The sequence below is a fragment of the Cyanistes caeruleus genome, chromosome 16 (assembly GCF_971803275.1).
Source record: "Cyanistes caeruleus chromosome 16, bCyaCae1.hap1.1, whole genome shotgun sequence".
Taxonomy (NCBI): domain Eukaryota; kingdom Metazoa; phylum Chordata; class Aves; order Passeriformes; family Paridae; genus Cyanistes; species Cyanistes caeruleus.
This window is the reverse complement of record NC_141716.1, coordinates 15,678,653-15,746,458: the sequence shown is the minus strand read 5'-3', so window position 1 is coordinate 15,746,458 and position 67,806 is coordinate 15,678,653. Positions and strand designations below refer to the sequence as shown.

The window sequence follows — 67,806 nt, the reverse complement described above, 5'->3', positions numbered from 1 at the left end:
TGTGCCTTGTCATCAAGGGCTGCAAGAGAGAGGAACAGAGCCATGGTCAGATCTGGATCTGCGGGGACCTGAGGAGAGCACCGTGCAAGGGCCAACCCAGGTGGCTCTGGCCATGGCCAGGAGGGAGCAGGGACCAAAGGGATCAGCCCAAAGCCACTGGACACTATTGGCACTCGTGCCCCTGAAATCTGTGTGCCCTGGCCACACCAGGCCTGGTCCGCACAGGGAGCAGAGCCCTGGGCAGCCGGGGCAGGGATTGCAGCTCTCCTTGGCAGCCGGGGCTGGCAGCCCGCTGCCCTCACTCACCCTGACAGATGCTCTGGAGCTCTCGTTTGTTCCCCCGGAGGTGCTGCCCGGCCATCCCTGGGAACACAGAGCCTGTCAGGGTCCCAGCAGCACAGCTCCCTGCCAGCGGCGCTGCCAGCCCTGGGGCCACACGGCCTCCTGCCCCGGCAGGGCTCAGCCCCGGCCCTTGCCGCATCCTGACTCAGCCCAAGGGCCCGGCTGCCAGAGGCCGGCAGCAGCAGCCCCGAGGGCAGCCGGGGCTCCAGGGCCGGGGCAGCAGCCGGGGCTGGGGCCGAGCTGCGGCGGGGCAGGGAGGGAGCCCAGCCCGGTTCGTGGCTCACCAATGAACCTGATGGCCGCCGCTCGCAGGGACTCCTGCGGGCTGTCCAGGTAGAGCAGGGCCCGGTGCAGGTGCTCAGCCGCTCGGCTCCTGTCCTGTGCCAGCTGCAGAGAGCGGCGGGAGGGAAGGGTTGCTGCGGGCTCTGCCCCTCGGCCGGGCACTGCTGCCTGCGGCCAGCCCCGGCCTCCCGTGCCCGCCCAGCCCTGAGGCACCGGGCAGCAGCCGCTGGCGCCGGGCTCTGGAGGGGGCAGAGGGCCGGCTGCTGCCCGGGGAGCCGCGGTGCTGGCCTGCCCGACAGAGCAGCTGTGCCGGGGCTCCATGGGCACACGGCTCGGGGCCACAGGGGGCTGGAGTAGAGCCCGCGGGGCCCAGGGAAGGGAGCAGCGTGTGGGGCACAGGCTGGCGGCCCTGGGTGCGGCACTGGGCAGGGCACAGCTGCCAGCCGCACACACTGAGCTTCTCCAGCCTGGGGCTGGGGCTTCCAGCCCGCCCTTACCAGGCCCTCGCCGAACCTCCAGGTCTGATCCACCCGCAGCATCTGCTGGAGATCCTTCCTCTTCAGGAATCGGGCGGAACAGAGCAGCGTTTCCCGGGAGGCCTGGAGAGCAGCAGAGACCCAGAGATGGCACCACAGCCCAGGGCACAGGACCCACGTCCCTGGGCCAAGACCAGGAGGGAGCTGCAGCCTGCAAGGCAGCAGAGCAGGAGGCAGCCGAGCGCCCTGCCAGGGAGCCACAGCAGCTGCCGAGTCCTCACATCAACCACGCGCTGGTTCTCATCATGGCAGTGCAAGGAGAGTGGGAGCAGGCTCTGCTGCACGTGGGACTTCAAGGCCTTTTTTCCCTCCTTTGGTAGAAAATCCATCATCTCTCGAAAGATGAACATGGAGCACAGCTGCACCTGGCTATCGTCCTGTACGAAAGGAAGAAATAAAGACCTCAGCATCAGCTGCTTCAGGCCCACCTGGGCACAGGCCTGCAAATGCCCAGGGCACAGTGCCCAGGCAGCAGCCATGGCTGGAGACACAGAGCCTTACATTGTCAAAGAGCGGCAGGAGCGCCTCAGCCAGCTGCAGGCCGAGGGGGATGGTTATCGGGCCACCATTGTACAGGAACAAACGGCTGAGGAGAGCGATGCTCATCCCAAGCACATGGCTGTCATTTTCCCCCAGGAGCTCCACGAGCCTTTCATGCAGGCCCCACATTCTTTTGGCCTGTGTGGAACACAAGTGTGTGAAATGCCACCCTGCTGCCACAGGGCCCAGAGGCCAAAGGCCTGTGCCAAAGGCCTGGGGCAGGAGGCAAGAGGCAGGAGGCAGGAGAGCTGGCAGCAGCTGCCTCAGTGCCCAAAGGCCAGCCAAGCGCAAGCCACTGCCTTCCCCAGCCCCACGCCAGCAGCCGCTGCCCCCTTCTCACCATGGAGGAATTCTTGCCGAGCACCACAAGGCCTCTGAGTGCCAAGCGACGCCTCTCCCTGCACTCGCTCTGCAGTTTGCTTGATGCGATCTCCAGGACGCTGTCACGGTATTCACTCGAGTCCAGGCACTCCAACATCTGAAGGGCACAGGCCGGTGATGGGGCAGCAGCGCACAGGGCTGGGCCCAGGCAGCAGCACAGGGCGTGGGCATCGTCCCGGGCGGCTGCGGCACCGAGAGGGCAGAGAGCTGGGAGACAGCTCAGCGAGACAGCGCTGCCCTTCAGGCTCACCTCCACAAGGAACGCCATGGCGGCCAAATCCCCGTGTGCCGTGTCTTTGCTGAGCAGCCCGAGCAGGTAGAATGCAATCGCAGAACACAAGGGTAGGGACACGTGACGCATTGCTCTGACGGGAGGAAAAAGGAACCAAGACCCTGAGCCAGCGGGACAAACCTCTCCATGGACTGACTCCCAGGCGGAGCTTGGCCCTTCTCCACCACCCTGCAAGGGGACCTGGGGTCCTTTGGGGGCCAAGCTGCCCTTGGGCACCCTCCTCTCCCAGGCTTGTGCAGTGTCCTTGGCCATCCCTTGGTGACAAGGCCCTCTGGCCCCTGACCACGGGGACTGTGTGGGGCACCCCAGGCACGGGGCACAAACGCTGTTTGGGGGCAGCTCACCTGGCCAGCACACCCACAGCACAGTGGTGCGTGCCAGCACACAGCAGCGTGTCCCAGCCACACTCGTCTTCCACTGCTGCCACCACATCCTCATAGTGCAGTCGGCAGAGCAGGGCCTTCAGGGTCTGCACTGCAAACCTGTGTGCACAGCAAAGCCCAGGTGATGCTGGGAGCACGGGCTGCTGCCCTGGGGACATGGCAGGGACAGGAGGACTGGCATGGAGCACCTGTTGGGGCTGATGGCAAGGCCGTGTTGCTGCTGGCATCTCTTCCAGAAAGTATCGACCTTCTCTGGCAGATCCAATGTGCTGAACAGCACTTGCAAGAGCAGATGCACCAAGAGACGGGGGAAATACACTGTCACTGCATGTGGGACACAGGGCAGCTGGAGCATCTTCCATATCACCACAGTTGCCTGTGAAGGACAGAGCAGCCCGAGTCAGCGCTCAGTGCCCAGGTGTCCATGTGGCAGGGCCCGAGCATGGCAGGGAGAGGCCAGTGGAGATGTAGGGACAGCAGCCGGCCTGGTGGTCCTGGAGCTGCTCCTAGGCCAGGTTGGAGCCCAGTGCCTGAGGCAGGGAGATGCCATGGGAGGAGGGAGGATGGAGACCTGAGGGAGAGGTGACCTTGGGGTGAGCAAAGGTCAGCTGCAGAAACTCACAGCCAGGGCAAGGACAGCCGTGTGGTCCCCGTCGGAGGTGCACATGCTGAGCTCTGGCCAGGTGCCCAGCACATCCAGAAGTATCAGCATGGCTGGCTCTGCAGCCCTGCACGAGCACATGATGCTCTTCCACATGGTGGTAGCAGCTCTGTGGGGACAGAGTTCTGTGTCAGGGGGGTCTGGGACACATCACCATGGCCTGGGCAGCAGCAGGGAGCTGAGCTGGCTGCCAGCCCTGCCTCTGCCCACTGTCCCTCTGTGGCAGCCCAGCCCTGTGGGGACTGGCCCCTGAGGGCAGCAGGCTCGGGGGCTGCTGTGCCAGGGCTGACAAAGGGAGGAGCCACAGGGCCCCGGAATCCTCTGTTTGTCAGACACCTGGGCCAGGTGTGCAGGGGGATGCCCTGAGCCCTCTGGGCACGTGGGCCCTGTACCTGTCACACCATGGGGCCACACGCAGGAGAGCCATCACCACGTCAGCAGGCTGTGCCTCTGTCATATCCAGAAGGGGCCTGTACAGATTGTACTCAGGAAACTCATTAGCCTTGAGCCACTGGTAGATGAACCTCACCATGGGGAGCACCTGGAGAAGGCACAGGGAAACTTGGAAAGCTGCCAGCAGGAGTAATGTGCCCAGCTTCCCAGAGAAGTGCTTCCCTTCCCACCGCACTGCCACGGCCTCAAAGGCTCGCAGTGAGCAGCTGGCGTGGCCAAGCAATTCCTGGGAGGATCGAAGCCAGGCCACAGGCTGCTTACTTGCTTTGGACTGGAAGGACCCTCCTCCACAAGCATGTCCAGCAGGGCAGCACTGGCCTTGGTTTTGAAGATGGGAGAGTATGCTCTGACCACAGTGCCCATGGCACTGGTCTCTTCCTCCCGAATTCTCTTCATGAATTTGCAAATCATCTGCAGCAGAAGGGCAAGAAATGAGGGACATTGTATGGATGCTCCAAGCGTGGTGCTGGGCTGAGCAGGGACAGCAGGCCCAGCCCAGGGGGGGATGGCTGCAGGTACCTGCGCTGTTGTGCGGAAGAGGCCACGGCTGCGTTCCTGCTCTCGAGTGCGCTCCATGGCTGCTCCTGGCAAAGAGCGAGCGCAGCTTGAGCTGAGGGGCTGCGGGAGAGGCCGGAGAACACAGCCCAGCCCTGCACTCCCCAGGCAGGGACAGCCCCGGGATGCCCCAGGGCACAGAGTACAGCTCCAGGGTGTCTGCCCCAGCCCCACTTCTGTCCTGTCCATGGACGTGTCCCCAGGGGATGGGATGGGATGGGATGGGATGGGATGGGATGGGATGGGATGGGATGGGATGGGATGGGATGGGATGGGATGGGATGGGACGAGGCCAAGCTGGCTGCAGGCCCAGGTCTGCCGCTCACCCTCCTGAGGTGGCTGAAATTGCTCCAGCTCTCCAGGCTGCTGTGCTGGGGCAGTCCCAGGGCCTTCTTTCTCCTCCTTCACCCAGGTCAGCTTGGGGACACTTGGAGGTCTCTGCTCAACATCACTGCCTGGATTCATGGCTACTCGCAGCAGAGGTGGCTCAGAAAAGGTCTTAGTTGGCAAGTCCTGCAGCTGTGCCTGGAAGGCACCTGCAGGAGTGAAGTCTTGGCAAGGCTGCAGGACAGCCAGTCCTGCACTTGGGTCTCAGGGGCTCGTGCCACAAGGACAGGAGACTCGTCGTCAAGGACCGCGGTGAGGAAATGCCACGGTCTGGGCTCGAGCACACCTGAGAAGTGTGGTGCTTCACCTCACCAGAAGTGAAGCCTCGGGAAGGCTGCAGGTCACCGAGTGCTGTGGTCTGGCCTCGAGGTGACCCGCAGGAGGAACGCCTCAGAAAGGCTCTGGGTCAGCAAGGAATGAGTGCGCCGTGCGGGGGCTCCTCACAGCACCACTCTGTCCCGTCCTGCCCTGTCACGTGCACCAGGCACTGTGGTGTGGCTGTGTCACCGCCAACACTAATGTCACCCCATGTCACAAAGGGCCCTTGGACACCCTGTCCCGTTCCATTCCACGGTTACCATGCTGCACCGTGTCACCAAGGGCCGTTGCACACGCTGCCCCCTGCCCTGGGGCTCCACCCAGCCCGGCCAAAGTGGCCCAGCTTGGAAGCAATGCCTTGGCCCAAGTGTCTCAGACAGCCCAACAGGATCTTTAGGAACAGCTCAAACCTGTGGCTGCAGCAGGAAGGGTGGCAGAAGGTTTCCTGCCTGCTTTGCATTGCTGCAGGGGCTGCTCCTGTCAGAGCCCCCTCTCTGCTGGTGACAGCTTTGCTCTTGGGGACACCGCTCTGCAGCAGCCCAGGAACACGAGCGGTGCCCAGTGCCGGGAGCGCCACCAGTGGTTCCCCCCTGTGCACGGGGACCCCAGCCCCAGGGTGGCTGTGCCAGCACCCCCAGGGACCTCCAGCCTCAGGAACCCAGGGCAAGGGGAAACCACAGCTGTGCAAATGCTGCCTGTGCCCAAAGCAAATGCAAAGACAGACAGCCTGTGACAAACAAGGACAATTTATTTACACAACAGCACCACCACCACCAATGAACTACAGAATGTATTTATGTTATAAGAATCTTCATAGCAACAATCTATAAAATGTATTTACAATGAAAGGACCTCTATAGCAATTGCAATAAAGAACCTAACTACAGCCTATAGAACATATATACTGAAGGGACTGTGTCCACCATCTCTGTTATTCCTGCAAGAGAAGGAGGCATCTTGGCCACTCCAGCCCAGCCCTGAGGGCTGTTCCTGTGCACGCTCTGGTGCCGTTTCTGCTCTGTCCAGAGCCGCTTCAGCAGCAGCGACTCAGCAGCGCTGCTCGAGGAGACATCACCACCCTCCCCATGGAGGCAGAAGCTGTGCAGACACAGAGCTCTGTGTCAGGGGAGCCTCGGTCTCAGCACCGTGGCCTGGGCAGGCGCGGGGGCCCGGGCTGGCCGCCAGCCCTGCCTCTGCCCGCTGCCCTGGCAGCACCCAGTGGCTGTGCCCTGCCAGGGCCTCCTTGCCCTCCTTGTCCCGAGACAGCCCAGCCTGGGCACCTCGGGGCTGCTGAGGCCCAGCCTCGAGGGCTTCTGCTGCAGGCATGGCAGTCTCTCAGGGGAAGCACCAGAGCAGCGGGTGACAGGAACAAGGCAACTGCCTGGGGGCTGCTCGTGGCCTCTGACACCCACTTTCCTCAGGGCTTCCACCACCCTGGCCCCTCTGCTCTCCCCCAGCCCGGCCAACCTGCCCGGCAGCGGCGCAGCCCCGATGGAGCTCCAGAGGAGCCGGACTGAGAGAACCTCAGAGCCCTCAGCAATCCCGCCAGCAACCCACGGGCTGCAGGACACAGACGGTGCTTCCTGGCTGGGAGAAGCCTCATGCCCATCTCCAGGCACCACAATCACAGCGATCCCCACAGCTCCAGCCCCTGCCCAGCTCCTCTGTGGGCAGCGTTAAGGCTTCAGCAGAACCACTCAAGGCCGAGGACCTTCTGGCCATTTTCCCTTCCCCACTGCACGCCTGGGCAGCTTGCTGAGCACAAGCACCCTTTTCCCCTCTCCCCCTATGCCCTGCGCACTGGGCACCAGAGAAAGCACCTGAGACACTGGGTATGAGAACACATTCTATATTTCTATATATAATTCTATATTTCTATATATAATTCTATATCTATATTCTATATATTTCTATTTCTATATATCTATATTAAAAAGAACTAAGAAGAAGGAATAAAAAAAATATCCTAAAGAAAAATCCTGCCCGGCTCAGATGGCCCCGGCAGACAGAGAGCCTCTCAATTCAGCTCTCCTCAGAGCTCCAGCAGCACAGCCAGCCACAGGCCCACAGACAAGGGCGGTTCTTGCGTGCCCTGCGGAATCCATCTTGCCACTTCTGCAAGATGGAGCCTTGAGCTGCCCGGAGGACAAAGGCTGTTTCCAGAGCCAGCATTCTGATGGCAGGGCTGATGTCCTGTGCCTTGTCATCAAGGGCTGCAAGAGAGAGGAACAGAGCCATGGTCAGATCTGGATCTGCGGGGACCTGAGGAGAGCACCGTGCAAGGGCCAACCCAGGTGGCTCTGGCCATGGCCAGGAGGGAGCAGGGACCAAAGGGATCAGCCCAAAGCCACTGGACACTATTGGCACTCGTGCCCCTGAAATCTGTGTGCCCTGGCCACACCAGGCCTGGTCCGCACAGGGAGCAGAGCCCTGGGCAGCCGGGGCAGGGATTGCAGCTCTCCTTGGCAGCCGGGGCTGGCAGCCCGCTGCCCTCACTCACCCTGACAGATGCTCTGGAGCTCTCGTTTGTTCCCCCGGAGGTGCTGCCCGGCCATCCCTGGGAACACAGAGCCTGTCAGGGTCCCAGCAGCACAGCTCCCTGCCAGCGGCGCTGCCAGCCCTGGGGCCACACGGCCTCCTGCCCCGGCAGGGCTCAGCCCCGGCCCTTGCCGCATCCTGACTCAGCCCAAGGGCCCGGCTGCCAGAGGCCGGCAGCAGCAGCCCCGAGGGCAGCCGGGGCTCCAGGGCCGGGGCAGCAGCCGGGGCTGGGGCCGAGCTGCGGCGGGGCAGGGAGGGAGCCCAGCCCGGTTCGTGGCTCACCAATGAACCTGATGGCCGCCGCTCGCAGGGACTCCTGCGGGCTGTCCAGGTAGAGCAGGGCCCGGTGCAGGTGCTCAGCCGCTCGGCTCCTGTCCTGTGCCAGCTGCAGAGAGCGGCGGGAGGGAAGGGTTGCTGCGGGCTCTGCCCCTCGGCCGGGCACTGCTGCCTGCGGCCAGCCCCGGCCTCCCGTGCCCGCCCAGCCCTGAGGCACCGGGCAGCAGCCGCTGGCGCCGGGCTCTGGAGGGGGCAGAGGGCCGGCTGCTGCCCGGGGAGCCGCGGTGCTGGCCTGCCCGACAGAGCAGCTGTGCCGGGGCTCCATGGGCACACGGCTCGGGGCCACAGGGCGCTGGAGTAGAGCCCGCGGGGCCCAGGGAAGGGAGCAGCGTGTGGGGCACAGGCTGGCGGCCCTGGGTGCGGCACTGGGCAGGGCACAGCTGCCAGCCGCACACACTGAGCTTCTCCAGCCTGGGGCTGGGGCTTCCAGCCCGCCCTTACCAGGCCCTCGCCGAACCTCCAGGTCTGATCCACCCGCAGCATCTGCTGGAGATCCTTCCTCTTCAGGAATCGGGCGGAACAGAGCAGCGTTTCCCGGGAGGCCTGGAGAGCAGCAGAGACCCAGAGATGGCACCACAGCCCAGGGCACAGGACCCACGTCCCTGGGCCAAGACCAGGAGGGAGCTGCAGCCTGCAAGGCAGCAGAGCAGGAGGCAGCCGAGCGCCCTGCCAGGGAGCCACAGCAGCTGCCGAGTCCTCACATCAACCACGCGCTGGTTCTCATCATGGCAGTGCAAGGAGAGTGGGAGCAGGCTCTGCTGCACGTGGGACTTCAAGGCCTTTTTTCCCTCCTTTGGTAGAAAATCCATCATCTCTCGAAAGATGAACATGGAGCACAGCTGCACCTGGCTATCGTCCTGTACGAAAGGAAGAAATAAAGACCTCAGCATCAGCTGCTTCAGGCCCACCTGGGCACAGGCCTGCAAATGCCCAGGGCACAGTGCCCAGGCAGCAGCCATGGCTGGAGACACAGAGCCTTACATTGTCAAAGAGCGGCAGGAGCGCCTCAGCCAGCTGCAGGCCGAGGGGGATGGTTATCGGGCCACCATTGTACAGGAACAAACGGCTGAGGAGAGCGATGCTCATCCCAAGCACATGGCTGTCATTTTCCCCCAGGAGCTCCACGAGCCTTTCATGCAGGCCCCACATTCTTTTGGCCTGTGTGGAACACAAGTGTGTGAAATGCCACCCTGCTGCCACAGGGCCCAGAGGCCAAAGGCCTGTGCCAAAGGCCTGGGGCAGGAGGCAAGAGGCAGGAGGCAGGAGAGCTGGCAGCAGCTGCCTCAGTGCCCAAAGGCCAGCCAAGCGCAAGCCACTGCCTTCCCCAGCCCCACGCCAGCAGCCGCTGCCCCCTTCTCACCATGGAGGAATTCTTGCCGAGCACCACAAGGCCTCTGAGTGCCAAGCGACGCCTCTCCCTGCACTCGCTCTGCAGTTTGCTTGATGCGATCTCCAGGACGCTGTCACGGTATTCACTCGAGTCCAGGCACTCCAACATCTGAAGGGCACAGGCCGGTGATGGGGCAGCAGCGCACAGGGCTGGGCCCAGGCAGCAGCACAGGGCGTGGGCATCGTCCCGGGCGGCTGCGGCACCGAGAGGGCAGAGAGCTGGGAGACAGCTCAGCGAGACAGCGCTGCCCTTCAGGCTCACCTCCACAAGGAACGCCATGGCGGCCAAATCCCCGTGTGCCGTGTCTTTGCTGAGCAGCCCGAGCAGGTAGAATGCAATCGCAGAACACAAGGGTAGGGACACGTGACGCATTGCTCTGACGGGAGGAAAAAGGAACCAAGACCCTGAGCCAGCGGGACAAACCTCTCCATGGACTGACTCCCAGGCGGAGCTTGGCCCTTCTCCACCACCCTGCAAGGGGACCTGGGGTCCTTTGGGGGCCAAGCTGCCCTTGGGCACCCTCCTCTCCCAGGCTTGTGCAGTGTCCTTGGCCATCCCTTGGTGACAAGGCCCTCTGGCCCCTGACCACGGGGACTGTGTGGGGCACCCCAGGCACGGGGCACAAACGCTGTTTGGGGGCAGCTCACCTGGCCAGCACACCCACAGCACAGTGGTGCGTGCCAGCACACAGCAGCGTGTCCCAGCCACACTCGTCTTCCACTGCTGCCACCACATCCTCATAGTGCAGTCGGCAGAGCAGGGCCTTCAGGGTCTGCACTGCAAACCTGTGTGCACAGCAAAGCCCAGGTGATGCTGGGAGCACGGGCTGCTGCCCTGGGGACATGGCAGGGACAGGAGGACTGGCATGGAGCACCTGTTGGGGCTGATGGCAAGGCCGTGTTGCTGCTGGCATCTCTTCCAGAAAGTATCGACCTTCTCTGGCAGATCCAATGTGCTGAACAGCACTTGCAAGAGCAGATGCACCAAGAGACGGGGGAAATACACTGTCACTGCATGTGGGACACAGGGCAGCTGGAGCATCTTCCATATCACCACAGTTGCCTGTGAAGGACAGAGCAGCCCGAGTCAGCGCTCAGTGCCCAGGTGTCCATGTGGCAGGGCCCGAGCATGGCAGGGAGAGGCCAGTGGAGATGTAGGGACAGCAGCCGGCCTGGTGGTCCTGGAGCTGCTCCTAGGCCAGGTTGGAGCCCAGTGCCTGAGGCAGGGAGATGCCATGGGAGGAGGGAGGATGGAGACCTGAGGGAGAGGTGACCTTGGGGTGAGCAAAGGTCAGCTGCAGAAACTCACAGCCAGGGCAAGGACAGCCGTGTGGTCCCCGTCGGAGGTGCACATGCTGAGCTCTGGCCAGGTGCCCAGCACATCCAGAAGTATCAGCATGGCTGGCTCTGCAGCCCTGCACGAGCACATGATGCTCTTCCACATGGTGGTAGCAGCTCTGTGGGGACAGAGTTCTGTGTCAGGGGGGTCTGGGACACATCACCATGGCCTGGGCAGCAGCAGGGAGCTGAGCTGGCTGCCAGCCCTGCCTCTGCCCACTGTCCCTCTGTGGCAGCCCAGCCCTGTGGGGACTGGCCCCTGAGGGCAGCAGGCTCGGGGGCTGCTGTGCCAGGGCTGACAAAGGGAGGAGCCACAGGGCCCCGGAATCCTCTGTTTGTCAGACACCTGGGCCAGGTGTGCAGGGGGATGCCCTGAGCCCTCTGGGCACGTGGGCCCTGTACCTGTCACACCATGGGGCCACACGCAGGAGAGCCATCACCACGTCAGCAGGCTGTGCCTCTGTCATATCCAGAAGGGGCCTGTACAGATTGTACTCAGGAAACTCATTAGCCTTGAGCCACTGGTAGATGAACCTCACCATGGGGAGCACCTGGAGAAGGCACAGGGAAACTTGGAAAGCTGCCAGCAGGAGTAATGTGCCCAGCTTCCCAGAGAAGTGCTTCCCTTCCCACCGCACTGCCACGGCCTCAAAGGCTCGCAGTGAGCAGCTGGCGTGGCCAAGCAATTCCTGGGAGGATCGAAGCCAGGCCACAGGCTGCTTACTTGCTTTGGACTGGAAGGACCCTCCTCCACAAGCATGTCCAGCAGGGCAGCACTGGCCTTGGTTTTGAAGATGGGAGAGTATGCTCTGACCACAGTGCCCATGGCACTGGTCTCTTCCTCCCGAATTCTCTTCATGAATTTGCAAATCATCTGCAGCAGAAGGGCAAGAAATGAGGGACATTGTATGGATGCTCCAAGCGTGGTGCTGGGCTGAGCAGGGACAGCAGGCCCAGCCCAGGGGGGGATGGCTGCAGGTACCTGCGCTGTTGTGCGGAAGAGGCCACGGCTGCGTTCCTGCTCTCGAGTGCGCTCCATGGCTGCTCCTGGCAAAGAGCGAGCGCAGCTTGAGCTGAGGGGCTGCGGGAGAGGCCGGAGAACACAGCCCAGCCCTGCACTCCCCAGGCAGGGACAGCCCCGGGATGCCCCAGGGCACAGAGTACAGCTCCAGGGTGTCTGCCCCAGCCCCACTTCTGTCCTGTCCATGGACGTGTCCCCAGGGGATGGGATGGGATGGGATGGGATGGGATGGGATGGGATGGGATGGGATGGGATGGGATGGGATGGGATGGGATGGGATGGGACGAGGCCAAGCTGGCTGCAGGCCCAGGTCTGCCGCTCACCCTCCTGAGGTGGCTGAAATTGCTCCAGCTCTCCAGGCTGCTGTGCTGGGGCAGTCCCAGGGCCTTCTTTCTCCTCCTTCACCCAGGTCAGCTTGGGGACACTTGGAGGTCTCTGCTCAACATCACTGCCTGGATTCATGGCTACTCGCAGCAGAGGTGGCTCAGAAAAGGTCTTAGTTGGCAAGTCCTGCAGCTGTGCCTGGAAGGCACCTGCAGGAGTGAAGTCTTGGCAAGGCTGCAGGACAGCCAGTCCTGCACTTGGGTCTCAGGGGCTCGTGCCACAAGGACAGGAGACTCGTCGTCAAGGACCGCGGTGAGGAAATGCCACGGTCTGGGCTCGAGCACACCTGAGAAGTGTGGTGCTTCACCTCACCAGAAGTGAAGCCTCGGGAAGGCTGCAGGTCACCGAGTGCTGTGGTCTGGCCTCGAGGTGACCCGCAGGAGGAACGCCTCAGAAAGGCTCTGGGTCAGCAAGGAATGAGTGCGCCGTGCGGGGGCTCCTCACAGCACCACTCTGTCCCGTCCTGCCCTGTCACGTGCACCAGGCACTGTGGTGTGGCTGTGTCACCGCCAACACTAATGTCACCCCATGTCACAAAGGGCCCTTGGACACCCTGTCCCGTTCCATTCCACGGTTACCATGCTGCACCGTGTCACCAAGGGCCGTTGCACACGCTGCCCCCTGCCCTGGGGCTCCACCCAGCCCGGCCAAAGTGGCCCAGCTTGGAAGCAATGCCTTGGCCCAAGTGTCTCAGACAGCCCAACAGGATCTTTAGGAACAGCTCAAACCTGTGGCTGCAGCAGGAAGGGTGGCAGAAGGTTTCCTGCCTGCTTTGCATTGCTGCAGGGGCTGCTCCTGTCAGAGCCCCCTCTCTGCTGGTGACAGCTTTGCTCTTGGGGACACCGCTCTGCAGCAGCCCAGGAACACGAGCGGTGCCCAGTGCCGGGAGCGCCACCAGTGGTTCCCCCCTGTGCACGGGGACCCCAGCCCCAGGGTGGCTGTGCCAGCACCCCCAGGGACCTCCAGCCTCAGGAACCCAGGGCAAGGGGAAACCACAGCTGTGCAAATGCTGCCTGTGCCCAAAGCAAATGCAAAGACAGACAGCCTGTGACAAACAAGGACAATTTATTTACACAACAGCACCACCACCACCAATGAACTACAGAATGTATTTATGTTATAAGAATCTTCATAGCAACAATCTATAAAATGTATTTACAATGAAAGGACCTCTATAGCAATTGCAATAAAGAACCTAACTACAGCCTATAGAACATATATACTGAAGGGACTGTGTCCACCATCTCTGTTATTCCTGCAAGAGAAGGAGGCATCTTGGCCACTCCAGCCCAGCCCTGAGGGCTGTTCCTGTGCACGCTCTGGTGCCGTTTCTGCTCTGTCCAGAGCCGCTTCAGCAGCAGCGACTCAGCAGCGCTGCTCGAGGAGACATCACCACCCTCCCCATGGAGGCAGAAGCTGTGCAGACACAGAGCTCTGTGTCAGGGGAGCCTCGGTCTCAGCACCGTGGCCTGGGCAGGCGCGGGGGCCCGGGCTGGCCGCCAGCCCTGCCTCTGCCCGCTGCCCTGGCAGCACCCAGTGGCTGTGCCCTGCCAGGGCCTCCTTGCCCTCCTTGTCCCGAGACAGCCCAGCCTGGGCACCTCGGGGCTGCTGAGGCCCAGCCTCGAGGGCTTCTGCTGCAGGCATGGCAGTCTCTCAGGGGAAGCACCAGAGCAGCGGGTGACAGGAACAAGGCAACTGCCTGGGGGCTGCTCGTGGCCTCTGACACCCAATTTCCTCAGGGCTTCCACCACCCTGGCCCCTCTGCTCTCCCCCAGCCCGGCCAACCTGCCCGGCAGCGGCGCAGCCCCGATGGAGCTCCAGAGGAGCCGGATTGAGAGAGCCTCAGAGCCCTCAGCAATCCCGCCAGCAACCCACGGGCTGCAGGACACAGACGGTGCTTCCTGGCTGGGAGAAGCCTCATGCCCATCTCCAGGCACCACAATCACAGCGATCCCCACAGCTCCAGCCCCTGCCCAGCTCCTCTGTGGGCAGCGTTAAGGCTTCAGCAGAACCACCCAAGGCCGAGGGCCTTCTTGCCATTTTCCCTTCCCCACTGCACGCCTGGGCAGCTTGCTGAGCACAAGCACCCTTTTCCCCTCTCCCCCTATGCCCTGCGCACTGGGCACCAGAGAAAGCACCTGAGACACTGGGTATGAGAACACATTCTATATTTCTATATATAATTCTATATTTCTATATATAATTCTATATCTATATTCTATATATTTCTATTTCTATATATCTATATTAAAAAGAACAAAGAAGAAGGAATAAAAAAAATATCCTAAAGAAAAATCCTGCCCGGCTCAGATGGCCCCGGCAGACAGAGAGCCTCTCAATTCAGCTCTCCTCAGAGCTCCAGCAGCACAGCCAGCCACGGGCCCACAGACAAGGGCGGTTCTTGCGTGCCCTGCGGAATCCATCTTGCCACTTCTGCAAGATGGAGCCTTGAGCTGCCCGGAGGACAAAGGCTGTTTCCAGAGCCAGCATTCTGATGGCAGGGCTGATGTCCTGTGCCTTGTCATCAAGGGCTGCAAGAGAGAGGAACAGAGCCATGGTCAGATCTGGATCTGCGGGGACCTGAGGAGAGCACCGTGCAAGGGCCAACCCAGGTGGCTCTGGCCATGGCCAGGAGGGAGCAGGGACCAAAGGGATCAGCCCAAAGCCACTGGACACTATTGGCACTCGTGCCCCTGAAATCTGTGTGCCCTGGCCACACCAGGCCTGGTCCGCACAGGGAGCAGAGCCCTGGGCAGCTGGGGCAGGGATTGCAGCTCTCCTTGGCAGCCGGGGCTGGCAGCCCGCTGCCCTCACTCACCCTGACAGATGCTCTGGAGCTCTCGTTTGTTCCCCCGGAGGTGCTGCCCGGCCATCCCTGGGAACACAGAGCCTGTCAGGATCCCAGCAGCACAGCTCCCTGCCAGCGGCGCTGCCAGCCCTGGGGCCACACGGCCTCCTGCCCCGGCAGGGCTCAGCCCCGGCCCTTGCCGCATCCTGACTCAGCCCAAGGGCCCGGCTGCCAGAGGCCGGCAGCAGCAGCCCCGAGGGCAGCCGGGGCTCCAGGGCCGGGGCAGCAGCCGGGGCTGGGGCCGAGCTGCGGCGGGGCAGGGAGGGAGCCCAGCCCGGTTCGTGGCTCACCAATGAACCTGATGGCCGCCGCTCGCAGGGACTCCTGCGGGCTGTCCAGGTAGAGCAGGGCCCGGTGCAGGTGCTCAGCCGCTCGGCTCCTGTCCTGTGCCAGCTGCAGAGAGCGGCGGGAGGGAAGGGTTGGTGCGGGCTCTGCCCCTCGGCCGGGCACTGCTGCCTGCGGCCAGCCCCGGCCTCCCGTGCCCGCCCAGCCCTGAGGCACCGGGCAGCAGCCGCTGGCGCCGGGCTCTGGAGGGGGCAGAGGGCCGGCTGCTGCCCGGGGAGCCGCGGTGCTGGCCTGCCCGACAGAGCAGCTGTGCCGGGGCTCCATGGGCACACGGCTCGGGGCCACAGGGGGCTGGAGTAGAGCCCGCGGGGCCCAGGGAAGGGAGCAGCGTGTGGGGCACAGGCTGGCGGCCCTGGGTGCGGCACTGGGCAGGGCACAGCTGCCAGCCGCACACACTGAGCTTCTCCAGCCTGGGGCTGGGGCTTCCAGCCCGCCCTTACCAGGCCCTCGCCGAACCTCCAGGTCTGATCCACCCGCAGCATCTGCTGGAGATCCTTCCTCTTCAGGAATCGGGCGGAACAGAGCAGCGTTTCCCGGGAGGCCTGGAGAGCAGCAGAGACCCAGAGATGGCACCACAGCCCAGGGCACAGGACCCACGTCCCTGGGCCAAGACCAGGAGGGAGCTGCAGCCTGCAAGGCAGCAGAGCAGGAGGCAGCCGAGCGCCCTGCCAGGGAGCCACAGCAGCTGCCGAGTCCTCACATCAACCACGCGCTGGTTCTCATCATGGCAGTGCAAGGAGAGTGGGAGCAGGCTCTGCTGCACGTGGGACTTCAAGGCCTTTTTTCCCTCCTTTGGTAGAAAATCCATCATCTCTCGAAAGATGAACATGGAGCACAGCTGCACCTGGCTATCGTCCTGTACGAAAGGAAGAAATAAAGACCTCAGCATCAGCTGCTTCAGGCCCACCTGGGCACAGGCCTGCAAATGCCCAGGGCACAGTGCCCAGGCAGCAGCCATGGCTGGAGACACAGAGCCTTACATTGTCAAAGAGCGGCAGGAGCGCCTCAGCCAGCTGCAGGCCGAGGGGGATGGTTATCGGGCCACCATTGTACAGGAACAAACGGCTGAGGAGAGCGATGCTCATCCCAAGCACATGGCTGTCATTTTCCCCCAGGAGCTCCACGAGCCTTTCATGCAGGCCCCACATTCTTTTGGCCTGTGTGGAACACAAGTGTGTGAAATGCCACCCTGCTGCCACAGGGCCCAGAGGCCAAAGGCCTGTGCCAAAGGCCTGGGGCAGGAGGCAAGAGGCAGGAGGCAGGAGAGCTGGCAGCAGCTGCCTCAGTGCCCAAAGGCCAGCCAAGCGCAAGCCACTGCCTTCCCCAGCCCCACGCCAGCAGCCGCTGCCCCCTTCTCACCATGGAGGAATTCTTGCCGAGCACCACAAGGCCTCTGAGTGCCAAGCGACGCCTCTCCCTGCACTCTGAAGCCTCTGTACCCCCATTGGTTTTGTACGTGAGGTCGGGGTAACAAGCCCTCCCTGTACCCCAGTCGGTTTTGCTTCTGCTTTTATCATACTTCATTAGTGGCAAATTATATATATAAATCATAATTTTTACTAAATTGTATTCTTTTACTAAACTGTATTCTTTTGTACCAGATTACTATTCAATTTACTAAATTGTACTCATTTTTAATTAAACTATTATTAACTCAAGGGACCTAGTTGTCAAAATGCTAACTTCATTTTTAACACTTCATGAATCCATTTATCTTGTTAATATAAAATCCATAGTGCAAGGCAGTGCATCGGGTTACTCACAAACTTCTGCTTTCCTAAATCCAAGGACTTGTATTGCAGATCCTTCTGCACTGCCCAGATGGCAAATGTTCCCTTGGCCCTAACTCCTCCTTGCGCTTGTAGTCCTAGGACCCTGAGGGGAGGCATTAAGATTGCTTGGAAACAGGAACCACACCATCCTTCAGGCAGCCATTTCTAGGCACAGTCTCCTCTTATGCAGTAGGTCCCATTCCCAGGACCAAAGCAGAGATTTCCTATTTTCCAGGGCTGTGCTACTGGTGGAGGCCAGGCTCCTCTATGTGGGGAGAGTACAGGCTCTGCAGCAGGCCAGATGTGGTGCTGGGAGCACAGGAGCAGGCCAGGCAAAGACGGAAGTGAGCAGAATCCCTTGGCTTTTGACTTCATCTCCCACTCAAGGGAAAAGCCAAAAGACTTTATGTTTTCTGGGGCTGTGAGAGGCCCTGTCTTGGTGTGGAACAGGGCAGCCTTTCTCTGGGACTTGTCTCTGGGCTCTGTCACACAGCTTGCTCCGGTGTCCCTTTGGTGGCCTCCTGCCTGTCCTCAGCACTCACCCTGGGCTGCTCCCTGCCCTCCCAAAGCCTCTCAGCAGCTCCTGGCTGGAAATGCCAGCAGCCAGGCACTGCTGCACTACCACCATCGCCTCCAGCCTGTTTCCAGGCCACTCTGAGATCTGAGAAATGGTCCTTAGGCCTGGGCCTTGATGAACAGCCCCTGGCTCAGCTCTGCTGGGCTTTATCAGAAACACTGTCTGCTTCCAGGAACTGCTGATGTCTGATGAGCTCTTGGCTACCTTAAGAACAGTCTTGGGAACTATTTCTCTTGCCTGAGTGGCACAACATCCCTGCTCTCACACTTGCAGAGAAAGTTGCTGAGCCAGTCTATGGCCAGGATGAAACACAGGTATGACTAAAGCCCACCTCTTGTGACTCTAAAGCAGCGGTCCCAAACAAGCCCCTTGCAGTTCTCCTGGGCCGCAGCAGTGCCCAGCGAGCTCCCTCGGAGCCTCAGGGCCTCTCCAAGCCAGGATCTCTCCTGCTTGCTGCACTCGGAGGAGCCCCAAACAAGGACAGATCCGGGGCTGGTCCCCACACTGCTCGTGGCTCAAGCCTTGGGAAGATGCAAAATCAACCAAAGTAAGCATTTGATTGCCTCTGAGGGGAATTTCTCCCAGGGACACTGCTCTGACTCTTTCTGGCTGTGTGCACATGTCGGGATGCGATACTGATAGCTCAGCTCTTTTCCTCAGCACCAAGATAACGAAAGAGAGAGAGAGAGAGAGAGAGAGAGAGAGAGAGAGAGAGAGAGAGAGAGAGAGAGACTGTTTTCTTGTTTGAGCTCAGTTGTTTATTCTTCCTTATCTGTATTACATCTTTACAGACAGTGAGGAGCTAGGTACACTAGGCCAACAAGCTACAAAATGGAGAGTGAAGTATCTCTTCAAGGTGTTTTAAGTGTCAGCTTGCTCAAAAATGAAATGCCAAGTAACTTATTTTCACTTATAGCCCAATAACCAAACACCTGTGTTCCGCAGTGCATACTTTACTGCCCAGTCACCCAATACCATCCAAAACCATGAAAAAGAAGGAAGAACGAACAGGGCAGGTTAAGGCCCTAAACCCTCTGTCTTTTGCATACATATTATTATATTCTAAAACCTTAAAGTCTAAATTTTCTTATATAAGGAATATAACACACTTCTGCTTAAACTACACATTTACAGTTTCAGTTCTATCTATTAATTTTGGAAGCCTTTTCCATGGCCTCAGGTCAAACACGGTGTTTTCTTGTGAGTCTGTGCCTGTCAGCACAGAAAGCATGGAATTCTCTGTGTCCAGAGTTCCAACATACACACACGTGTACCTGTGCTCTGGCAAAGGGGGGAGAAATGCTGTTCTCTTGGGTGTTTAAGCACCTTGGATATCTCAGTCAGTTCTATGATAAGCTAGCTGCTGTTAAGTGTTGTTCCTTGCTTAAATCTTAAGGTAGAAGTGAAGTTTAAGGCCTGCTCAGTTTCAGTGCTATTAAGCTTTTTTGGCCGTATTGCCTTTGTCACACACATTTGAACACACACATGTACTCAACACACACGGAAAGTTCTCACTTCATTTCTGTTTGGATGGACTGGGTTTAGTTTATTGTTGCTTTTTATCCCTAGGTGTGTCTTAACCATCTCATCAGCAGCAAAGTGAACCTTGCCAATGAACTTTGTTGTGCTGGTGCTTTATATCACTTCTGGGTTGTACTGATCCCCTTGCCAGGGGATTTTTTAAGTGATCTCAACCCTTGTCTGGAACAGGGGGAAGGAACCCTGGCCCAGGCTCTCTGCAAACTCTGCAAACGCTGCCTGTGTCTGAAAGAATTTCAAATAGAGCTGGGGTGTGATAAACCCCAGGCAATTTATTTCTATTTTAAATTTATTTTTATTTTTAAAACGGCAATTTATTTCTAGAAGAGCAACAACAATGAACTACAGAACATATTAACTGAATCAAAGGAGAGACCCAAAAGTTTAAACTTCAACACCTTGGGTGCTGTTGAAGTAACATTCCTAACTGCAATGCTGGTCAGTATCAGAGACCAACAGTCATTTATTCACCATTATTTGCCTGCAAAACAAAGACTTTCAGGAGTTTCTGTAAACGTTTATCCCCCTTTTGCTGAGATCAGCCTATGATTTCCCCAGACACAGGTGTATCATGTTTCTTCTTGCAGCGTTTCTGTGAAGCAATATTGTCATCCAATGTTCTTTTATGGTAATCTTGAGAAGAGATTGGGGGATATCCCCTCTTACTTCATCGTCATCGTCATCATCATCGTCATCGTCATCATCATCATCATCATCATCATCATCATCTTTGTCATGCTGTCCTCCAGATGACATTTCAAGCCTCCCACATGTGCTTTTTCTGCTTGTGATAATCCATTTATTATTTGATTGTTTTAATTTCTTTCTTAGACATCTAATTTATAAATTTAGATTTATATCTCTCATTATAAAATACTTCCAAGACTCCTTTCAGTAAAACAATACTCTTTTGACTTAAACTTCACGGGTTTAGCTGCTTTCCTTCCCACAGCGGTGACACATTCATCCAAGTCTAAGCCTGAGTTACTCCCTGTTCTTCACCGTAATATTTTACTATATTAGAAAGAAGATATCCTTAACTAGAACTAAGAGAAGCTAAAGCAATAAGATTAAAAAAAAAATGAAGAAAGCAAAATCACAGAAAGACATATTTCTTAAATAATTTCAATACTACTCCTTATAAAATTCAGTATTATTAAGTTTCTTAGCTAAATACTATATATGTCTCTCCCAAACATTATGAGAATCCTTATAAGAAGAACAATCTGTGAAATATATTTATAGTAGAAGGACCTATCTAGAAACAGTAACATAATAAATGTCCTGAAAGAAAATTATAACAACAACAATTGATAAACATCTATAGGTGTCCATCATATTGGTCAGTACTGGAAGAAAAGGAAGCAGCAGGGTCACTCCAGTGTGGTCCTGAGGGCTGTTCCCTGTGCCCCCAGGCTGGCACACACTGGCACAGTGGGACTCTGCCACCAGCACTGAGCCCAGCTGGGGCTGGGAGCCGAGCGCCAGGCAGTGGGATGGCGCTTGCGTGGGACAAAGCAAGTGCAGGGCAGGACAGGGGTGGTGCTTCCAGTCTGGAAAAAAAAAGAATTGGCCCAGCATCTGCTGCAGTTGCTGTGTGTCTGCCTGTGGCAGCTCATGTGCAAACACAGCTGGCTGCCTGCTGAGCACGGCAATGGACAGCCACAAACAGGGAGGTCCCCAGTGAACATCGAGGCAGACACCTGGGGAAGTGCAGAGGCCAGGGATAACTCTGGGAGGAGAAGCTGTTCTGTGTCTCTCTCTGAAGATGCTGCCAGCCAAGACAAGTGCTGGAAGCTGACATGTCCTGCCGTTTTGTGCTGTCACATGCACACGGGACAGACTTGTTGTCAAAGGTCCACCAGACCTGATCCAGGAATAATGGAGGGCCATGCATTGGTAGGGGATGGCCTCCAGCAAGAATAAAGCAGGATCTTCTAGCAGCAGCGCCTGCTGATTATTCCTTTGTTCTAAGCCAGTCCAGGATTTAGTTTGTAAGACCAATCACGTGTCTTTAAGGTACCTGCATGGAGGCGAGGGACAGCACCTGCAGCAATGGCACCAATGCTGCTGCCTTGGGAGGCGAGTCTGCCCTCAAGCCCTGCCATTGAAGCCAGTCAGGGGCACAGGCTGCAGCTGCAGCTGCAGCTGCCAAGCATTGCTGTGAGGCTGGCAAGTCAAGAGAAACCATTGTGGCCAATTCTGCTGAAGCCTTTTGCCAAACCATGTGCAATGGTGCCACAGTGTCTCTCCTTTTGGCATCACGGCTGGTGCAGACACCTCATTGAGCAGGTGCTGACATTCAGGGTGATGCTGTTCCTGTGCACGCTCTGGTGCCGTTTCTGCTCTGTCCAGAGCCGCTTCAGCAGCAGCGACTCAGCAGCGCTGCTCGAGGAGACATCACCACCCTCCCCATGGAGGCAGAAGCTGTGCAGACACAGAGCTCTGTGTCAGGGGAGCCTCGGTCTCAGCACCGTGGCCTGGGCAGGCGCGGGGGCCCGGGCTGGCCGCCAGCCCTGCCTCTGCCCGCTGCCCTGGCAGCACCCAGTGGCTGTGCCCTGCCAGGGCCTCCTTGCCCTCCTTGTCCCCAGCCAGCCCAGCCTGGGCACCTCGGGGCTGCTGAGGCCCAGCCTCGAGGGCTTCTGCTGCAGGCATGGCAGTCTCTCAGGGGAAGCACCAGAGCAGCGGGTGGTAAGAACAAGGTGACTGCCCGGGGGCTACTCGTGGCCTCTGACACCCAATTCCTCAGTGCTTCCACCACCCCGGCCCCTCAGGGGCCTCCTGTGCCCTTGGAGCCTCCTGCCACCTCCTCCCTCACACCTGCCCCTTGTGCCTTCCCACTGCCTTGTCCCATCAAGGCCTCTGCAGCACCGCATTCCTTCCGGGCCTCCCTCCACCCCAGACCCTCTGGTCTCCCCCAGCCCGGCCAACCTGCCCGGCAGCGGCGCAGCCCCGATGGAGCTCCAGAGGAACCGGACTGACAGAGCCTCAGAGCCCTCAGCAATCCCGCCAGCAACCCACAGGCTGCAGGACACAGACGGTGCTTCCTGCCTGGGAGAAGCCTCGTGCCCATCTCCAGGCACCACAATCACAGTGATCCCCACAGCTCCAGCCACTGCCCAGCCCCTCTGTAGTGAATGTTAAGGCTTCAGTGTGTAAGGGAAATCAATCCACAAATGCCAGGTTTATTTCCAAAAAGGAGACAGAGGAGTCCTTTTACCTTTTTCAAATAAAGGGAGAGGCCATGGGGCATACTCCTGGGGTCTCTCAAATTTTTGGAGGACACAGCCTCCTTTTTATCCTAATTTCCCGACCACATTTCCCTCTCTCTTTCCCCATTGTCTAAGGTACTTGAGAGGTAGAGACTTCCTGGAACACCTGATACCTAAGATTCCCCTCTAATATATAAACATCTCTTTTAATTTTTAATTCTTATGGAATTTATGTTTTTTCCCCCATTGTTTCTCTCATCTTTCAACACCCAATTTCATTTCTCAGCAAACCTACAGTTTGTTCATAAAGGCAAATATCTTTTTTTTCATTCATCAATTGGTGGAATCCTTCCCATTGCTTCTTTTATCTCTCAGTGCTAGTTTTATCTACCAGCACACCCACAGCTTGTCTGTAAAGACAAATCTGTCATTCTTCTCAGTACCAAGCAAATTTAGGAATTATGAGACCATGGTCCATGGCCTGATGTACATTCATGTCTCTGCTGTGTTTGAGTCTCAATGATGACCAGGAAAAATTTCGAGAGAAGATGAGGAAGGAGATGAGGAAGAACAGTTCCCATGTGGCACCAGTTCAAACCAGAGGCCCCAACATCAGAGCCCAACATCCCCCAACTAGGGAGAGGGAGTACACCCCACGAGCTGACTTGTGGTTCTTCCTGTGTGAACATGGGGAAGACGTGAGGAGGAGGAATGGAAAACCCATCTCTGTCCTAGCAGCATGGCTATGCAAGCCAAGGGAGGAAACTAACAGAGGGAGTTCCACCAAAATGAATGTAGCCCCAGCTTCCCCTGACCAAGCTGCCAGGTATAATAGAAAGGGAGGATGATATGTTAGATCCCCTAAAAGGAACATCCAGAACAGATGAATAAAACATCCAGGGAGGGAACAGTAGCCAGGACTAGAGAGGCCCTGCTTCTAGCCAGGTGGAGGCCAGGGAAAATTGTGTCATTTGGGCTGTGTGGATCCCATGGCCTGGCACATCAGAACCATAGAAATACGAGGCTTTTGTCAACACTGGTGAAACAGTGTACTCTAATCCCATTGGGACCTGTGGGGGCAGAACCCATTTCTATTGCTGGGGTGGCAGGGGGATCGCAGCAGTTGATCCTGCTGGAAGCTGAGGTGAATTTGACTGGGAAAGAGTGGAAGAAACACCCTCCTGTGACTGGTCCAGAGGCCCCGAGTATTCTGGGCATAGATTTCCTCTTAAGTAGTTATTTCAAAGACACAAAAGGATTCAGGTGGGCTTTTGGAATCGCTGCTGTGGAGGCAGAGGGTATTAAGCAATTGAGAGTCCTTGCCTGGGCTGTCGGAAAATACTTCTGCTGTCAGACTCTTGAAGGCTGAAGAACAATTAGTACTAATTGCCACCTCAACGGTGCATTGCCAGCAGTATCAGACACATTGAGGTTCCGTGATCCCCATCGAAAAGATGATCTGTGAGCTGAAAAGTCAAGGGGTGATCAGCAAGGCCCACTCACCCTTCAACAGCCCTATCTGGTCTATGTGCAAGTCTGACAGAGAATGGAGATTGACTGTGGACTATCGTGCATTGAATGAAGTGACTCCACCTCTGAGCGCTGCTGTGCCGGACATGCTGGAGCTCCAGTACGAGCTGGAGTCCAAGGCAGTGAAGTGGTACGCCACTATTGACATTGCTAATGCATTTTTCTCCATTCCCCTGGCAGCAGAATGCAGGCCTCAGTTTGCCTTCACCTGGAGGGGAGTGCAGTACACCTGGAACCGACTGCCCCAGGGGTGGAAGCACAGCCCCACCATCTGCCATGGACTGATCCAGGCTGCACTGGAAAAGGCTGAATCGGCAGTACATCGATGACATCATTGTGTGGGGGAACACAGCAATGCAAGTATTGGAGACAGGATTAAAAATCATCCAGATTCTCCTGGAAGCAAACTTTGCCATCAAAAAGAGCAAAGTCAAGGGATCTGCCCGAGAGATCCAGTTCCTGGGTGCCACTTTGATGTTGGAGACAAGGACATGAAATAAATGCACCAAAGCTCACGCACAACAGCCAACTTTATCGAGACCTCTTCAGCTTATATAGATCAGAAGGCACGCATGGCCAATCCTCATTGGTTGAGCCAGCTGCCACCCGGACAACCAGCCAATAGCGGCCTGAATCCCCAACGGCCTGGGCCTGCTCTCCAACGGACGTTACTGGTTGAGTTTTATAAGCAAGGGAGTTAGTAATGAACCACATGTCAGCTATAGAGTTGGGATTATTTATAACTGTAGGGCCTCCAGGCCAGCTGTAGGCCACCACACCTGGGAGTAAAGTGGCAAGACAGATAAAGCCAGATACCACTGAGGCAATCAACGAGCTCAAAACAGTGTCTCCACCGACCAACAAGAAGCAAACGTAAGCCTTCCTAGGTGCCATAGGTTTTTGGAGAATGCACATTCCTTGTGTCACAATGCTGTAGCTGCCAGAAAAATTTGGCCGTATCAGACCCTCAAACTCGACCAGCCTAGAAGATAAACAAGTCCTTGGGTATGGTAAGGATAGGCTGGATGCAAACCTACACAGGGGACCTTCAGCTGATCCCTTTTTATCCTAATTGCAGACATATCACTGGCCAGAGATGTGGGCGGTGCAGAGATCTCAACCAATCAACAGTCCAAGCCCAATAATTTTGAACTCCCTATATAAAGAGTTGCCATAATAAACTCTTTGCTGTTTGTCACATCATCATTGGACTTGAGTCATGAATCTGTCTCCAACCCATGACTTCACATAAAAATTCCTGAGTACAGATCGTGAGCCCTCTCTACCTGGTAACCCGCAAGAGGGACGATGTCCACCTTTGCCCAGATCAAGCAGAAGATCGCTCATGCAGTAGCCCTTGTCCAGTCAGGACAGGACCAGAGGTGAGAAATGTGCTTTACTCTGCAGCCAGGAGCCACGGTCTGTCCTGGAACCTTTGGCAGAAAGTGCCTGGTGAGACTTGAGGCCATCCACTGGGATTCTGGAGTCAAACCTACAGAGGGTCTCAAGCCGACTACACTCCCACACAGAAGGAGATCCTGGCAGCCTATGAAGGAGTTCAAGACACCTCAGAGGTGACTGGCACAGATGCACAACGCCTCCTGGCACCCCGACTGCCAGGGCTGGTGTGGATTTTCAAAGGAAAGTTTCCTTCTCCCCACCATGCCAGCAATGCCACATGGAGCAAATGGATTGCCCTCAACACACAACATGCCAGTACTGGAAACCCAAATTGCTCTGGGATCTTGGAGGTAATTATGAATTGGCCTGAAGGTGAAAACTTTGGTCTACCAGAAAAAGAGGAGCACAAACAGGTGTCGCTTGCTGCAGAAGCTCCACCTTACAACCAACTGCCACAAGAAGAAGCATGCTACACTCTTTTTACTGACAGCTCCTGTTGTATTGTAAAGATGAACTGAAAGGGAAAAGCAGCTGTATGGAGCCCAACACGACAGGCTGCAGAAGCTACCAAAGGAGAAGATGGAAATATACAACTTGCTGAACTCAAAGCCATCCAGTTGGCCCTGGACATTGCTGAGCGAGAGAAGTGGCCAGAACTTTCCCTCTACACTGACTCATGGATGGTAGCCAATGCTCTGTGGAGCTGTTTCCTGGCTGGAGAAGTGGAAAAAGGCCAATTGGCAGCATAGGGGAAAACTATTCTGGGCTGCTGACGAATGGCAAGATGTTGCTATTTGGGTAGAGAAGCTACCTGTGAAAGTCTGTCACATCCATGTCCCCAAGAGTCAGGCTAATGAGAAGCACCGAAATAATGAACAGGCGGATCAGGCTGAAAAAATCAAGTTGTTTTGTTCAAGATAGATTTGGATTGGTAACACAAGGGACAGTTATTCCTAGCTTGATGGACCCATGATGCCTCAGGCCATCAGGGCAGAGATGCCACCTATAAGTGGGCATGAGACCGAGGGGTAGATCAAGCCATGGACAGCATCTCTCAGGTTATCCATAATGGTGAGACATGAGCTGCGATCAAGCAAGCTAAGCGGGTGAAGCCCCTGTGGTATGGGGGCCGTGGTCCAAATGTAAGTGGGGAGGCCTGGCAGACTACATCACACTGCCTCAAACCCTCCAAGGCAAGTGCTACATGCTCACAGTGGTAGAAGCCACCGCAGCATGGTTGGAGACCTAGCCTGTGCCTCACACTGCTACCCAGAACACCATCCTGGGCCTTGGAAAGCAGGTCCTGTGGAAGGATGGTACCTGCCACACAATTGAGTCCAACAAAGGCACTCATTTCACGGACAGCCTTATAAACACCTGGGCTAGAGAACATGGCGTCGAGTGGGTGAATCACATTCCCTTCTATGCACCAGCTGCCAGGAAAGTTGAGCGGTGCAATGAACTCTTAAAAACAATATTGAAAGCAATGGGAGGCATGGGATCTTCAAGCAGTGGCAGCTGCATCTAGCAAAAGCTACATGGTTAGTTAACACCAGAAGTTCCACCAATGAAGCTGCCTATTCCTGATCCAAACCCCTGTGCACAGCAGATGGAGACAAGGATCTGGTGGTGCATATGAGAGGTATGCTGGGAAAGATTGTTTGCATTAATTCTGCCTCAATCAAAGACAAACCCATCTGTGGGGTTGCTCAGTGCACCAATTTGCACTTGCTGAGTGATGCAGAAAGATGGAGAAACATGATGTATGTCTCAAGGAGACCGTGTTTTGGGATGAATTGCCCAAGACACTGTGCCTGTAGCCATACCTGCATGTATGTATGTGTACAATTAGGATAATACATGTAGTTATACGGTTTGAAAATCAAAGTTTGATGTGATATGTTGGTATGGGAAAACATTCAGGGTGGCAAATGTTGTGGGTTTGCGGGGTTTGTTTTGGTGGATTTTCTCCTATTTGTTACATGAAAAGGGGGATGTTGATACATGAGGAGGGGGAAGTTGACACCCCTTGGGAAGGGATGATGGGCAATTGAGATACCAAAGAACTGGCCGATGTCCCTCCCATTCCACTGGAAGCTTCCAGGGAGGGAGGGTGGGGTTAGGCACGGGCTTGCTGAGGGAAGAACCATCTGGCTATGCTAGGAGCAGGGCAGTTGGGGCAGTTTCTGGTGCTGGGCCCGGCACTGCTTCAGAATTCTCCTTGCCACCCATGGGTGAGCCTGTTGCTTGCAGCAGCAGCTGGTTGACAGGGACTTTTCAGCACTCGCCATCAGCATGAAGGCCCTCACCATCTGCCTGCGAGCTTCAGGGGAAACTGGACAACCCCACCTGTCCTCTCTCTCTCTCTCTGCAGAGAGGGAGCCCCAGCTGCTGTTCAACTGGAGCCTCACCAGAGCTGCCATCTCCAGGATACTGCAATAGACAGGTGAGAACGTGGGAAAACCAGACCCCCACCTTCTCTCTCCCCCTGAGGCTGCCATTAACCCCTGGGGTGGCTCACAGCTCCCATCGCTGGCCCCCTGAAGCCGCCTGAGCCAACACCACCCCCTGGAACCAGGGCAGAGTCACTGCAGCCACTCTGCCTCGACGTGAGCCAACAGCAGCCTCTGCCAGTTGTGATCATAACTACAGCAAAGGCAGAACTGCTCAGTGGGTGAGAAGAATCCGTGATTAGTTTGGAGGGATGCTGTTGTTTGTTCTCTCTTGTTACCTCTTTCTCTCTCTGTATATTTATATATGTGCTAGTAAAGAAAAAAAACAGGCTTCACTCTTTAGAGTTTTTTAAAGTTATATTAATTATTATAGTTATATTAATATTTAAAAGTTTAATAAGGGGAAGAAAGGGACAAATCTCTAGGGCTGGGGTGGATTTGGCAATCGGCCAAAAACCACACCTTAGCTATGGAAGTTTGACATTTAGGGAAAGCAGTAAGAGCCACCCACGGAAGGGATTTCTTTGAGAGAAGCTGCTGGGAGTTTCTTCTGTGCTTGAGATAGGCCAATAGCTGGCCAGTTCTGAGAACTGACAGCACTTTGCACCACTGAAAAGTAAGTCCACCTCTGTGAATTCCGCCTTTTAAAAACCAAGCTCGGGAACTTCTCTTTCTTTCCAGCCATGAAATGCAGCAGAACTCTGGTGCGGCTGGCCCTGCTCCCCCATGGCCTGTGCGACCTGCCTGGGGGTGGGGGACTGGGTCAAACCCCATCGGCTCCTGGGTGGGGAATGGAGACTGAGGCCCCCCCCCTCCCCAACCCAATGCCTCCCGCAGGCCGGGCAGGTCTCTGCTGCAGCACTGGCTTCTCCCAGGAAGCTCTCTCGGTCCCATTCCAGTGGGGTGGAAAAAGCCCTTCCCAGGGGAGTCCCCCAACCCAGGCGGGGCCAGGCCATGGCTGCTGACACTCACCAACATGCCCCACATCCCCCTCAGCCCCCACAGATGGCCCAGCCGCTGCCAGGCTGAAAGAGGCACCAGCGTGGCTTTAAAATCTGACACCGTAACTACCTCTTGTGGCCTGGGCAAGATTTAACCCTTTCACTACACAGATGAGACCTGCAGACCTGGCTTTTTCCTCCAGGGAGATAAAAGAATAATCGACACATAGAAAGACAACATGAAACATCGGGGTCAGTAAGAGAGGGATTCAAACCTCAGATGGAAGGAGAATGAGGAGATGCTCTAATAAGCTGAAATATTCTTTTGGTAGGGCCGTGGAGATGGACAATTATGTTCTGAAAAAGAACTCCTTTAATTCATGAAAGAGTATTGGGGGGATGAAGTATTCAAGCTGCAGATCTAAGCAGAGGTATCCATTGACGAAGTTAAGCAGATGGTGAAGTAACTGTGATCCCATGAGAGGCTTGAACAGAGAAAGAGAGAGATGAGAGCTGAAGACCGTTTGCCCTCAGGGAGAGAAGAAGAAAACCTCTGTTCCCAAAGATGATCACAGAGACAGATGGAAATAACCTTTGCCTTTGAATAACTCATCCTTAAAATAATACCCCATGAGTTCATGGCCCATGGACACACCTCTAGGAGGGCTGTTCAAATGGAGGGCACACCTCTAGGAGGGCACGATGGCAGAGTTTTTTTTCCCCAGGCAGCTGTCACTCGTATAAATGAAAAGCCACAAGAAAACTCTGTCTTGTGAAGTCTCCATGGCACAAGAGAAAACTGCTCTCCCTACAAAGACTGATGAAAGACTATTGTACAGTTGGTGCTGCTTTAACATCCCAGGCTTTGTCTCTACATTGTCAGTTGGGCAAGGAAAAAAGTTTTTGGGAGGTTTTATTCTGATGCTTCTTATTCTTGTGGTTCTGTTAATAAAGTTTCTTTATTCCTTTTAAGTTTTAGGCCTGTTTTGCCCTTCTCCTAATCCATATCTCACAGCAAGAAATTAGTAAGTACCCTGGTGGTTTTAGCTAGCGCTAAAAGCCACCACATTATTTGGTGCATTGGCCAGGAAACTTAAATTGGTAATCTAAACCACTACATTAGCTTCAGAAAATGTTCCCGATATACTGTTATATTACAGGAGGTCCATGCACATTCATGTGTTTCATGCATTATTCAAACATTCTTGTGAGATTTTTGATGTCTCAAGAACTCTTTTGTTTAGTTTTACACTCCAACTTTTCTGTATGATATCCTGTGGGTTAAGTCCATATATTTTATTTCTTCTCCTGTTTCCACCCTGTTGTTCCACACCCTGATAAAGAGTTCTTCTAAAATTCTTCTCCAGCGCTCTAGTTTATGTCACTGTTATCACTTAGAGAGGTCAGTCAGCAGATGTGGGGGAAACAAGCATGATTGCTTTACACCATTCTTTTAGTTGCATAGGAGCATTTTAACATTTTGTGGTTTGCTAAGGCCTACAATATAATACAGTCATCGCACCACTATTTCTGCAAGCTTTACAGTGCAAAACTAATAGATTGTGTTACACTAACAAGCAGCCAAAAAGAGTTACAAATTGTACCATATCCAAATACTTATGATCCAATACCAACAAGTAAAAGCTAATACAGAAATGCAAAAGCCAATATTACTTGTCATTTTAAACAGAACTGTTATTCCTTTTCCCATATAATTGCCTGGAAGCCCTGTCATTTCAAGTTATAATTTGGAGGAAGGGGGCAATCTTTCCATTCCAGGAAGATTTCCAGCTTTCTTGGCAGACATCTGTCTTTTAAACCAGGACAATCTGCTATCATTAATGGAAAAACTGACCTAGGAGGTAAAGGAACTCACAGAATTGCAGTTTCAGCCTGTAGTTCACCAATTTGAGTTTCCCAGCCAATACACCAAATGATGTGGTGGGTCTAGTGCTGGCTAAAATTACTAGTGAACGTACTTATTTCTTGCTGTGAGATATGGATTAGGAGGAGGGCAAAACAGGCTCAATACTTAAAAGGTATGAAGATGTTGGGGGTTCGGTGTCCTCCTTCTTGTTCCTTCTCAGCTATGGAATTTTTACCCTTTAGTGGCAGGGAAATCTGACTGCTGGTACTTAGTGAGTACTTGAGAAACACAACGAGCTTGGCTGGGCCAGGGGGGAAGAGATGCAGGGAAAAGGGAGGGTGGGGGACAGCTGGGGGCTGGCTGGTTTCTTGGGCTGGAGAGCAAGACACTCTCTCTTGGAGCTGTTGAGGTTTTGGAGAAGAGAATTTGCCATCACCCAGATGAAGCTGCTGCTGCTTCTTCTTCCCTCTTCATCAGTGGGCCTTGTGCCCCCTGTCCTGCTGAGATGTGGCAGTGCCAGCCACTGCTGTGGAGCTGCTGATACACCTCATCCACTGGCCCAGGATCTCAGCTCATCCCTGCTGTTCCAGCTGAGTGTTCCTCAGAGCCCTGCAGGAGCACCGGGACTGCCCGCCCGAGGGGGTTTGTGAAGCAAAGCCTCTCCTCCATCCCTTCCTGCCTTGGCTGAGAAGGTTGTCACAGGGTCCTTGGTTCTGTTTTGTTGTTAATGCTGTAGTTATTGTTGTTGGCCTTGTTGCACATAATAGTAAAGAACTGTTATTCCTATCCCTAGATCTCTGCCTGAGAGACCCTTGATTTCAAAATTATAGTAATTTGGAGGGAGGGGGTTTACATTTTCATTCCAAGGGAGGCTCCTGCCCTCCCTAGCAGACACCTGTCTTCCAAACCAAGACAGAAGAAAACTTTATTAACAAAACTAAAATTATAAAAAGAGTCAGAATAAAACCCTCAGAACAGTTTTCCTCCCCCTGCCAGGCTTCTTTTCCAACAGACAACACAGAGACAACACCTGGGGATTTAAAATCACTTACTAAATCTACAATAGTCTTTCATGAGTTCTTGTAGGGAGAGGAATTTTCTCTTGCCATGCCATGGAGACTTCTCCACAAGAAACAATTCCCTTGGGGCTTTTCATTTTCACAAATAGCAGCTGCCTGGGGAAAAAAAACAAACCTGCAATTGTGAAGTTGCTCCCATTTTCACAGCCTTTCTACAGTTGCAATTATGGGCTATGTCAACTTATGGGCTATTCTTTTAAGGATGAGTTCTTCAAAACCAAAGGTGCTCTTCATTTATCTCTGCAATCATTTTCATCTCTGGGAACAGAGGTCTTCCCTCCCTGGGGGCAAAGGGTCTTCATCACTGTCTCTCTGTGTCTCTCTGTTCAAGCTTCTGATGGGATCACAGCTTTTCAACATCTACACTGCTTCATCAGTGGATGCCTTTGTCACATATACAGTTTGAACACTTTATCCCCCTATACTTTCCCCTGAATTAAAGGGGATATTTTAGTGGATCATAGCCCATCTCCCTGGCCTTACCAAAAGTGCTTTCAGGCTCAATACTAAGGCATCTCCTCATTTACCTTCCATCAGACGCTTGGCTCTTTCTTTCCTGACCCCAGTCTTCAACTTTGTCTTTCTACGTGTCGTCACTCTGTTCTTTTCTCTCAGCCGAGGTGAGAATCTGTTGCTGCTCACATCTCTTGGTACAAAACTCTGCTGGGTTTAGTCCATCGCCCTGCTCACCTGCTCCATTCCCTCCCACACCAAATCCAAATCCCCATGTGTTGCCATGATCTTGTGTGAGCACAGGAGAAGCAGCTCCCCATGCCCAGCATTTGGCCTGCAGCTGATCTGAACAGCAAACTCCAGAGCTGTAGCAGTCATTCTGGGCGTGCCAGGAAACAATTTGCCAGTCAATGGTCTCTGGCTGGGGCCAGGCAGACAGACAAGGCTGCCTGCTGCAGCCTGGGCTGCTTTGGCCAAGCAGGCCTGGACTCACAGGGATATAGAGTCCCACTTCTTTATGGGAAATATCACTGGAATCCTTCATGGACATTGGAGTGGACTGAAGGTCAGAGCCTGTACCCACCTGGATACAGGTCTTTCCCGTCAGGATGTCCACGTGTTTCTTCAGAGAACCTTTGGCAATTTCACTCTTCCTCGGTGAATCACTCAGGACTTGAGTGTTCTGTATCCATTTCTCCAAAGCAGCAGCCCCACGCTCCAAATCTTCCTGCATGCCTTCCCTCTCCACTTCCAATTGCTGAGTGCTTCCCTTATGATTTCTCATCGTAGGTCCATGCACTTCTATCTTCTTTTCCAGATCTCTCATCTTCCCCTCATACAATTCCCGTTCATGCTGCCAAAACAAGGAGAAGAAGACTCACTCATTGCCTCCCTTGGTTTGCTTCTCATACCAGATCTGGACTCCTGCTGCAGGGGCAGGCACGTGCTGCCCCCTCTCTCTCTGCCTCTCGGGCTGCTGCAGACCTTGGCTGGGTCCCCCCCTTGACGCTGCCTCTTTCCCAGCTCACTCAGCCCATCCCAGCTTCCTTTCTGCCCGTCCCCGACCTCTGGCAGCTCCACTCCCGTGTTCCTTTGGGCACGAGCTGCCAGAACTGCAGCCAGGATTTCAAGTCAATGCTAAGCAGGATTTAGGCAGTGCCATGAGGATGTGCTCTCCATCAGGAAGGAAGAGCTAACACCCTCAGCATTTCATTCCAAGGCCTTGGGGCAACAGGAGTGGTTTTCTAACACTCCTGTGTAGAGTTTCCATGGCAGCATCCCCGAGAGCCCCACCGCCCTCTCTTGCAGCACCAATGGCCAGATCAGTCATTCCCTGCTGCCACTCAGGACGAGTTCTCCCCTTGCAGGCACACGTCCTGATCTGCATCAGCACCTGGCTTTCCTCTCTTCTCTCCCCACTGCCTGCTCTCACACGGCCAAGGCCAAACACCTTTCAATTAACAGCAACCTAGGTCTTCTCATCCCTCCTGCCAGCTCCAGATATTTAGAAATCTGAACATGGATTTGGACGCAAGGAATTGCCCAAACCATGCAATGTCAATGGAGACAGTGTGGACATGGAGAACTAAAGCTTCCAGGGCACAGAACTCCAGCATGGAGGAAAATCAGCAGCCTCAGTGCTAACTGGCTTTGACATGGCTACAACAACATTTCCTCCGTGTTCAGAAGAATGCAATTAGGAAAGTTAAACTGGAAAAAGGTGCTCCTTAGAACTGGTAACACAAGGTGCAAACATAGCTAGGAAATGGCCCTTTGTGGCATCTGCCATTCTCACCAGCACATCCTGCCTTTCCTTCTCCTGGCTCTCCAGTTTCCTCTGCAGTGATGCCACCTCTGACGAACAGTCACAGCCTCTTCCTTCAAGGCAGTTTCTAGAGAGGTCTTCTGCTGTTCTGCCCTCCATATTGCTGCAGGAGGGAAGGGGAAAGAGAAGGGAGAAAGCAAAGCAAACTGATGGACACCCTGCAGAGACAACAGCACTGTCTTCTCTGCCTGCCGTGGTTTGCCAGGCCTTAAGCCCACAAGAGCTTCCAAAAGTGAGAGAAATGAAGGAAACTTCCAGGCAGAGAAAAAAGTAGGAATGGCAGGGGCAAGGTTCAGAGGAATAGCAAAGTGTGTTTGCTCTTGGCCTTGTGCAGAGTGAACAATCCAAGAGAGACAAAGCAGCTGGGATGCCTGTGCAGCCCTGCTCCAGAGAGGCCAATAGCCTGGAGGCTCTGGCAGGGCCTGAAATTTGGGGGAATTGAGCTGAGGCATCCAGCTTCAGCTGCTTAGCACAGACACAGCACCTGAAAGGCACCAGCTGTGTATGGGATCAGCCACAGCAGAGCCAGTTGGCACCGCCAGCCACAGCATCATCCTTGAGATAAACTTTGACTGGCGCCTGGATGGATAAGTCTCGTGCTGGTTGTTTTTCCTGTCTGCCATCTCTGGGCAAAGGCCTTTACCTCTGCATGGGATCAGAGATCCCCGCTGGTGGAACAGGATGGGGCAATGGATGGGAGAGAAGTTGTACCTTGCTGAGTTTCCTCCAACAGTGTCTGCAGCTCCTGATTGCAGGCCTTGATTTGGTTGTTGTCAGCCTGAGCCATCCTCAGCTCCATCTCCATGGCCTCACAGTGTGTGGCCATGGCCTCTGCTCTTTCCTCAGAGCTCTGGAGCCTCAGACGCAGCTCAGACATCTCAACCTGCAGCACATGCACAGTGTCCCTCAAGCTCTGTTCTCCTGCTTGGGACTTTTCCAGCTCCTGCAGCAGCTCCTTCTCTCGAGTGTCCTGCTGAGCTGCCTTCTCTGTCACTGCATCCTGCAGGGCCTGGATCTGGAAGATGGATGCAGAGAGCCTCAGGGACTGGGCTGCTCCTGAGGCAGCAGAGCGGGCAGTAGGGAGGAGAGCATTGAAGGAGAAATGACTTCAGGTAGAAATACACCAGAAACAGAAGGTGCAGAACCAGGAATCCAGTAGAGACAAAGGTAGAGAAAACAGGGGAAGGGAGGCAAGGGGCATCCTTGAGGCTGCAGCTCTGAACACGGGCTGAACTGGCTGTGGTGGAAGTGCCCTGCCCAGCCTGCCATAGCCATGTCTGTGTCCCCACATTGCTCAGTGCCTGGCACAGGCACCAATCCTGTCAGGGACAAGCACTGCTAACAGAGGGACAGAGAAGCTCCAGAGGAGTGTGCTGCTGCTTCTGCTCCCAGATTTCCTGCTGGGACCCAGGAGAGAATGGGGGAAAACTTTGGCAGCAGACACCAGATCCAGCCTTGGCCTGAGGGTGCAGCAGCAGCAGCAGGCCTGGGAAGAACACGGCGGCAGTGGATGCTGCTGGGAGGGGAAAGAGGTTGGGACTAGCATGCCAAAGGTGGTGTTGTGTGTCCCTGGAGAAGAGGATGGAGTGCACAGCTTACCTGGGTGTTGAGCTGCTTCAGATGTCCTGCACGGCTTGAAGAGACCAGTTCGGCCTGCTGAAGAGCAGAATGAAACTGAGACAGCTCATTGTTCAGCGCCAGGTTCCTTTGTTCCAGCATTCTGAGATCCGTGCTCTTTTCCTCCAGAGACAGAATCAGCCTAGAAAGGAAGCATGCAACTCATTACTAATGGTATCACATTTTATAAACTCCTAGGACTTGCACCACCTCAGAGAAAACAGCTCTGTCCGATGAGGTTTGTCTAAACAACTTGGCTGTTTGTTCCCCCCTGCAGTCACAGCCCAGCATGTGCCCACTCTGCTTTTGTTCCTGAAAGAACAGGGAGTTGCTGCCTTCATGGCCTACCTTCTATTTGAGCTGGGAAATTGAATTCAAACCTAACAAAGTCCTGCAATGAAGACATTAGGGGAGAGGAAGAATTTTCTTCTGACTAACCAGGCTCCAAGGGGAAGAGGTTTGGTCAACATGGAAGAGACATTTCCTTCCCCCATCTTGTATGTCCAGGTGGGAGGAGCAGCACCCTACAGCCAGGGGACGTCTGGGAAGTTCCCTGAGATTTACCAGCACCCATCCTACTTTCAGCTGGAGGAACAAAGGCCCAAGGCAGAAGTGGCAACAGAGGCTTGGAGCTCAAGCTGATGGAAGATGCAGAAACCTCCAGGCAAGCAAGAGTGCTCTGCCTTTCCTTTGTCTTCTTCTTGGAAGAAAAATCCTGTGGCACTGAAGACTGGCTTGACTTGATCAGCTGGAGGAGCCCCCCTAACCTTGCTCTGGTTTCTTGCATTCTTTGCACAGTCAGTAACACCTGTGAGTGTGGAGGGTGGCAGGGACCCTGCTTGAGCCCCTCCAGGCACCGGGGCGGGGGGGGGGGTGTGTGTGTGTGTGTGTGTGTGCATTTTATCAGGAGCAATGCACCAGAGATATCATGAATAAAATCTCTCAAGAAATCCAGCCCAGTTAAAATACTGTGTTTAGTTACATACAGTTAATGTTCTTATCCCGTTTGTAAACCTTGTACCCCTTGTTTACTCCGATGGTTATTAGTAATGTTAATTACTTACCAGGTTCTGAAGTGTTTGAAAGGTTCTTATGAGACATTCCTGTACCTTTCCCTTCCTTCCCTGCTACTACTGTAACAGAGCTGCTCCCATGGGGGCTAAATTAAACTAACAAAAGCAACCCATTAGAAAGGTATGCCACAGAAGGAGACAACTCCCATGGTTGCTGTGCCACACTAGAACAAAGAAACTCCCAGGAAGCTGTGCAACCAAGTAATACGCAAACTAAGGCATGCAAGACACCAAAACAATGAGCTAACAGAGGAATAAAAGGACAAGGAAACATATTCTAGCAAGCTAAGATCATCTCCCTGCATCACCTAAGCCTGCTTAGAAACCATCTTCCTGCATCACCATGACCTATGAGGACTGGAAAGGACTAACACCCCTAGACAATGAGCCAGAACAACAGGCCTTCTGGCTATTCTCATGAGGATGGAAGCCCCAGCTCTGCAGTGTGTGCTGCAAAGCAGAATTGTGCCTCCTCCTTGGAGCTGCCAGTGTGGGAACGGCCATGGTGCAAACAAGCCCTCGGGCCCCCCACCCCAAGAGCTGAATCCTAATTAAATGCATCAAACAGGAGTCTTGTCTCCTGGCCAATTTCTTTCAAGAAACATTCTTGTTTCTTGGGTGCCTCCCAGGGCAATCTGGGCTTGATCAGCACTCAGGGCCTTAAGAAGGTTCTGCCCAGCAAAGGCATCAGATGCCAGGCTGATCAGATCCCAAAGGCTTCAAGTTACAGCAGCCAAGGTGGAGCTGATGGATGTATGCAGCTCCTTACACTGCAGCTCCAGCACTGTTAACACACCCACCTAACCTAACAGCACAACACTCCCTAGAGGGAAAGAGCTACCCCAAAAGCCTTTGTCTTCAGAAAAACTCCAAGTGAAGGCTTAAAATATTAGAGAATGAACACAACATACAGATAATGAGATGTGTCTTCATGGAGAGTTCAGAATTTGCCCCTTAGGAAATGCTGCCAGAGCCCCAGGTAGGTGCAAAGATGGCAAAGAGGGAATGCATTCACCACATTGCAGAGTCCCACAGGCTTTCATTTACCTGTCTCTTTCCCTCTCTAGGACATTCACGGAAGCCTGCAATTCAAAATTTTCCAGTGCCACTTCTTTGCATTCACTCCATTCCCTCTCCAGTTTCTGCAGCTTCACTTGGAGCTCCTTCTTATGTTCTGCCTCCTCCAGCCTCTTCTGGATGTGTTCAGCCTCCAATTGCTTCTGCCTTGACTGTGCCTGGGCCTCGCTCACATCTTGCTGGGCTCTCTGGACTGTGCTTTCCAGGAACTCTCAAGGAGGCTGCCAGCTGAGATGTCAACTCTTCCACCTCCAGTCAAACAGACCAAAGCAGTCAGAGGCGACAGCCACAGCCTGCCACTGTCAGCCACAGTAGAGGCACTTAGGAATGAGAAAGGAAAACTTTCCCTTTCTCCCTGTCCTGGGACTGGCAGATTCCCAATAGAGACGGACAACTTAAGGTTAAATCTCTAAGTGGCCCACCTGAAAAAGCACCTCCCAAACCAAGGCTAGCAAGAAGAGGCCAGCAGGAGTCCATTGCTGATGGTTGCTGGCCAACAACCCAGAGGACTGGCCTAGCTGTCCAGGGGGCAGCAGCTGAGATTCAGCAGAGCACTGAGTGTCCTTCAGAGCAGCTGCCATGGAGCCCCCAGAGCATGAGGCAGCCCCAGGGATCACCCCATCAGCTGCTGCTCTGCCATGGAAAAGCAAGAAGGCCACAGAGTCTTCCCTGGGTGACTGCAGTGCCATTGCTGTTTCACTCACCTGCTTTTGTAGAGCATCCCTCTGTTCAAGGAAGACATTCATCTCCTCTCTCTGATGCCCTGAAGTTCTTCCTTGTGCCTCCTCTGCACTGCCAGCATTTCATTGTGAGCTTCCTGCAGCTCAGCTTGCAGCTTTGCCTTGATGGTCTGGCAACAAAATGCAGAGTGACTTCCTGGGACCTGCCCTCAGGCTCAGATTTTTGCACTTGCTGTCTCCAAACCCCATTCCTTCAGCCACTTCTTGTGGCTTCTCGACCCAGCTCTGCTTGCACTGCAAGCCCTCCTTCCTGGGCCTGAGCTCTGGGGCTTACCAGGCTCTGTGCTCCCACAGCCTGAGGCAGCCCTTGCCCCCTCACTCCCAGGAGCTGCCTTTTGTGCCCTTGTCCCTGCCCTGCACTCCATTCCCTGCCTACTCAGACTTACCTGTCCCTTCTCTTGCTGCTCTTTCACCTCCTGCCTGAGCTGCTGGACCTGCTGGCACGCTTGGCTGAGCTGTCCCCGAGTTTGGAGCAGTGTCTCTGTTAAAGCCCTCTTCTCATTCTGCTCTTCCTGCAGCACCTGCACAGAAGCAAAGAGCAGAGGGTTTCACACTTGCCTGCAACATCTGTGTGGCAAGAGGCAAAGACGGATGGGCTCATGCGCCCTCAGAGCACTTGGCTGCTGCTCCCCTGGGCCACTGTCTGCCCCGGGGAGCCACAGCTGCCCAGGAAGTGACTTAAAACACAGCCCAGAAGACATCTCTGGGTTCCTCTTCAGAAATACTCCAGATGAGTCGTTAAAAAGATTTTTCTCATCCTTGTCAGCATTCCTGCTTCACACTCCCTGTGCCCACAAAAGTCCTACAATCTCACTTTGGCACTGAACACCTACCAGCACACACCAAAAGGGGAGTGGTAAGAGAACAGTGAAGAAACTCTGAGGTATGCCTTAGAAAAACAGAACACAAGAGCAGCAAAAAAATCTCAACTTAAAGCTGATGTTTCTGCCTGGCTTCCTGTGAGAGGGCTCATTCCTGGTCCCAAAGACAGACCTGTTCAATTTTCACCTGCCCAAATTCAATGGAGAGGACATGGAGGACATGCTCCACACAGCCCCCATAGCCTGCTATCTCCACAGCTCCAGCCTTGCAAAAAATCACACCAGTTCTCCCTTCAGAACCATTACCTGTCGCTTGGCTTTTTCAAATCTAGTTTGTTCATCTTGTTAGACCTGCAGGGTGGCAACTTTCTGCCTCAGCTCAAGCAGCACCTTCTCGTGTTCCCGCTCTCTCTTTGCCTTCTCTTCTTGCCATTGTTCCAGCACCTCAGCACGGTGCCTTTCACGTTCACTTGCCTGAGGAGGGGAGGAGAAATTTGCAAGATGAAGTCCCAGCAAGCTCCTTGCTGAAAAATGTGAAGCTTCATCCATCCCACAAACCCCAGCCTGGAAAGACAACAGCACTGGCTTTCTGCACTCCAGAAACCATGTCCTGAGAGCTCCCTCTGCTTCCAGCTCTCGTTGCAGGAATTTCACTTGTCCTGCAAACATCACCAACAGCAGGAGTCAGAGTCTTTACTGACTTTACTGACCTCAGGCCCTTTCAGTGCCTCCAGCCCCACCACTCCTCAGAAGCCCTGTGGACAGAGGTGGCTTTACAGGGTGCTTAGCTTCTCTCGGCAGGGGCGGCACCACAAACAAAGCACACGAGGTCCTCACCTTCTACCACTGCCTTGGCCTGTGTGACTCTGAGCACTTGAGCCTCCAGATGGTTCCTGCTCATCTCCAGCTGAGGTATCTGCTGCTGAGCAGCAGACAGGCTGGATTCCAGGCTCTCCTTTGCTGACCTACAAGTTGCAAATACAGAGAGACATGAGCTTGTATCTCTAGTTTGGACCAGACCTCTATACAGTAATGGATCATCTTGATCCGGTCTAGGCCCTTGGTGGCCTCTTGTGCATCCCAGCAATTTAACATTTGCCCTAGTGGGGTTATCAGGGGGAATGGTTCTGGTGGCCTCTTCATTCCCCTTGGGACCTACTCTCTTACTTAAACACTGTCCCATTGCTCCTCCTATCTCTGGACCTTCACTTAAAAAAAAACTTACGGTGCCTTTACCTGAATAAAACTGGAACTGACAGACAACACAACTTCTAACCAACTTAAAATTGGCTCTTACTTAAATCAAACTTTATAAAGGTGCTCCTACTCAAACTAAAAATTTCTAATGACGGACAACTGACCTTTCAAACCTCAACAAAAACTCACACTTTAGGAACTCACTCTCTCCTTTCACACTAGGGAATACACTCAATCTTCTCACACAGAAATCCACACCCTTTCTTACACTCGGCCGGCCTTCCACTCACACTTTGAATTTTCTGGGGCTTGCAGTCTCCGCTTGCCCCGGGGGTTAGGTCCCAGCGGGGCTTGCAGGTTCCGCTTGCCCCTCCCTACACCCCAATCACGTTCCCCTCACGCCTCGCCTCCCTGACCCCCTTGCCAGCGAAGACTATGAGCACTCCTGGGTCGACGTCGAGGGGACCCTAGCACTAGACACTCCTGGGACCTTCCCCCGTCCCTGTCTCAGTGCCGTCCACAAGATTTGGTCAGCAGGGCTCACCCCGGAACCCCCTGCCCCTCCGCTCCCCGACTATCCCCCTTCCCCAGTGAGAATAGCTTCTGCGCAAGGGCTGACTGTAAGTGAGTGGTGGGAGAATTCCCCCTTGCCTCCTAGCCGCTCCGCCCACCAGGGAATGGCTTCGGCTAAGGGATGCGTGAGTGTATTACTCTAGCTGCCTCGCCCGCCCACACAGACTACCTGCCCCTGTGCTCTCCGGCAGCAGGTTAACAACCTCCCTTCTCAGGAACCCCCTGAGCCGAGACCGAGCCGCGACAACTAGAGCCTTTCAGCACGTCCTGTGTCACAGACCCTGGGAAGCGAGGGCCCTTCGCTGGCCACCTGGTGCCGGTAGGGCCTGGGGACCCCCAATTCCAATTCCCCGGTCAGGTCGTCTTGAGTACCCAAGCGGGGGGGGGGGGGGGGGGTGTGTTCACTCACACCGAACCTAGGCACCCCCACACACCACCCCGGGAGTTACCTAGATTGCCTGTGTCTGACTCTCACTCACCCTAAGCCTTCCACACGCCCGGAGCAGCCTAGGCCGTTTAGCCCTTTTCAGTAGAGGGGCCTACCCCTATGTGCGCCACTCACTCTCTTAGGTACCCTCTGCGCACTCAGAGGGGGGGGGGCTTTTATCCCCAGGAGACACCTCACTCGTTTCTCTGGGCCCAAGTGAGCCTCTTTCGCTTCCTGCCGTTCCCGGCCGGCCCCCTCGCGGGAGTCCGGAACCGCGGTACTGGGCAGTCCGCACTCGCCCCGGGGGTCTGAGCTGCCAGCCCCCGTCTCACTCACACATCCACTCACTCGCCTCCTACTCCCGCCACCGGTGGCTTACCCAATCCGGCGCTCTTCTGCGATGTCGATCCCAGGCTGTTCTTCTGGGTCCGGTATAGCCAGCTGTCCCCCGGAGGCCCAATAGGGTGGGCGGCTGTCCCGTCCCTGGTCCTCTTCAGGGCGTGGCTATCCCACACGAGCCCCCAAGCTGTGATAAAAGGGCCAGGAGACCAGCTCCTTTTTAAAAGGCCTTTATTAAGCAGCACAGATCTGGGGTGGAGGCCCGAGGGGTCATGCACACCGCCACTGCTCCCACTGGACACCGCAGAAAAGGAGGATCCGTGCAGCTCTGTCACTAGGGCAGAGCTGGGCCTTCCTTCCTCACGGGAGTCCCCAGGAAGACTCGTTCTTTTGGGCTCGTAGTCTAGGCTGTCATCCCAGTCGAGTCTCCTCGAGGTTATGTCGGCCTCTGGAAAGAAGTCAGGGGACTCCTCTGGGTCTTCCTTGTTAGATGGTGCTGGTTCTATTCCTTCCCTTTTGCGTGGCTCATTGTTTTGGGGTTTTTTCCAGTCTGGGTGCGTCCCATAAGTCTCTGGTCTCTCTCATTTGCATAAAAGTCCGTATGTCATCTTCCTCCTCAGGATGGTACAGCAACTCGGGAAAGAGATACAGTGTTGCCATGTGGGAGTCTAGGAGCAGTGGGGGCAGTGCCTGGCTGAACACAGAACAAGAAACACAGGGTACAGCAACTTGGGAGAGGGGGCAGGGCCTGGCTGAACAATGAACAAAAATATGGGGTACAGCAATTTGCGACAGGGGTACAAGGGTAAGTAAACCTGGGACACGGGTACAAGGTAAATAAGGAGTTTACAAACAGCAACTGTAACATATTATTCTTAACATTCCTGACCTACAACACTGGGGAGCTGTGCCCGGACAGGATGGGCTGACGAGCGAAGTCTCAGCCTCTGCTCACAGCCCTTCTGTCATCAGCACTTGCAAGCTGCTCTGCAGGGGGACAGGACAGACTCTTGCTCTGGCTGACTCCTGACATTTTAATACTCTTGAAAATGGACATAAAGTTACATCATCTTCCAGACACCATGTATTTAAGAGACTTCAGAACTACTTTGCATGATACAGTAAAATCTCATGGTCATGGCAGCACTTGTAAAAGATCCCAACACCCTTTTGTCTGAACAATAACTACTTGAATTCAGAGACTGCTGTTTAAACTCATGCAAGGTCAAGGAGTAGGCTTGCCACCTTTATTTTAGTGTTGTTGGCTAAACAGGCAGTAGCCCAATTGGCTTGTCCTTCTTTACAGAGTGAGAGGGACCGTGCAAAGGGACCTCGGTGGGTTTGGCAGGTGGATGCCCATCAACAATTAGCAAGAATCCCCAGAGGTCGTTGAGGATTCCAAAGGGCTTTCCCTGCTGCTCTCTAACCACCTCTAGCACCTGGCCCACACTTCTCAAGAGCAGGCTTGGAAGCAGAAAGCCTCAAGACTTTCAGCAGGAGCCTCTGGCTTCACCCACAATGGCAGCAAGCAACAAGGGAAAACATACAGGACTTCCCCTTCTAGAACAAAACACTCCCAATGTCCCCAGGTAAGAGCCTGGAATGCTCAAGATGGGGCTTCAGTTCTGAAGATCAGGATCTTGTCAAGCTACTTGGTAAGGAACGAGGGATGTTCAGTGAACCAGGGATGCTCACAAAAAGGAACCAAACGCAAGAGAAACTTCAGGTTTCACTCAACCTCTGCATGCTTTAACTACTACTCAATTCAGGGCTGGGTGGCTTGCTTTTGACTTCCCACAGGAATGTGCTTGGCAGCACAAACAGGAGCCCAAGGCTCATGAGAGCTTTATTGGCTTTAGATGTCAGAAAAATAACCTTCACATTGTGGCATATTTCTCTTTTTTTGGAGACCTTTCCATTTTCTTTCCATGGAATGTAAAAACATCTGAAAGGCTCTGCTCCCTGCCTTTACCTGGTCTCAGCCAGCTGCTTGCAGAGCTCTTGTCGGTGCCGTTCCATGTTATCCATTCCTCCCTTAAGGGCAGCCTTCTCCTGGCCCAGCAGCTCCTTCTCTCTGCGCACCTGGGCCAGTGCGTGCCCTTGGCCAGAGGATTGCTGGCGCAGCTGCTCCAGAGCCCTGCTCGATGACTCTTGCTCCTTGGAAACCTGGAAACAGGACAAGGTACAGCTTGAGCCCTTCCTCAGGAGCCCTGTGCAGAGCCAGCCAGTGCCACCTCGCAGGCAGCCAGAGGACAAGGAGCACCTGTGCTCTGGCCTCAAAGGTTCACAGCATCTGCCCTATGCAGCTCTGATACCCTGGGCTGCAAAAGCCTCTGCCACTGTTACCTTGGAGCTGCTGTGTCAGGCCCTGCTGCCTTGCCTGGGACCTGACAGCTCCTTGCCAACAAACATCCCTACTCCAAACGTGATGTTGTCACCCAAAAACACTGCATCTTCCTCAAGTGACACTTGGCAAACAAAATTTCTCTCAGGATCTATTTCAGCACTGGACATTTTCAGGAAGGTTGGGGAAAGCAATTTTGCTCCCTGAAGCAAGGGAAAATACACAGGACTTCCTCTTCTAGAACAAAACCCCCATCAAAGTGTCACCTCTCCACATGTTCAGAGCAGCTCTCTGCAACGAGGGGATGCTTGGCAGGGAAATGGCTCTTGTGGTGAGCAGACATTTAGTGACTGATGGAAGTCTGGCTGATGCGGCCAATGCAGATGTCTTGGTGCAGCAATTCACACCAACAATACCACTGACTTGTCTTACACAGAGAAGGTGTCTAATGGCCCTTGCTGCTAGTCAAGCCAGATGACCAAACCGTGTTTTTGAGCTCTTTTCTTCAAAAGCAAAATCTCTGCTGTGTATTTGCCAAACCTACCACATACCCCAGAACGGAGACTGTCTGAGAGGGACCATCAGAAACAAACCCTTCTCTTGCAGCTATCCTGTAACGCCCAATCCAAACCTATGCTGGCACAGCTTGGAGCAGTTTCCTCGTGTCCTGTCCCTTACTCCCTGGGAGCAGAGCCCAACCCTCAGCTGCTGCACCTTCCTGTCACAGGAAGCTGTAGAGAGCAAGAAGGTGCCCCCTGAGCCTCCTTTTCCCCAGGCTGAGCCCACCCAGCTCCCTCAGCTGCTCCTTGTCAAACCTGTGCTCCAGACCCTTCCCCAGCTCCATTCCCTGTTTTAGAGGCTCTGTGGCTGCTCACAGCAACAAATTTTGCAGAAGCACGCAACACTTTGCTGACAAACACCCATATCCCTGGCTAAAAAATGCGTGTGCCATCTTGAGGCAGCTGTCCACAGCAGTGTCCCTGTCTTCTTCTGCCAGAAACAGCATCTGGGCTGATCTGGCTGGCACAACTCCCACTCCCACAGGTGCTGCCTAGCAATGAGGTGTCCAGAGCCATGGTGACATCATCCCTCCTTTGCTCCAGCAGATCCCTCTGAAGCTGCAATTCCTCCAGTGTCTGCCTCTTGACTTCCAGCTTGCTCTGCAATGAGGGGTCTTCTCCCTCCAGTGCAGCCTCCACTGTACAAGAAGGGCCAAGACAAGTATTCAAGGGAAAGCCAGTCTCATTTCCAAAACCAACCTCCATCCTGTCCTGCTGCTGGGCCTTTTCCACCTGGGGTGACGTTTCCTTCTGCTGCTCGGTGTTCCTTTGACGCAGCCACAAGGCTCCTGGCTCTGGGATTCCCATGCATTGCTGCAGCTTTTCCCTGGACTTCTCAACATTTTTGCAGCAACTGCAGAGACAAGGCTCAGTCAGAAGAACAAAGAGGCCTCAAGAGTCACCAATCCCATTTCCAGCACTCCAGGCTGGAGCAGGGGGCAGTGGGCTAAGGAAGACCTTGCTCTTTCCCTCCCAAGGAAATCCTCCAGAGGCAAAGGGAAAGGAAGGCAGGATTTTGCCTTCCTTCAGTGAGAAGCAGTGGCTGGGCAGGGGCACGCAAAGAACAGAATTCAGGGAAGCGGTATGGTGAGAAGAAGGAGTCTTCTATTCCAACATGGCTGTGCATCTCCCACACAGCCTTAGGAGTCACAGTAGAGCATGAAAAACCATGACAGGACGATGCTCAAGAGCCACACATGGTAGGGCAGGTGATTTCTTCACCCAGGAACCTCTGAACTCCCAGACCTGGAAGCAGATTGCATCTGGAATGCAAGAGGAGGAGGAGGAGGAGGAAATGCTCACCCTCTGATTTCTTCTGTCAGATCCTCCATCTGCTGATAGCGGCTTGTGACCGTTTGGGTTTCCTCGTCCATTTGACCAATACGTTCCTGCAAGGGCCCACAATTCCCTGAGACTTCCCGAAGCAATGCAAAGGGATCCTGTTTATCCGTGGATGTCAGAGATGAGAGGATGCTGCCAGGATTGTCAGTGCAGACGATGGAATGGGCCATGCTGTCACCGTCGTCTGTCAGTGCCTGAAAGCCCACATCCAGCTGTTAGTCAGGCATTCTCTTCCTATTCCAAAGGACCACTGAGATGCGTCTTCTGATCCCACAAGAACCAGTGTCCATTCAGTTTCAAAATCCCAGCCAGCTCAGCACAGTTTACTCACCTCAGGGGCTCGGGAGGATTGTCCCTGGTGAGAAAGACCTCGAGCTCCCTGGAAGAGCACAGGGAAGAGCACACTCAGACTGCATGCCTGCCCAGTCGCATCTAAGTGCTTCCCAGCCTGTCCCAGAGCGCAGCAATTCCAGCTGAGCTCTTCCTCCCCTCCTTGGGAATATTTTCAGCCCACTAGTTTGACAGCAGCACAAACAAACATGCTGGAATGTGTCTCATCATTTCTAAGGACACCAAAACGGGAGTTGCCCAGAGACCCTTCCAACCTGGCCTTGAACACTCCCAGGTATCCAGTGACAGCCACAGCTTCCCTGGGCATCCTATGCCAGGGCGCCAGGTCCCCAGCACCCTGACAGGGCAGAATTCCCTGCAAATATCCCATCCATCCCTGCCCTGTCTCAGTGGGAAGCCATTTTCCCTCGTCCTGTCCTTGCAGGCCCCTGCCTTAAGTCGCTGTCCAGCTCTCTTGCAGGCCCTTCCTTCATGCATTGATAGGGCCTCTAAGATCACCCTGGAACCTTCTCCCACCTGGACAACCCCAACTCTTGCCTCCTTTGCCCTTGGCACAGGTGCTCCAGCCCTTGGAGCATCTTCCTGTTATCCCCATGGCCTCCCCTAGGCCACTGGGGATCATCTCAGAAATGTCTGAGAGAAACCCCGGTTTGTCTCTGGGAAGCACTGAGGCTGCACTGTAAATTAGGCTGAGGGGAAGGCGATGACCCTTGTTTGTGCCCATGGCCCCTCCGGTTGGACAAGGATGGAGGAGGAGATGTGGCTGTGCTCTGGGATGGCCAGGTGCCCCCCATTCCCTCTCAGGCCTGTCCCCACAGCAAGCACCAAAGCTGCTGGAGCTCTGGAACAGCAACTGTTAAACCCTTGCTATTCCCAGAGGGAAGCCTTCCCTGAGGCACAGCCCAGGCCCACCCAGGCCCCTGCAGGGCTTGGCACAAGGAGAGCAGTGGCCTTCTCACTCACCCGTCGCGTGTCCATCCGCTCCTTGGCACGAGCACTGTCCAAAGTGCAGTGTCCAACGGCCCTTGGCCTTCGCAGGGTTTAACCCCACTGTTCAAAGGCCCTCGGACTTCGCAGGGTTTAACCCTTAATGTTCAAACACCCTTGGCCTTCGCAGGGTTTAACCCTTAATGTTCAAACACCGTTGGCCTTCGCAGGGTTTAACTCTCAGTGCCTAAAAGGACTTGGCATTTGCAAAGTCTAAACCTCAGTGTCCAATGGAGTTTGCTTTTGCAGGGTCCAAACCCCAGTATCTAAAGGTTCTTGGCCTTTGCTGGGTCAATAGCAATCAAACACGATCAAAGTGCTGTTGGCCGTTGCAAGGTCCAAGCCCCAATGGTCACAAGCTGTTGACAGCTCAATGGTCCAAACCCAAATAGCCAAGAGCTGTTGATTGTTTCCAGAGTGCAACCCCCAACATTTCATGGACTGTTGACGGTTGCCACGGTCTGAGTCCCAACATTGCAGGGACTGTTGGAGAGGCCCTCCCCGGCTCTCGCCTCATCCCTGATCCCTGCTGGCCCTGGCACCAGCCCTGCCTCCCCCATGTCCCCACAACCCTGCTGGGCAGCTGGGCAGGGACCCAGCTCATGAGTTCCAAGTTCCTGCTCCAGGCAGCATCAGTGTGCAGAGCCTCATCGGACAGAGCAGTTTTCTCTGAGGTGGAGCAGATCTTAAGAATTTATAAAATGTGATTGCATACAGTAATGAGTTGCATGCTTCCTATCTAGGCTGATTCTGTCTCTGGAGGAAAAGACCCTGTGCCTCAGATTGCTGGAAGAAAGGAACCAGGCACTGAACAATGAGCTGTCTCAGTTTCATTCTGCTCTTCAGCAGGCCGAACAACTCTCTTCAATTTGTACACGACAACTGAAGCAGCTCAACACCCAGGTAAGCTGTGCACTCCATCCTCTTCTCCAGGGACACACAACACCACCTTTGGCATGCTAGTCCCAACCTCTTTCCCCTCCCAGCAGCATCCACTGCCGCCGTGTTCTGCCCAGGGCTGCTGCTGCTGCTGCACCCTCAGGCCAAGGCTGGATCTGGTGTCTGCTGCCAAAGTTTTCCCCCATTCTCTCCTGGGTCCCAGCAGGAAATCTGGGAGCAGCAGCACACTCCTCTGGAGCTTCTCTGTCCCTCTGTTAGCAGTGCTTGTCCCTGACAGGATTGGTGCCTGTGCCAGGCACTGAGCAATGTGGGGACACAGACGTGGCTATGGCAGGCTGGGCAGGGCACTTCCACCACAGCCAGTTCAGCCCGTGTTCAGAGCTGCAGCCTCAAGGGTGCCCCTTGCCTCCCTTCCCCTGTTTTCTCTACCTTTGTCTCTACTGGATTCCTGGTTCTGCACCTTCTGTTTCTGGTGTATTTCTGCCTGAAGTCATTTCTCCTTCAATGCTCTCCTCCCTACTGCCCGCTCTGCTGCCTCAGGAGCAGCCCAGTCCCTGAGGCTCTCTGCATCCATCTTCCAGATCCAGGCCCTGCAGGATGCAGTGACAGAGAAGGCAGCTCAGCAGGACACTCGAGAGAAGGAGCTGCTGCAGGAGCTGGAAAAGTCCCAAGCAGGAGAACAGAGCTTGAGGGACACTGTGCATGTGCTGCAGGTTGAGATGTCTGAGCTGCGTCTGAGGCTCCAGAGCTCTGAGGAAAGAGCAGAGGCCATGGCCACACACTGTGAGGCCATGGAGATGGAGCTGAGGATGGCTCAGCCAACAACCAAATCAAGGCATGCAAACAGGAGCTGCAGACACTGTTGGAGGAAACTCAGCAAGGTACAACTTCTCTCCCATCCATTGCCCCATCCTGTTCCACCAGCGGGGATCTCTGATCCCATGCAGAGGTAAAGGCCTTTGCCCAGAGATGGCAGACAGGAAAAACAACCAGCACGAGACTTATCCATCCAGGCGCCAGTCAAAGTTTATCTCAAGGATGATGCTGTGGCTGGCGGTGCCAACTGGCTCTGCTGTGGCTGATCCCATACACAGCTGGTGCCTTTCAGGTGCTGTGTCTGTGCTAAGCAGCTGAAGCTGGATGCCTCAGCTCAATTCCCCCAAATTTCAGGCCCTGCCAGAGCCTCCAGGCTATTGGCCTCTCTGGAGCAGGGCTGCACAGGCATCCCAGCTGCTTTGTCTCTCTTGGATTGTTCACTCTGCACAAGGCCAAGAGCAAACACACTTTGCTATTCCTCTGAACCTTGCCCCTGCCATTCCTGCTTTTTTCTCTGCCTGGAAGTTTCCTTCATTTCTCTCACTTTTGGAAGCTCTTGTGGGCTTAAGGCCTGGCAAACCACGGCAGGCAGAGAAGACAGTGCTGTTGTCTCTGCAGGGTGTCCATCAGTTTACTTTGCTTTGCTTTCTCCCTTCTCTTTCCCCTTCCCTCCTGCAGCAATATGGAGGGCAGAACAGCAGAAGACCTCTCTAGAAACTGCCTTGAAGGAAGAGGCTGTGACTGTTCGTCAGGAGGTGGCATCACTGCAGAGGAAACTGGAGAGCCAGGAGAAGGAAAGGCAGGATGTGCTGGTGAGAATGGCAGATGCCACAAAGGGCCATTTCCTAGCTATGTTTGCACCTTGTGTTACCAGTTCTAAGGAGCACCTTTTTCCAGTTTACTTTCCTAATTGCATTCTTCTGAACAAGGAGGAAATGATGTTGTAGCCATGTCAAAGCCAGTTAGCACTGAGGCTGCTGATTTTCCTCCATGCTGGAGTTCTGTGCCCTGGAAGCTTTAGTTCTCCATGTCCACACTGTCTCCATTGACATTGCATGGTTTGGGCAATTCCTTGCGTCCAAATCCATGTTCAGATTTCTAAATATCTGGAGCTGGCAGGAGGGATGAGAAGACCTAGGTTGCTGTTAATTGAAAAGTGTTTGGCCTTGGCCGTGTGAGAGCAGGCAGTGGGGAGAGAAGAGAGGAAAGCCAGGTGCTGATGCAGATCAGGACGTGTGCCTGCAAGGGGAGAACTCGTCCTGAGTGGCAGCAGGGAATGACAGACTGATCTGGCCATTGGTGCTGCAAGAGAGGGCGGTGGGGCTCTCGGGGATGCTGCCATGGAAACTCTACACAGGAGTGTTGGAAAACCACTCCTGTTGCCCCAAGGCCTTGGAATGAAATGCTGAGGGTGTTTGCTCTTCCTTCCTGATGGAGAGCACATCCTCATGGCACTGCCTAAATCCTGCTTAGCATTGACTTGAAATCCTGGCTGCAGTTCTGGCAGCTCGTGCCCAAAGGAACACGGGAGTGGAGCTGCCAGAGGTCGGGGACGGGCAGAAAGGAAGCTGGGATGGGCTGAGCGAGCTGGGAAAGAGGCAGCGTCAATGGGGGGACCCAGCCAAGGTCTGCAGCAGCCCGAGAGGCAGAGAGAGAGGGGGGCAGCACGTGCCTGCCCCTGCAGCAGGAGTCCAGATCTGGTGTGAGAAGCAAATCAAGGGAGGCAATGAGTGAGTTTTCTTCTCCCTGTTTTGGAAGCATGAACGGGAATTGTACCACCAGCAGCTGAGGGACCTGGAAAAAGACATGGGTGCACCTGACATCCAAAGAGGGAAGAAGATAACCCAGGAATTGGAAGTGGAGAGGGAAGACGTGCAAGAAGAGTTGGACCACGGGACTGCTGCTGCCTTGAAGAAGAGAGGAAGAGAAGAAATCAAAGGGACAGAGAATGCTCAACTCCTGAGTGCTGCACTGAGGAAGAGCGAAATGGCCAAAGGGACTCTGAAGAAAAACTTTGTAATCCTGCAGAGAAAATCTCCTGACTGGAGATTTTCAAAACTGCATGGGCCAGTCTCATCTCCAGGTAGGCACAGGCACTGACCTTCAGTCCACTCCAATGTCCCTGAAGGATTACAGTGATATTTCCCATAAAGAAGTGGGACTCTATATCCCTGTGAGTCCAGGCCTGCTTGGCCAAAGCAGCCCAAGCTGCGGCAGGCAGCCTTGTCTGTCTGCCTGGCCCCAGCCAGAGACCATTGACTGGCAGATTGTTTCCTGGCACACCCAGAATGACTGCTACAGCTCTGGAGTTTGCTGTTCAGGTCAGCTGCAAGCCAAATGCTGGGCATGGGGAGCTGCTTCTCCTGTGCTCACACAAGATCATGGCAACACGTGGGGATTTGGATTTGGTGTGGGAAGGAATGGAGCAAGTGAGTAGTTTTGTACTGAGAGAGCCAAACAGAAGCTGCACTGCTGGTGCCACATGGATGCTTTGTGAGACAGATTTCCAAGGGACAGCTTTTGTGGTGTCTGAAATAAGGGAATCATCTCCTCTCTGAATACCCAGCAGGCTGTTGGAGCAGAAGGGAAGCAGCTATCAGAGCACTCCAGGAAGGTCGTGGAACATGTACGGGATGTGGCTGCAACATCAGCAAAAGACAAGACAGAGAATCTTGGATCAACCACTGTGCCCAGGAGGACTCTCGAGCAGGTAAAGTACACCACCTGTGCAGAGCCTCAGGCTCCTCTGGAGCACAGCATGTTTGCCCAGGCAGTGCTTTGCAGTGCCCTGCTTGTTTCCTTGCCTCTCCCTGTCCCTGCTGCAGGCACAGCCTTTTGTTTGTTCTGTCTCTTGCGGCAGCTCATGGCTTTCTCAAAGGTGCCTTCACTGCACTGTCTCCCTCCCTAGCCCCGTGTCCCTGGACACACCCTGGCCTCTCTTGCGCAGCCCCCAGCGAGAGCTTTTTGCCCCCAGTGTTGTCTGGTGCAATTCAGGCTCTCAGAGCAGAGATCTTGCATTGATGTCCAGAGGTTCTTTTGCTCCATGTTTGCTGACAGGTTTCTGTGACCTTTCTCCCATCCAATGTGCAGGTGGAACGTGAAGGAAGAAGAATCAGAACTTTTAGGAGAGTGTTCCCCCCAGAGTCCTTTACGTTCAGTGTCTCCAAGTCTGAGCAGCAAAATAGGTCAACTTCTGAAAGAAGCTCCAGCAGCTCAGGGGAGCAGCAGTAGCCCTCCTGCTGATGCACAGCCTGTGGATCATCAAAGGGAAATAAAGAAGCTCCTGCAAGACCTGGTAGGGGACAATATGCTCCTGAATTGTCTGATCTGGGCCTGTGGGAAGGTTTAGCTCAAGCAGAACCTGAGGATGAGAAAGGGTAGCAATCCTCTGCCAGAGGCTTCCAGCTGCTGGGTTGGGCAGCAGAGTCAGCATCTCAGACTTGGAGGTGTGTGAAGCCCCCCAGGCTGGTGCTGGGACAGTAAATGCAGCCACGGCTCCAGTGAGGGCGTAAGAGGAGTTCCAGAGCAGGTTGGGCAGTGCCCACCCAAAGTGTGACAGCCCAGGGCAGGATCATCCCTGAATCCCTCCTGCCACGGAGCAGATGCCAACATGCAGCAGATGCCAACATGGAGCAGATGCCATCAGTGCCACTGGCTGCAGGAGTGGGAACTCAGTTCCTTTCTTGCTGTGCTTCCATGATTGACAAAGGGATTAGGTTTGGGCTGGAAGCCAATGGAACAGGCCCCTGGTCCTTCAGTGCTTGTGGCTGGGGCATCAGGGAGGGGAAGGTGACACCTCCTTTTGTGAGTGCTTGGGCTCAATGCTTGTGAAGGTTTTTCCCAACAGAAATGATTCCATGAGGCTGTGATTCTTGCAGCTGCTGAGCCTCCTCTTAAATTCCCATGCAGGACATGAATTCTGGAGTGCAGAAAGCCAGTGCTGTTGTCTTTTCAGGCTGGGGTTTGTGGGATGGATGAAGCTTCACTTTTTTCAGCAGGGAGCTTCGCTGCAACTTCATCTTGAAAATTTTTCTCCCCTCTTCAAAAAAAAGGGCAAGAAAGACACCATGCAGAGTTACAAGAGATGGCTCCCACTCTCCTTGCACTGCCATGACGAGAACCAGTGCGTGGTTGATGTGAGGACTCGGCAGCTGCCGTGGATCCCTGGCAGGGCGCTCGGCTGCCTCCTGCTCTGCTGCCTCGCAGGCTGCAGCTCCCTCCCGGTCTTGGCCCAGGGACGTGGGTCCTGTGCCCTGGGCTGTGGTGCCATCTCTGGGTCTCTGCTGCTCTCCAGGCCTCCCGGGAAACGCTGCTCTGTTCCGCCCGATTCCTGAAGAGGAAGGATCTCCAGCAGATGCTGCGGGTGGATCAGACCTGGAGGTTCGGCGAGGGCTTGGTAAGGGCGGGCTGAAAGCCCCAGCCCCAGGCTGGAGAAGCTCAGTGTGTGCGGCTGGCAGCTGTGCCCTGCCCAGTGCCGCACCCAGGGCCGCCAGCCTGTGCCCCACACGCTGCTCCCTTCCCTGGGCCCCGCGGGCTCTACTCCAGCCCCCTGTGGCCCCGAGCCGTGTGCCCATGGAGCCCCGACACAGCTGCTCTGTCGGGCAGGCCAGCACCGCGGCTCCCCGGGCAGCAGCCGGCCCTCTGCCCCCTCCAGAGCCCGGCGCCAGCGGCTGCTGCCCGGTGCCTCAGGGCTGGGCGGGCACGGGAGGCCGGGGCTGGCCGCAGGCAGCAGTGCCCGGCCGAGGGGCAGAGCCCGCACCAACCCTTCCCTCCCGCCGCTCTCTGCAGCTGGCACAGGACAGGAGCCGAGCGGCTGAGCACCTGCACCGGGCCCTGCTCTACCTGGACAGCCCACAGGAGTCCCTGCGAGCGGCGGCCATCAGGTTCATTGGTGAGCCACGAACCGGGCTGGGCTCCCTCCCTGCCCCGCCGCAGCTCGGCCCCAGCCCCGGCTGCTGCCCCGGCCCTGGAGCCCCGGCTGCCCACGGGGCTGCTGCTGCCGGCCTCTGGCAGCCGGGCCCTTGGGCTGAGTCAGGATGCGGCAAGGGCCGGGGCTGAGCCCTGCCGGGGCAGGAGGCCGTGTGGCCCCAGGGCTGGCAGCGCCGCTGGCAGGGAGCTGTGCTGCTGGGACCCTGACAGGCTCTGTGTTCCCAGGGATGGCCGGGCAGCACCTCCGGGGGAACAAACGAGAGCTCCAGAGCATCTGTCAGGGTGAGTGAGGGCAGCGGGCTGCCAGCCCCGGCTGCCAAGGGGAGCTGCAATCCCTGCCCCGGCTGCCGAGGGCTCTGCTCCCTGTGCGGACCAGGCCTGGTGTGGCCAGGGCACACACAGAGATTTCAGGGGCACGAGTGCCAATAGTGTCCAGTGGCTTTGGGCTGATCCCTTTGGTCCCTGCTCCCTCCTGGCCATGGCCAGAGCCACCTGGGTTGGCCCTTGCATGGGGCTCTCCTCGGGTCCCTGCAGATCCAGATCTGACCATGGCTCTGTTCCTCTCTCTTGCAGGCCTTGATGACAAGGCACAGGACATCAGCCCTGCCATCAGAAGGCTGGCTCTGGAAACAGCCTTTGTCCTCCGGGCAGCTCCAGGCTCCATCTTGCAGAAGTGGCAAGATGGATTCTGCAGGGCACGCAAGAACCGCCCTTGTCTGTGGGCCCGTGGCTGGCTGTGCTGCTGGAGCTCTGAGGAGAGCTGATTTGAGAGGCTCTCTGTCTGCCGGGGCCATCTGAGCCGGGCAGGATTTTTCTTTAAGATTTTTTTTTTTCCTTTTTCTTTGTTCTTCTTTAATATAGAAATATAGAATTAGAAATATATAGAATATAGATACAGAATTATATATAGAAATATAGAATGTGTTCTCATACCCAGTGTCTCAGGTGCTTTCTCTGGTGCCCAGTGTGCGCAGGGCATAGGGGGAGAGGGGAAAAGGGTGCTTGTGCTCAGCAAGCTGCCCAGGCGTGCAGTGGGGAAGGGAAAATGGCCAGAAGGCCCTCGGCCTTTGGTGCTTCTGCTGAAGCCTTAACGCTGCCCACAGAGGAGCTGGGCAGGGGCTGGAGCTGTGGGGATCGCTGTGATTGTGGTGCCTGGAGATGGGCATGAGGCTTCTCCCAGCCAGGAAGCGCCGTCTGTGTCCTGCAGCCCGTGGGTTGCTGGCGGGATTGCTGAGGGCTCTGAGGCTCTCTCAATCCGGTTCCTCTGGAGCTCCATCGGGGCTGCGCCGCTGCCGGGCAGGTTGGCCGGGCTGGGGGAGACCAGAGGGGCTGGGGTGGAGGGAGGCCTGGAAGGAATGCGGTGCTGCAGAGGCCTTGACGGGACAAGGCAGTGGGAAGGCACAAGGGGCAGGTGTGAGGGAGGAGGTGGCAGGAGGCTCCAAGGGCACAGGAGGCCCCTGAGGGGCCGGGGTGGTGGAAGCCCTGAGGAATTGGGTGTCAGAGGCCATGAGCAGCCCCCGGGCAGTCACCTTGTTCTTACCACCCGCTGCTCTGGTGCTTCCCCTGAGAGACTGCCATGCCTGCAGCAGAAGCCCTCGAGGCTGGGCCTCAGCAGCCCCGAGGTGCCCAGGCTGGGCTGGCTGGGGACAAGGAGGGCAAGGAGGCCCTGGCAGGGCACAGCCACTGGGTGCTGCCAGGGCAGCTGGCAGAGGCAGGGCTGGCGGCCAGCCCGGGCCCCCGCGCCTGCCCAGGCCACGGTGCTGAGACCGAGGCTCCCCTGACACAGAGCTCTGTGTCTGCACAGCTTCTGCCTCCATGGGGAGGGTGGTGATGTCTCCTCGAGCAGCGCTGCTGAGTCGCTGCTGCTGAAGCGGCTCTGGACAGAGCAGAAACGGCACCAGAGTGTGCACAGGAACAGCCCTCAGGGCTGGGCTGGAGTGGCCAAGATGCCTCCTTCTCTTGCAGGAATAACAGAGATGATGGACACAGTCCCTTCAGTATATATGTTCTATAGGCTGCAGTTAGGTTCTAATGTAAATACATTTCTTAGATTGCAATTGCTATAGAGGTCCTTTCATTGTAAATACATTTTATAGATTGTTGCTATGAAGATTCTTATAACGTAAATACATTCTGTAGTTCATTGGTGGTGGTGGTGCTGTCGTGTAAATAAATTGTCCTTGTTTGTCACAGGCTGTCTGTCTTTGCATTTGCTTTGGGCACAGGCAGCATTTGCACAGCTGTGGTTTCCCCTTGTCCTGAGTTCCTGAGGCTGGAGGTCCCTGGGGGTGCTGGCACAGCCACCCTGGGGCTGGGGTCCCCGTGCACAGGAGGGAACCACTGGTGGCGCTCCTGGCACTGGGCACCGCTCGTGTTCCTGGGCTGCTGCAGAGCGGTGTCCCCAAGAGCAAAGCTGTCACCAGCAGAGAGGGGGCTCTGACAGGAGCAGCCCCTGCAGCAATGCAAAGCAGGCAGGAAACCTTCTGCCACCCTTCCTGCTGCAGCCACAGGGACTCCTGGGCTGAGAGCTGGCACCAAGCTACACGGATGAAAAATCCACATTCAGGCTCTGAAGGCCTTTATGGCCTTGGGAATTGCTGGAGCCAGCATCTGGGGAGCAGCTTTTGCAGCTGCAGGGGCTGATATTAAGGGCTTGGAGCCCCCAAAAGCTCTGGCCCTCCTCTGCTTTGCATTGCCCGTGCTCAGATTGTTCAAGAGACAAAAGCCAAGTGAGGGGATCCTGCCCTGCTTGCGTTTCTGCTGCTGGAACACGGGCTGAGACATCACAACTCTGGGGGTAGTGATGTTACAGGAGTCCTGGGACCACTTCCATTAGGGCCTGGAATGATGGAATCCTGGAATGGTTTGGCTTGGGTGGGACCCTATAGGTCCTCTTGTTCAGCCCTGAGTAACCTCCCACCTCACCAGGTTGCTCAGGACCCTGTTCAGCCTGTCCTTTAATGCCTCTCTGCACAGCCTGGCCAGGGCCTCACCCACCTCACACCAAAGAATATTTTCCTAACATCAAATCCACTCCTATTCCCCATTGGAACCCATTTCCCCTTGTCCTGTCACTACAGTTCCTGACAAAGAGTCACTCTCCCACTTCTCTGTAGCCCCTTCACACCCTGGAAAGGTGCTGCTCTTGCTCTCTTGGCTGCGCGCGAGCATCACAGCCCCGTCTCCTCAGCAGCCATCTGTGGCTTCACATGTTCCTAGCGCAGGGCACAAATCAACTGCAGCCCTGCTGCTTTGGTTGGAGCCTCCCAGCTGGATCCTAAATGAGCTGCAGAAATGCCCAGGTGCTTCTGTGACTCCAGTGGATACACAAATGGTTGGCTTGAGATAACAACAGCCCTGCTTTCTACTGCCACTGTTGTGTTGGAGGTACCAACACTGCCTTGTTCCATTTTATTGCAGTGTCCTAGTTTGACACTAGGCTGGACACCAGGCACGCTGGTGCCGAGGCAGTGAGATAATGCTTCAGCTATGCAAAAAGCTGGATGCAGAAAGAATTAATTACTTTGTAAAAGGGTATGTGAATGCAGAATTTTTTGGAAATCAGCAAATTTAGCATGTGATTATGAAATAGGTTGCAATATGAAGGTTTGGAAAGTATAATGTGAACATTAAGTTAAAAAACTGTATAAAAGGTAGTACTGTGTGAAGAATGGAGGAGTGAGTTTGTGCTGTAGCTTTTGAGAAGCTATGCCACTCCCTCCCGGCATCAAATAAATAAATACCTGCTCTATAGGCCTTTATACCATGGAGTACTGTTTTCTTGCCCAGCTTTATGGCATCAGCACCAAGATCAGAGACACAGACCAGCTTCTGTTCCCACAGTTATCCCTATGCTCTGCACTTCCCCAGGTGTCTGCCTCGATGTTCACTGGGGACCTCCCTGTTTGTGGCCGTCCATTGCCGTGCTCAGCAGGCAACCAGCTGTGTTTGCACATGAGCTGCCACAGGCAGACACACAGCAACTGCAGCAGAGGCTGGGCCAATTCTTTTTCTTCCAAAATGCAAGAAAGACAGAAAGGCACAAGGATACATGACAGCATCTCTGTGGAGTCTCTTTGTCCAGCGAAATTCAGTAGCTGTTGGTGTTTTTGTGCTACTGCTAATCCTTTCCATGAAAAACAACATTCCAGGAAGGAGCAACATCATCTGACACATCCCAAGTGTTGTCACCAGTTGTTCCAGGTGCTCTGGCCAACAGTCCCTGTAGGATGGAGCACAGCCCCCAATGCACGTTGGCTTTGGCTGCCCTCTGGCACAGAAGCCCCCCCAAGGCACAGGTCTCTGGGGCAGGAGATGGGCACCAGCGCTGCCAGGGCTCGGGGGGTGGCAGGCCTGCTTTGGCAAGGATTCTGACACCCCTGCTGATTTCAGTGGGGTCAGAACAGCTCTCGGGCCCTGGCCCACACGTTCCTGGTCTGTGTCACACCGCCACGTTTAGGATGGCCACCAGGCGGGACATGTCCCAAGGAGGCCGTGACAGCTTCTGTGGAGGGCCCCGCGCCCTTCCCGCCACGGCTGCCTCGGCAACCCAGGGGGCTCCTTCTGCTGCCCTGAGCCCACAGAGCAGGGCAGCCTTTGCTGTTTGAGCTGTTCCTAAAGATCCTGTTGGGCTGTCTGAGACACTTGGGCCAAGGCATTGCTTCCAAGCTGGGCCACTTTGGCCGGGCTGAGTGGAGCCCCAGGGCAGGGAGCAGCGTGTGCAACGGCCCTTGGTGACACGGTGCAGCATGGTAACCGTGGAATGGAACGGGACAGGGTGTCCAAGGGCCCTTTGTGACATGGGGTGACATTAGTGTTGGCGGTGACACAGCCACACCACAGTGCCTGGTGCACGTGACAGGGCAGGACGGGACAGAGTGGTGCTGTGAGGAGCCCCCGCACAGCGCACTCATTCCTTGCTGACCCAGAGCCTTTCTGAGGCGTTACTCCTGCAGGTCACCTCGAGGCCAGACCACAGCACTCGGTGACCTGCAGCCTTCCCGAGGCTTCACTTCTGGTGAGGTGAAGCACCACACTTCTCAGGTGTGCTCGAGCCCAGACCGTGGCATTTCCTCACTGCGGTCCTTGACGACGAGTCTCCTGTCCTTGTGGCACGAGCCCCTGAGACCCAAGTGCAGGACAGGCTGTCCTGCAGCCTTGCCAAGACTTCACTCCTGCAGGTGCCTTCCAGGCACAGCTGCAGGACTTGCCAACTCAGCCCTTTTCCGAGCCATCTCTGCAGCAAGTAGCCATGAATCCAGGCAGTGATGTTGAGCAGAGACCTCCGAGTGTCCCCAAGATGACCTGGGTGAAGGAGGAGAAAGAAGGCCCTGGGACTGCCCCAGCACAGCAGCCTGGAGAGCTGGAGCAATTCCAGCCACCGCAGCAGGGTGAGCGGCAGACCTGGGCCTGCAGCCAGCTTGGCCTCGTTCCATCCCATCCCATCCCATCCCATCCCATCCCATCCCATCCCATCCCATCCCATCCCATCCCATCCCATCCCATCCCATCCCCCGGGGACACGCCCATGGACAGGACAGAAGTGGGGCTGGGTCAGACACCCTGGAGCTGTACTCTGTGCCCTGGGGCCTCCCGGGGCTGTCCCTGCCTGGGGAGTGCAGGGCTGGGCTGTGTTCTCCGGCCTCTCCCGCAGCCCCTCAGCTCAAGCTGTGCTCGCTCTTTGCCAGGAGCAGCCATGGAGTGCACTCGAGAGCAGGAACGCAGCCGTGGCCTCTTCCGCACAACAGCGCAGGTACCTGCAGCCATCCCCTCTCCTGCTCAGCCCAGCACCACGCTTGGAGCATCCATACAATGTCCCTCATTTCTTGCCCTTCTGCTGCAGATGATTTGCAAATTCATGAAGAGAATTCGGGAGGAAGAGACCAGTGCCATGGGCACTGTGGTCAGAGCATACTCTCCCATCTTCAAAACCAAGGCCAGTGCTGCCCTGCTGGACATGCTTGTGGAGGAGGGTCCTTCCAGTCCAAAGCAAGTAAGCAGCCTGTGGCCTGGCTTCGATCCTCCCAGGAATTGCTTGGCCACGCCAGCTGCTCACTGCGAGCCTTTGAGGCCGTGGCAGTGCGGTGGGAAGGGAAGCACTTCTCTGGGAAGCTGGGCACATTACTCCTGCTGGCAGCTTTCCAAGTTTCCCTGTGCCTTCTCCAGGTGCTCCCCATGGTGAGGTTCATCCACCAGTGGCTCAAGGCTAATGAGTTTCCTGAGTACAATCTGTGCAGGCCCCTTCTGGATCTGACAGAGGCACAGCCTGCTGACGTGGTGATGGCTCTCCTGCGTGTGGCCCCATGGTGTGACAGGTACAGGGCCCACGTGCCCAGAGGGCTCAGGGCATCCCCCTGCACAGCCTGGCCCAGGTGTCAGACAAACAGAGGATTCCAGGGCCCTGTGGCTCCTCCCTTTGTCAGCCCTGGCACAGCAGCCCCCGAGCCTGCTGCCCTCAGGGGCCAGTCCCCACAGGGCTGGGCTGCCACAGAGGGAAAGTGGGCAGAGGCAGGGCTGGCAGCCAGCTCAGCTCCCTGCTGCTGCCCAGGCCACGGCGATGTGTCCCAGACCCCCCTGACACAGAACTCTGTCCCCACAGAGCTGCTACCACCATGTGGAAGAGCATCATGTGCTCGTGCAGGGCTGCAGAGCCAGCCATGCTGATACTTCTGGATGTGCTGGGCACCTGGCCAGAGCTCAGCATGTGCACCTCCGACGGGGACCACACGGCTGTCCTTGCCCTGGCTGTGAGTTTCTGCAGCTGACCTTTGCTCACCCCAAGGTCACCTCTCCCTCAGGTCTCCATCCTCCCTCCTCCCATGGCATCTCCCTGCATCAGGCACTGGGCTCCAACCTGGCCTAGGAGCAGCTCCAGGGCCACCAGGCCGGCTGCTGTCCCTACATCTCCACTGGCCTCTCCCTGCCACGCTCGGGCCCTGCCACATGGACACCTGAGCACTGAGCACTGACTCAGGCTGCTCTGTCCTTCGCAGGCAACTGTGGTGATATGGAAGATACTCCAGCTGCCCTGTGTCCCACATGCAGTGACAGTGTATTTCCCCCGCCTCTTGGTGCATCTGCTCTTGCAAGTGCTCTTCAGCACATTGGATCTGCCAGAGAAGGTCGATACCTTCTGGAAGAGATGCCAGCAGCAACACGGCCTTGCCATCAGCCCCAACAGGTGCTCCATGCCAGTCCTCCTGTCCCTGCCATGTCCCCAGGGCAGCAGCCCGTGCTCCCAGCATCACCTGGGCTTTGCCGTGCACACAGGTTTGCAGTGCAGACCCTGAAGGCCCTGCTCTGCCGACTGCACTATGAGGATGTGGTGGCAGCAGTGGAAGACGAGTGTGGCTGGGACACGCTGCTGTGTGCTGGCACGCACCACTGTGCTGTGGGTGTGCTGGCCAGGTGAGCTGCCCCCAAACAGCGTTTGTGCCCCGTGCCTGGGGTGCCCCACACAGTCCCCGTGGTCAGGGGCCAGAGGGCCTTGTCACCAAGGGATGGCCAAGGACACTGCACAAGCCTGGGAGAGGAGGGTGCCCAAGAGCAGCTGCTTCTCAAAGGGCCTGGGACCCCTTGCAGGGTGGTGGAGAAGGGCCAAGCTCCTCCTGGGAGTCAGTCCATGGAGAGGTTTGTCCCGCTGGCTCAGGGTCTTGGTTCCTTTTTCCTCCCGTCAGAGCAATGCGTCACGTGTCCCTACCCTTGTGTTCTGCGATTGCATTCTACCTGCTCGGGCTGCTCAGCAAAGACACGGCACACGGGGATTTGGCCGCCATGGCGTTCCTTGTGGAGGTGAGCCTGAAGGGCAGCGCTGTCTCGCTGAGCTGTCTCCCAGCTCTCTGCCCTCTCGGTGCCGCAGCCGCCCGGGACGGTGCCCACGCCCTGTGCTGCTGCCTGGGCCCAGCCCTGTGCGCTGCTGCCCCATCACCGGCCTGTGCCCTTCAGATGTTGGAGTGCCTGGACTCGAGTGAATACCGTGACAGCGTCCTGGAGATCGCATCAAACAAACTGCAGAGCGAGTGCAGGGAGAGGCGTCGCTTGGCACTCAGAGGCCTTGTGGTGCTCGGCAAGAATTCCTCCATGGTGAGAAGGGGGCAGCGGCTGCCGGTGTGGGGCTGGGGAAGGCAGTGGCTTGCGCTTGGTTGGCCTTTGGGCACTGAGGCAGCTGCTGCCAGCTCTCCTGCCTCCTGCCTCTTGCCTCCTGCCCCAGGGCTTTGGCACAGGCCTTTGGCCTCTGGGCCCTGTGGCAGCAGGGTGGCATTTCACACACTTGTGTTCCACACAGGCCAAAAGAATGTGGAGCCTGCATGAAAGGCTCGTGGAGCTCCTGGGGGAAAATGACAGCCATGTGCTTGGGATGAGCATCGCTCTCCTCAGCCGTTTGTTCCTGTACAATGGTGGCCCGATAACCATCCCCCTCGGCCTGCAGCTGGCTGAGGCGCTCCTGCCGCTCTTTGACAATGTAAGGCTCTGTGTCTCCAGCCATGGCTGCTGCCTGGGCACTGTGCCCTGGGCATTTGCAGGCCTGTGCCCAGGTGGGCCTGAAGCAGCTGATGCTGAGGTCTTTATTTCTTCCTTTCGTACAGGACGATAGCCAGGTGCAGCTGTGCTCCATGTTCATCTTCCAAGAGATGATGGATTTAGTACCAAAGGAGGGGAAAAAGGCCCTGAAGTCCCACGTGCAGCAGAGCCTGCTCCCACTCTCCTTGCACTGCCATGACGAGAACCAGCGCGTGGTTGATGTGAGGACTCAGCAGCTGCCGTGGCTCCCTGGCAGGGCGCTCGGCTGCCTCCTGCTCTGCTGCCTCGCAGGCTGCAGCTCCCTCCTGGTCTTGGCCCAGGGACGTGGGTCCTGTGCCCTGGGCTGTGGTGCCATCTCTGGGTCTCTGCTGCTCTCCAGGCCTCCCGGGAAACGCTGCTCTGTTCCGCCCGATTCCTGAAGAGGAAGGATCTCCAGCAGATGCTGCGGGTGGATCAGACCTGGAGGTTCGGCGAGGGCCTGGTAAGGGCGGGCTGGAAGCCCCAGCCCCAGGCTGGAGAAGCTCAGTGTGTGCGGCTGGCAGCTGTGCCCTGCCCAGTGCCGCACCCAGGGCCGCCAGCCTGTGCCCCACACGCTGCTCCCTTCCCTGGGCCCCGCGGGCTCTACTCCAGCCCCCTGTGGCCCCGAGCCGTGTGCCCATGGAGCCCCGGCACAGCCGGTCTGTCGGGCAGGCCAGCACCGCGGCTCCCCGGGCAGCAGCCGGCCCTCTGCCCCCTCCAGAGCCCGGCGCCAGCGGCTGCTGCCCGGTGCCTCAGGGCTGGGCGGGCACGGGAGGCCGGGGCTGGCCGCAGGCAGCAGTGCCCGGCCGAGGGGCAGAGCCCGCACCAACCCTTCCCTCCCGCCGCTCTCTGCAGCTGGCACAGGACAGGAGCCGAGCGGCTGAGCACCTGCACCGGGCCCTGCTCTACCTGGACAGCCCACAGGAGTCCCTGCGAGCGGCGGCCATCAGGTTCATTGGTGAGCCACGAACCGGGCTGAGTTCCCTCCCTGCCCCGCCGCAGCTCGGCCCCAGCCCCGGCTGCTGCTCCGGCCCTGGAGCCCCGGCTGCCCTCGGGGCTGCTGCTGCCGGCCTCTGGCAGCCGGGCCCTTGGGCTGAGTCAGGATGCGGCAAGGGCCGGGGCTGAGCCCTGCCGGGGCAGGAGGCCGTGTGGCCCCAGGGCTGGCAGCGCCGCTGGCAGGGAGCTGTGCTGCTGGGACCCTGACAGGCTCTGTGTTCCCAGGGATGGCCGGGTGGCACCTCCGGGGGAACAAACGAGAGCTCCAGAGCATCTGTCAGAGTGAGTGAGGGCAGCGGGCTGCCAGCCCCGGCTGCCAAGGGGAGCTGCAATCCCTGCCCCGGCTGCCGAGGGCTCTGCTCCCTGTGCGGACCAGGCCTGGTGTGGCCAGGGCACACACAGAGATTTCAGGGGCACGAGTGCCAATAGTGTCCAGTGGCTTTGGGCTGATCCCTTTGGTCCCTGCTCCCTCCTGGCCATGGCCAGAGCCACCTGGGTTGGCCCTTGCACGGGGCTCTCCTCGGGTCCCTGCAGATCCAGATCTGACCATGGCTCTGTTCCTCTCTCTTGCAGGCCTTGATGACAAGGCACAGGACATCAGCCCTGCCATCAGAAGGCTGGCTCTGGAAACAGCCTTTGTCCTCCGGGCAGCTCCAGGCTCCATCTTGCAGAAGTGGCAAGATGGATTCCGCAGGGCACGCAAGAACCGCCCTTGTCTGTGGGCCCGTGGCTGGCTGTGCTGCTGGAGCTCTGAGGAGAGCTGAATTGAGAGGCTCTCTGTCTGCCGGGGCCATCTGAGCCGGGCAGGATTTTTCTTTAAGATGTTTTTTTTTTCCTTTTTCTTTGTTCTTCTTTAATATAGAAATATAGAATTAGAAATATATAGAATATAGATACAGAATTATATATAGAAATATAGAATGTGTTCTCATACCCAGTGTCTCAGGTGCTTTCTCTGGTGCCCAGTGAGCACAGGGCATAGGGGGAGAGGGGAAAAGGTTGCTTGTGCTCAGCAAGCTGCCCAGGCGTGCAGTGGGGAAGGGAAAATGGCCAGAAGGCCCTCGGCCTTTGGTGCTTCTGCTGAAGCCTTAACGCTGCCCACAGAGGAGCTGGGCAGGGGCTGGAGCTGTGGGGATCGCTGTGATTGTGGTGCCTGGAGATGGGCATGAGGCTTCTCCCAGGCAGGAAGCGCCGTCTGTGTCCTCCAGCCTGTGGGTTGCTGGCGGGATTGCTGAGGGCTCCGAGGCTCTCTCTATTCGGTTCCTCTGGAGCTCCCCAGAAGGGAGCCCTGGGGCCTCTGAGCCTGGGCTCAGGCTCCAGGAAGCCTTGGGGACAGTCTGGGCTGTGTGGGTACCCCAGGGTGCTGCAGGCTCAGCTTCAGCTGCAGGGTGCCAGCGTTGCACAGCTGCTGTGTCCCCATGGACAGGGTTTGCTTTGGAGCCTGTGCTTGTGGTGGCACAGGGAGCTCCGAACTGAGCTGGGCATGGACCCACAGGCCAGCCCTGCCATCCTTGCAGCTGCTTTGGGCAGGGGCCGGAGCAAGGGGAGCCCTGGGATCTGCCCCTGACAGATCCCTTCAGACTGCACAAGGAAATGCTGGTGCTGGTGGCAACCCTGCCCAGGGCAGGCTTGATTCCTTTCATTTTATCCCTCAACACCAGAGTGCATTTAGTTCCTCTCCAGGGATAACACAAAATTCCCTGCTGGTGCCCATGAAGCTGCAGCCCCTCCCGGGCTCACCCCTGCCCCAGCTCTGGGGTCCTGAGCACAGAAGGAGCTGGAGCTGTTGGAGGCAAGGCAGTGGAGGCCCCAGAGATGCTGCAGGCTGGAGCCCCTCTGCTCTGAGGAAAGGCTGAGAGAGCTGGGGCTGCTCAGCCAGGAGGAGAGAAGACCTTGAGGAGGCTTCACTGCGGCCTCCCTGGCTGGGGGCTGGACATGGGGGTGTTCCTGAACACTCATGAATCTCAGCCCAGCCCTCTCCTCAAGCAGAAAATAGAAAGAAAAAAATATTAAATGGACAAAGAAAAGGGGGAAGTGTGTTTATTTGTGTATCAAGAACTTGGGGTGAAAAAATTAGCCAGGTGTCCTCAGATCCTTTGTGTGATGCAATGGATAGGTACAATAAATCCAGTGGAATCCCAGTGTTTCCTTGGCTGAGGACAGCCAGCTGCCCCTGATGGGGACACCAGCCCAGGAGGCTCCAGGGCTTTCTAGGATTTGGGAGCCTTTTTCCTCCAGCTTGTTTTCCTGCTGACAGGTGCACAGCTTCCAGGCCACTTCCACTCTCCCAGGCAAGGCATCAGAGGGGTTTAATGCAAGCTGTGATAAAATGTCTCTGTCTTTCCTCACAGCTATAAACTAACCAAGGAAAGCCGTACTCCTGGTAAAAATCACTGGATCACTTTGGACTTCAGGCTTTAATTTTTACCAAGCTTTGATTTTCATCAGGATTTAATTTTACTCAGATCATCTGACTTTCAGGACATACATTAATCTTTCATTTTCATCAGACAGTGAAAAGCTGTCTGATTGGTAAAAACCCATTGGTGAAAGCTCAATGGGTTCTGGTTAGGCTGGTGGGCCTGAGCTTTGTGGGTGTCTCACTGCATTCCCTGGCTTGGACAAGCTGTTCTTGGTCCAAGTGTCCCGAGCCAGAAGCCTGATGAGGAGAAAGGCATATGGGAAAACAAGTTTCAATAAAACCTTTGAGCTCTTGTTATAAATGTTGGGAAGAGATGCTGACTATTCCTTGCTCACCAGGTAAAGCTAAGGAGTTTTTAAGCATGGAGCTGAGAATAGCAGATTGGCTGGAGAAGAGGGTGATGCCCAGACGTGCACACTGCCCACCAAGGCAGGAGAGGACCGTGCCCTCACACCCCATGAGACAGCCCTGGTGGTTGTGCTGACCCTGTGCCAGGATTCCCTGGGGCTGCTCTGCCTGAGCCCCCCTCAGCTGGCTGTGCTTGTCCTGCCTCCCTCCTCCTGTGGTTGTGCTCCCAGAGGGGTGTTTGTGAGGGGCTGTTGGAAAAGCAGATTAATGAGCGAGACATTGAGAATTAAACCAATCCAAATCCACACAGTAAATAGGGCTGCTGTCAAGTGCCGTTCCCGAGAGAGATAATATCCCTTCCCCCTTAATTTCTTAGTAAATCCATTATGATTAATGCTAGTACAGTGGGAACACTGTTATTATAAATACATGGGTGATGGCAGAGCTGCAGCATTAATAACACTGGGTATTACTTAACTTATTAGCTGCTGTTTTTGGTAGGACTCTTACCCTGCTGCATTAAGCTGAGCCTTGCATTGCAGCCTTCTCTGGGCTGTCTCTGCTGCAAGGACACAAAGTGAGAAGCATCTCCTTCCTTCTGGCCAAAAGCCACCCCCCCCACCCCCCGCCCCCCCGTGGCACTGGCACTCAGCTGAGCTCCCAGTGGGTTGGTGGCACCTGTGGAAAGCCTGGGACACTGCTGATGGAGTCTTGTGGTGTTGGAGATTAGCAACAAGTGAAGGAGGGAATGGAAGCAGGACCTGGCACCTCCAGGTGAACCTCAGCCCTTGGGGACCAGGGGACATGAGAGGACACTGCAGCCCATGGGGACCTGTCGCCCTGAAAACTCAGCTTCTGAGCTTGCTAACATAGTTTTCTAAGGACTTTCCCAGGACAGTAACTGTAAACATAGATATGTGTACATTCTTTCTGTTACACGTCTTCTGATGGGCATTTCTCATGGCCAGTGCAGTGAGAAAGTGTTATCCTGAGCATCCAATCCCTGGCCATGGTAAGAAGCCTATAAATCCTGGGAGGAAAAATAAACTCTGCTCTTTCTTCACCACACCTCAACCTGTGTCCGCGTGATCTATTGATCTTCAGCGGTAACAGGGACCAGGGCCAGCTTGGCAATATTCTTGTCCCTCCTTGTGGCCTCACGGCTTCAGAGCTTCTCTGAAGGATTTTCCAACACCTTTTTTGCTGTATTTCATAGATCTGTGGAATCATTAAGGTTGGAAAAGTGCTCTATGATCATTGACGGCCAGCTGTTCTCCCAGCACTGCTAAACTAAACCATGTTCCCAAGTGCCACATCAACAGGGGTTTGAAATTCCTCCAGGGATGGAGGATCCACCACTGCCCTGGGCAGCTGTTCCAGTGTTTGACAGCCCTTTCCATGAAGAAATTTTCCCTAACATCCAACCTAAACT

General features: G+C 55.5%; 3 protein-coding genes and 1 long non-coding RNA gene across 7 annotated transcripts; 3 read left to right on the top strand and 1 right to left on the bottom strand.

Annotated features, from left to right (window-relative positions):
- Positions 1–24,636: 24,636 nt before the first annotated feature.
- Positions 24,637–28,148, top strand: LOC111942141 (uncharacterized). 2 transcript variants are annotated; one of them, XR_015277155.1, is made up of 4 exons: positions 24,637–24,832; positions 25,038–27,002; positions 27,735–27,806; positions 27,884–28,148. It is a non-coding gene; the product is annotated as an uncharacterized LOC111942141 (long non-coding RNA). The 2 variants fall into 2 exon arrangements; XR_002870429.2 differs by lacking the exon at positions 27,884–28,148 and having other exon boundaries at positions 27,735–27,824.
- A 3-nt stretch (positions 28,149–28,151) lies between these two features.
- LOC147650294 (uncharacterized) lies at positions 28,152–42,226 on the bottom strand. Of its 3 annotated transcripts, XR_015277154.1 has the most exons (10): positions 41,883–42,226; positions 40,144–40,271; positions 39,613–39,780; positions 38,872–39,006; positions 38,450–38,595; positions 35,578–35,737; positions 34,690–34,993; positions 33,949–34,081; positions 32,737–33,006; positions 31,522–31,796 (listed from the first exon to the last, which is right to left on the bottom strand). XR_015277154.1 is itself a non-coding variant. In XM_086853518.1 (9 exons), the coding sequence occupies exons 6-9, from the start codon at positions 35,695–35,697 to the stop codon at positions 32,976–32,978; spliced, it is 588 nt and encodes a 195-aa protein (XP_086709644.1). In that variant the 5' UTR covers positions 35,698–37,994; positions 38,450–38,595; positions 38,872–39,006; positions 39,613–39,780; positions 40,144–40,271; positions 41,883–42,226; the 3' UTR covers positions 28,152–32,975. The 3 variants fall into 3 exon arrangements, 2 of the variants coding, with proteins under 2 accessions (XP_086709644.1, XP_086709643.1); XM_086853518.1 differs by having other exon boundaries at positions 28,152–33,006; positions 35,578–37,994; XM_086853517.1 differs by having other exon boundaries at positions 28,152–33,006.
- An 8,673-nt stretch (positions 42,227–50,899) lies between these two features.
- LOC147650293 (uncharacterized) lies at positions 50,900–55,000 on the top strand. Its single transcript, XM_086853519.1, has 5 exons — positions 50,900–51,851; positions 52,232–53,537; positions 53,930–54,032; positions 54,296–54,352; positions 54,644–55,000. Exons 2-5 carry the CDS (start codon positions 53,496–53,498, stop codon positions 54,832–54,834), a joined length of 393 nt encoding a protein of 130 aa, XP_086709645.1. The 5' UTR covers positions 50,900–51,851; positions 52,232–53,495; the 3' UTR covers positions 54,835–55,000.
- Positions 55,001–57,928: 2,928 nt separating this feature from the next.
- On the top strand, positions 57,929–64,537 carry LOC147650292 (maestro heat-like repeat-containing protein family member 7). The gene is made up of 15 exons (XM_086853504.1): positions 57,929–59,460; positions 59,758–59,822; positions 59,913–60,062; positions 60,236–60,384; positions 60,669–60,816; positions 61,063–61,250; positions 61,340–61,477; positions 61,747–61,861; positions 62,015–62,152; positions 62,355–62,531; positions 62,656–62,811; positions 62,970–63,071; positions 63,464–63,566; positions 63,830–63,886; positions 64,178–64,537. Exons 1-15 carry the CDS (start codon positions 59,322–59,324, stop codon positions 64,366–64,368), a joined length of 2,016 nt encoding a protein of 671 aa, XP_086709630.1. The 5' UTR covers positions 57,929–59,321; the 3' UTR covers positions 64,369–64,537.
- The last annotated feature ends 3,269 nt before the right edge of the window (positions 64,538–67,806 follow it).

What these genes read in the sequence shown, in the direction of transcription:
- LOC147650293 (XM_086853519.1), top strand. Translation starts at nt 53,496, where the DNA reads ATGCTGCGGGTGGATCAGACCTGGAGGTTCGGCGAGGGCTTG. An exon ending in GGAGGTTCGGCGAGGGCTTG is followed by an intron (nt 53,538 to 53,929) that starts GTAAGGGCGGGC and finishes CGCTCTCTGCAG; the next exon opens with CTGGCACAGGACAGGAGCCG. An exon ending in GGCGGCCATCAGGTTCATTG is followed by an intron (nt 54,033 to 54,295) that starts GTGAGCCACGAA and finishes CTGTGTTCCCAG; the next exon opens with GGATGGCCGGGCAGCACCTC.
- LOC147650292 (XM_086853504.1), top strand. Translation starts at nt 59,322, where the DNA reads ATGAATCCAGGCAGTGATGTTGAGCAGAGACCTCCGAGTGTCCCCAAG. An exon ending in TCCTGCCGCTCTTTGACAAT is followed by an intron (nt 62,532 to 62,655) that starts GTAAGGCTCTGT and finishes CCTTTCGTACAG; the next exon opens with GACGATAGCCAGGTGCAGCT. An exon ending in GCTCCAGAGCATCTGTCAGA is followed by an intron (nt 63,887 to 64,177) that starts GTGAGTGAGGGC and finishes TCTCTCTTGCAG; the next exon opens with GCCTTGATGACAAGGCACAG.
- LOC147650294 (XM_086853517.1), bottom strand. Translation starts at nt 38,487, where the DNA reads ATGTCTTCCTTGAACAGAGGGATGCTCTACAAAAGCAG. An exon ending in TGAAGCAGCTCAACACCCAG is followed by an intron (nt 34,994 to 35,577) that starts GTAAGCTGTGCA and finishes TCCATCTTCCAG; the next exon opens with ATCCAGGCCCTGCAGGATGC. An exon ending in GTTGGAGGAAACTCAGCAAG is followed by an intron (nt 34,082 to 34,689) that starts GTACAACTTCTC and finishes TCCCTCCTGCAG; the next exon opens with CAATATGGAGGGCAGAACAG.